The 60948-nt window shown below is 39.5% G+C and overlaps 4 protein-coding genes across 6 annotated transcripts; 2 read left to right on the top strand and 2 right to left on the bottom strand.

Moving 5' to 3' along the window:
- The first annotated feature begins 1187 nt into the window (after positions 1–1187).
- ky (kyphoscoliosis peptidase) lies at positions 1188–7255 on the top strand. Of its 2 annotated transcripts, none has more exons than XM_080871669.1 (7): positions 1188–1270; positions 2103–2704; positions 3165–3279; positions 3427–3544; positions 3702–3893; positions 4079–4269; positions 4447–7255. In XM_080871669.1, exons 2-7 carry the CDS (start codon positions 2123–2125, stop codon positions 5772–5774), a joined length of 2526 nt encoding a protein of 841 aa, XP_080727795.1. In that variant the 5' UTR covers positions 1188–1270; positions 2103–2122; the 3' UTR covers positions 5775–7255. The 2 variants fall into 2 exon arrangements, with proteins under 2 accessions (XP_080727795.1, XP_080727796.1); XM_080871670.1 differs by having other exon boundaries at positions 1201–1270; positions 1956–2704.
- A 1093-nt stretch (positions 7256–8348) lies between these two features.
- Positions 8349–33144, bottom strand: dnaaf9 (dynein axonemal assembly factor 9). 2 transcript variants are annotated; one of them, XM_080871668.1, is made up of 37 exons: positions 32959–33144; positions 32049–32128; positions 31782–31907; positions 31570–31694; positions 31200–31296; positions 30922–31028; positions 30742–30789; positions 29145–29246; positions 28706–28761; positions 28455–28590; positions 27904–27985; positions 27705–27741; positions 27527–27611; positions 27363–27439; positions 27214–27258; positions 26511–26556; positions 26296–26407; positions 25979–26049; positions 25802–25849; positions 25618–25708; positions 25420–25520; positions 25062–25205; positions 24741–24820; positions 24524–24625; positions 21733–21850; positions 21407–21495; positions 21195–21320; positions 20870–20995; positions 18004–18041; positions 16763–16898; positions 16329–16415; positions 15560–15666; positions 15228–15302; positions 14230–14417; positions 14053–14118; positions 13346–13439; positions 8349–13138 (listed from the first exon to the last, which is right to left on the bottom strand). In XM_080871668.1, exons 1-37 carry the CDS (start codon positions 33012–33014, stop codon positions 13032–13034), a joined length of 3411 nt encoding a protein of 1136 aa, XP_080727794.1. In that variant the 5' UTR covers positions 33015–33144; the 3' UTR covers positions 8349–13031. The 2 variants fall into 2 exon arrangements, with proteins under 2 accessions (XP_080727794.1, XP_080727793.1); XM_080871667.1 differs by having other exon boundaries at positions 30742–30819; positions 32959–33143.
- Positions 33145–34144: 1000 nt separating this feature from the next.
- On the top strand, positions 34145–36345 carry LOC308389627 (uncharacterized protein; the record flags this gene model as incomplete). Its single annotated transcript, XM_080871116.1, has 3 exons — positions 34145–34250; positions 34382–35221; positions 35633–36345. The coding sequence occupies exons 1-3, from the start codon at positions 34241–34243 to the stop codon at positions 36343–36345; spliced, it is 1563 nt and encodes a 520-aa protein (XP_080727242.1). The 5' UTR covers positions 34145–34240.
- Positions 36346–38199: 1854 nt separating this feature from the next.
- Positions 38200–40014, bottom strand: cfd (complement factor D (adipsin)). The gene is made up of 5 exons (XM_080871791.1): positions 39904–40014; positions 39636–39792; positions 39219–39360; positions 38815–39105; positions 38200–38678 (listed from the first exon to the last, which is right to left on the bottom strand). Exons 1-5 carry the CDS (start codon positions 39959–39961, stop codon positions 38499–38501), a joined length of 828 nt encoding a protein of 275 aa, XP_080727917.1. The 5' UTR covers positions 39962–40014; the 3' UTR covers positions 38200–38498.
- Between the last annotated feature and the right edge of the window lie 20934 nt (positions 40015–60948).

Here is a 60948-nt window from a genome sequence, read left to right as displayed (position 1 = left end):
ATTCAAATTCAAATTCAAATTCAAATTTTATTTGTCACGTACACAGTCATACACAGTACGATATGTAGTGGAATGCTTGGACAACTGCTCGTGACCTAAAGAGAACAAAAAAGGAAAAGGCTATGAATAAGATAGGAAATAAATATGAAAAATTAAAAAGGGTAAATTTAACTAGGAAGGAATAAAATATAAATTAAGGTTAAAAATGAAATAACTGTACAACACAAATTAGAATGAAGGGTAAATTTAACTGGGAAGAATAAGATAAATATATAAATTAAAGTTGAAAATAAAATAACTGTACAACAAAATACACAATACACAATATAGAACTATATAAGAATGTATGAAGGAATCTAAATATAAATAAATATATACACAATAACAGCAGCTGTACAAGTATTAACCGGAAATGAAGAATATAGTGACCAGTGTTGTGCAAAACCAAAGTCCAGAAAGTCCAGTGTGTGTGTAAGAACCATATGTGTGGGTCAGTACTGTGTGGTGGTGTGATTGAGAGACCGTATCGCCTGCGGGAAGAAGCTCCTCCTCAGTCTCTCTGTGTTGGTCTTCAGGGAGCGGAATCGCTTTCCTGACCTCAACAGAGAGAACAGTCTGTTGTTGGGATGGCTGAGGTCCTTCACGATCTTCCTGGCCTTGGTCCAGCACCGCCTGCTGTAGATTGAGTGCAGGTCAGGGAGCTCGGAGCGGATGGTGCGCTCAGCTGACCGCACAACCCTCTGTAGAGCTCGTCTGTCCTGCATGGTGCTGTTCCCGAACCAGGTTAAGATGTTTCCCGCCAGGATGCTCTCTATGGTGCACGAGTAAAGGAATGGATCCAAACATTAACACTGTACAAACCTGCACATTCAAAATTTACACGGATACACATGCACAGACTGACACAGATGTCCAATAATTTACACTCACTTGTGTGTCCAGATATGCCGGTGGTGGTGGCGGTGTTATTAGCAAAAGCACGTACCAAACACACACAAGCACATCCAAACATACATTTGTAAGCTTTACAAGCGCTTACAAATACACACACAGACGTCACACACTTCTCAGTTGGGGCTCTCTCTATTGGCTGGTCTTAACTGCTTTGTAGTATTTTTAGGCCTGTTATTCTGGGGTCTGTCCTGGCAGGCCAATAGGAGAATATATAAGCCTCCCACCCTGCAACTGGGGACCACAAAGAACACACAGTGGAAACATCTCTGGTTGATACTCCGGCAAACATCCGGCAGGCTTTTGAAATCCTCTCAGGGTGAGTATAAGCCTCACTAACATATAGGGATGTAGGAGCAGTTAAGCCTACACAGAATGGGTTTCCCCTCCTGCCCTTTTAAGTGTAAATCAGGCATAAATCAGTATTTTGAGAGCTACTTTCATCCATGTTTTTATTTATTAAAAAAAAAAAAAGTACTATTCTTAAAAACTCGAGCACACCTAATTATTTTAGGACAATGGATTAACTTTGACATGATAGGGGCTAGCTTTACTGTCATCTGAAAGTTTTGCTTGAATTGCTCCTCAGGAAGGGGTCAGGGTTAACTGCTACGCAGTGCACACAGCTGATAGGACCTGGTGAGGGACACTTGAGCAGGGCAGATACATGCCACGTGGCTTCAAACAGGTCATCTGGCTGAAGGACAGCCGCTGTGCCAGCCTGCTGCCCTGTCAAGAATAAGCAGTTTTTCCCATACGTTGCTTATTTTAAAGAGATGAATACGGCCATCAGTGTGAAGGTTCATCACGTACAGGAAGTTACGGGGTCATGTAATATGACGAAAGATTTATTTCTGCTTTTAGCTGAGACAGTGATTAATGATTTTAGCTTTTGCATTCATTTGGTTATGAATAGACATGATATAATTGCCAATTCATCTCTGTCTTACACACAGCGCACTGCACTGTATAGAATAAGCTCTCTGCTTCTGTCTTCCGAACAGCTTGCGCACGAGGGATCCCTCAGCAGTTGTGTGTCTCACTCTAAGCAGAACAAGATACTGAGTCACTATCTGCTCATGAGATTAAGCTAAAAATATCTTACAGATAATAACTGAATTTTACATTTTATCCACCTTGTCTCTGGACAGGATACCATGCATCCAGCATAATGTCCGCTGAAGTTGCAATTCAAAAGTTTTCTTTCCCGTTTGCCCGTGCTGCACACCTTTCTCAGGAAAACGATGTGACCCGGAAGGGATGCATACAGGTGAAAACCCTGGAGCTTCGTGAGCTTCAGGACAATCCTGTTTTAAGCAATCCAAGCTCAGTTAGGGTTATAGGAGCTCAGGCACACAATGAGAAGCAGGCACAGGAGAGTCTACCAGAGCTTCCTCCTGGACAAGACGTGGCAGCAGCACAGGTCCTGGTCTGTGGTGAAGCCTCCAAGAGTACTGTGCTCTCCAGGCAGTGTGTGTTTGAGAAACTGATAGTGGAGAGCGAGGACCAGCGTCCCGCTGCAAAGAGACAACTGTCGTCTGAGAGCGCGGCTAGAACCATCACAGTGGTGAAAAAGAGTGCTGTGAGGAAGGAGGCAGATGAACCAAGACACTTGCAGCAAAAAGCACAGCTGGGACAGAGGCCGAGAGCGTGTGCTTCAGTAACAGTGACGAGAAAGCACAGAAAGGACCTCTTCACCAGCTCAGACGTGTTCCACAGGGTTGACTCACATGCTGTGAGGGCTGGAGCAGAGGTCAGAAGTACTTTTGTGTGTGTGTGTGTGTGTGTGTGTGTGTGTGTGTGTGTGTGTGTGTGTGTGTGTGGGTGGGGGGGGGGGGTTTAAGTGTCTGCAAATCTATCTGCCATTTAGTGCTTAATCTTAGTGCTTTAGCTTCAGCAGTGAGTCACACTAGAACACTTTCCATATCGTTAGCTTCATAGCATAAGTGCCTAAGTCATTGACTTAGTCAAATGACTTAGGCAATTATGCTATGAAGCTAACGATATGCCAAGATGAACAGAACTGCAGTTCAGTCAGTTTCAGTATTTGGTTAGTTCAACACTAGAGAGACACAGGGACACAACGCTGTAAAACTATAAGGAATTAAGTCATTCCAACTCCATGAAAGTTTGTGACTCCATCTTTGCCTATGTTAGTTACCTTTAAAAAGCTGTGAGTTCTAACAGTGCATATCGTTGTGTTTGTTTTGGAGCTGAAAGAAAAGTGCGTGTACAATGTGAAAACAATTGTACAAAGCATCACAAAGGAAGCCAGAACTGAGCTGGAGAAACTTCGTGCCATCTGGGTCTGGCTGTGCCACAACATCGGTAACTACAGCCCACACAAGCCCACTAGGTTTAGCTAATGAGACATATTTTTGAGTTTAAGGTGGCGAATCCATCTATGTTCAGCAGCATTCACTCATACAGGTGTCATTCATCCTACTGTGAATAAAAGGAAGGTTGCTTTCACAGAGTATGATGTGAGCGGGTACCTTGGCCACTCGGAGAAGCTGAGTTCACCAGAGGAGGTGATTGCGGCTGGCCGCGGTGTTTGCTGCAGCTACTCCAACCTTTGTACGGAGATGTGCAGGTAAACACAACACCTCCGAAAACAGCTGTTGTTGATTTGTGATCGCCAGTTTATTAACTGCTGCATTAAAGGCCTTCTGAGTTTATGAACTCGAGTTTGAGGACATGCGATATAAAAACAAAAAGCCATGAGCATGTTGTTTGATTTGTGTTTACAGAGAGGTGGGCATCGAGTGCCAAGAAGTGCCGGGCCACAGTAAGGGCATAGGATACCGCCAGGGCCAAAGCCTGAAGCATGTGAAATCTGATCACCTGTGGAACGCTGTGCTTCTGGGAGGACAGTGGTTCCTATTGGATGCCTGCTGGGGAGCGGGACGAGTAGATATGGAACATGAAAGCTTTGTGAAAAGGTGTGAAAAGGAAATGATTTCAACACATTCACTATTTAGCGGTTAGGTTGCTGCAAACAATACCACAATGACACGGTGGTACGACAATAATGACTGAAGTTTAACAGCTGCTTATTCGAATAATCCCATGACAGGCAGCAGGTTGAGTCTAAAACCAGCACACTGTCTCTATCTGTTCCTTCAAGGTTTGATGATTTCTATTTCCTAACGGACCCGGAGGAGTTCATCGATTCGCACTTCCCTGATGAGGAGAAATGGCAGCTCCTAGGCATACCCATCTCCCAGGAAGAGTTTGAGAGAAGGGTCTTCAAGACCTCAGCCTTCTTCAGTATGGGGCTTAGGCTGATTCGGCCACATCACTGTCACATTGTCACAGGTTACCTGACAACTTTTTTGTTTTGTTCTTCTGGTCAGCTTTCTTTTTTTTGGTTTAGTCTTATTGTTGAATGTCATTATGTTTTAATCAAGAATGCACTCATATTTATTTTTAACATCTATCTTCAAGTACGTTAAAAAAAACAAAAACAAACGCTCTCTTGTATTTTCTGCTCAGATAATGGTGAGGCAAGTGTGTCCCTTGGCTTCTCAAAGCCAACAACCTTTACCTATGAGATCACCCAGCACCAAGACCTCCTCCACTGTGGTGCTTCAGAGCAGAAAGAGTCTATCAACTCTTCATTCGGTATCCTAACTGTCTCCCATCGGAGCATGAAGTTGCAACTCCTGCCACCCGCAAGTGGAATGTACGATGTGAAGGTGTTTGCTAGACCCGAGGCAGCTGCCACGCCTCTGGTTTGGGTTTGCTCCTTCACAGTCGAGTGTCCTACCCCCAGAGCGATGGAAGAGATCCCAGAGAACCCCTTCTTGTCTTGGGGGCTGCAGCCAGTTGCAGGATCTCTTGGAGTCACAAGCAGCAGCCAGAGCAGCGAGGTTGCTGAGGTGGACGAAGGTGTCTTTGATTTGGTGCTGAAGACCTCCAGGCCTCTGATGATGCTGTGTGAACTGGTTCACCCAGAGATGGATGCTGCCATAGCCAAACGCTGCCTGGCTACTCAGATTAAACCAGACACCCTGACGTGCCACGTCCTCTGCCCTTTACATGGCTTCTACCGGCTGTCGGTGTTTGTGCGGGATTATGAGAAAACGGAAGTCAAGTTCCAGAACACTGCAAACTTCCTGTTGCACTGCAGGGGGAAGGTGGTTAGTCCTCATGAGCTCTTCCCTCCTAACCTGGGCTCAGCATGTGGCCCAGGGACCCGGACGTCAGAGGCGGGACTTTCCAAATTCAGTCATACAACAGCAGTGGTGGTTACCCAGCAAGGCAAATGCAACATCACCTTCCACAACCATCGCGACCTTGAGCTTCACACTGTGCTCAGCAAAGAAGAGAACAAATCAGCAGCTTTTCCACTTTCCCGCTACTTGTTCTGCACATACACAGACACAAAAGTGACAGTGAGCATCAGCCTGCCTGATACTGGGGTATATCGGCTGGGCCTCTACGCTAGGATAACCCCTGGTGGAGATTTTAACCCCATGTGTGACTTTATCCTAAGGAACATCTGCGATCAGCCGGGGATCCCTTTCCCTTGTGTCTATTCTGCCTGGAGCAAAGGCTGCGTTCTCTTTGAGCCTCGTGTGGGCCTACTGGAGCCCGCCTCATGGGTTCGCTTCAGGGTACGGGTTCCAGGGATCCAGAGGGTAAGCGTGGTGGGAGAGACACGGACTGACCTGAAACTTAATAAAAGCAGAATCTGGGAGGGTGACGTTTTCAGTGGAAATGCTCTTCAGGTACTAAAACTGGCTGTCTCCTTGGGGGACTCCAGTGACATGGCTGTTTTGATGACCTTTGACATCAAGCAGCAGGACAAAGAAGTGTGAAATCAAAATGCGGGGGTGTGGGGGCTACCGAAGCAAATCGCACTCAGAATACTTGCAAATAATTCAAACTGTGAGCTCAGATCTTCTATGTTTATCTGTATTAACAAAGTGCAGATGGCGGTATGTTAAAGCTTGTCAAAATGAAGCATACAGTAACAGGTACAACACTGGAGATTTTCTACATTTCTGAAGATATTTAAGTGCATGCACAAGTCTTGAAAGTAGACAAAAAAGAACAAAATTAAATAAATAGCATGGAACAAAAATTAGACTTGGTCATTTGGTTATTGGGAGAAATGGTCAAATAGTGCATAACTGTGAGCGGCAGAAGTATGTAACCCTCTAGGATTAGCAGTAAATGTAATGGTAAAATCAAGAGTAACTGGAGACACTGATCTGTTAATAACTGACTTTCACTAAACATATTTAGGGAAGTGACTCAAACCACAAATTATAATTCAGAGTATGCCAAAGGCAGATTCAACAACAATGTTCAACAACCCTTTAGAGGAGAGGTTTACCTGCACTCCAAGAATGAAAGCTGTGATAGCTTGTGAGGCCCCAGTGGGACCCTGGGTAGCTCCTTAGCGACAGAAAGACTCTCTCACAATGGCTAATGGTCATGTAGCTCATCTCAATCATTTCACCAAGAACACATTGAAAAAATGGTGTGCAAGATGAGCAAGTAGAAAGCTACTGTTCTCCAAAAAGCACAATGGTGCTGTACAGGCCTTGGTGCCCTTTGCACTAAGTTGGATAAGCAGTTTAGTCATTTAAATATTTTAAATGAGAAGCATTGTGTTTGGACAGAACCTTTTCCACCTGTGAAACATGGTGGTGGTAGTGTCATGGGACTCCTTGCTGCATCTGGATCAGGACAGTTCTTGATTAAAGCTACAATGAACTCTTGATTGTTGATTTTTAAAAAACAACAACAACCCAACAACACAGAGATAATTAGCAATAATTAGCAAGACAATATCAAAAGTATCTAACAGTAGAAGAACAAAAACATATTTTCAATCAAATTTTTTTAACTTTAACAGAAATAATTAAAAAAAAAAAAAAGAGCGACCCAAGCAGGGAAACTTACCAAATATTGCAGTCGAATGAGCTAAAAGTGGGTTTTCGCCATCTAGTTTTCAGATTTCTAAGTCTAAACATGTTTTTGGCTATATTTATGCAGGAAAAAAAAACAGTTCAAAAGGTTTGCAAGCTTTTCTTTCTCTTTCCTGTAACTCTATAAGAATTGATCTTAAATTATGTTCTTGCAACTGTATAAGCATTGCAGCAGCGTAGTATTATAAATACAATCGCAAACCAACATGACATTTTTATTTGAAAGCTATTATTTGATGCAGGTAGTATTCATCACCAGCAAACCTTCAAGCTTGACAATGGTGCTCAGCTGTGGTGCTCAGCCGTGATATTAAACTGATCAAGAGAGCTGTGTGTATTATTATTGTTGTTATGAGAAACAAAACTGCATTATGAAATGACGGTTGTCAAAAACTGTGCAATAAATATATACAGTGATGATGGTATGTCTTTTGTTTTCTGCAGTCACAGTCACGCAACGTTGCAATTTAAGTCTCCAAATTATGTTAATTATGCAACAAAGGCCTGTCAATGGTCGTTTTACAATTGTCTTACTTACACTGATTTATCTGGTAGCTTCTGGAATACCTGTCACAAGTTCTCAAGATTTATTGTGAAGATTTGCTTCACAGGAGTTCTAAATTAAGACAGCTATTACTTTACTGGCCTTAAAGCACAAACAAAAATAAATTCCATAGAATTTCACTTTGTAAAATTGAAAACATCTAGCACAGTGGTCCATTGTTGTAGAGACCTGGACCCACTCAGCAGGCTTTGGCAGACACCAGCAAGAGCGATGAGTGTTTACATGTGGCCCTCATAATAGGCCACAAATAGCCTCAGTTCAGCTCCTCGGTAAAAATACAACAATAGAATGGGTGGGGAGGAAAAAAAGAGCAACTAATGGTGGAAGAGATATGGCTAGAGTGTGTTTTGAGTGTGCTAAGTGTATCTGGGCGGGTAGTCTTGCCTTGAGTCGCTGGGGAGAAACTGGCGGCACAGTGGTGGCAGAAGAGAGGCAAGGAAACACTGATGTCAGAGGTTAGCCATGTGAACGAATGTATCTGCCTGGCAACAATACAAGGACACACAGACTATCTTCACACAGCATGAGGAAATAAAGGGATCTGTGGGGCAGGATTCCTCTTGTTCTCTCTGTGCTATTCCAGCCGTCATTTCTCAAGTCCATCACACATAAGTGTGCGACGTAACTCAGACCTTCAACCTCCTAAGACCTGAACTCTTTCATGGCATGCATTTTTATTTTTTTGCTATTTGGGACCTGATGAATGTAAAAACAAAGAACTATCTTTTTACCTGATGTAGTTTCGGAGAAGAGGATATCAGGCCCTTGTAGAGAAAAATTTAGTATTGTGGTCTAAACAACCCAAAATGTGATGTCCACATAGGTGGACGCCAGGTCCTAGAAGGTTAAATTCCTACATGTTGAATGAAATGATAAAGACAACAAACTCATTAAACTTATAAATATTTAATGTATTACGTGGTGCAATAAATACAACAATTAGTTAATAAAAGCATCAGTCACAGGAAGAAAAACAGAAGTTACAGTAGTTTTGTGCAAATGCAATTTGTTTTTGCTCACTTTCCGTGAACACTCTTAAAACAAGACGTGGAAGTCAGTTTGGCACTTTTAAAGTTGTTTTTTGCTTCCCATCACAATACAAAGTTATTTTTTCCCCCTTTCGCTTTGGACGGCCTGTATAGGGAAGAAAAAGATTGAGCCCTTTGCTGAGATCTAATTCTGCCATCATGAAATCAAATGTTTGCCAACTTGAATCGCAACTGTTCCTTAACATAAATTACAACATCCTCGTTTTGTATGCGGCCGTGCAGCCTGTTGCTATGTAGCTACAGACCCAAGACATTAACCACAACTTCACCTCCATCTTTTTCTTTAAAACTTGAGTTTGTAAGGGCAAATATGTAACCTCGGGCACAGAAATAATAATAACTACACCTGAAAGAACTCCTCGCCGTCTGTAAGGACTGAGGAGTGAAGAGCATGTGCTCAAATTTAACCTTCTCGGAACAGAACGCCTCAAACAATTAGTATCAACGGTCCCCGAGGCCTGAGAAATATTTGGTCAGTCAAAAATCCATTTGCGAGCTGCATTTTTTCTAATAAGCGCAAAAACACCATAAAAAGATCCACTTCCACTTTTAGAGGGTGGCCCCTTTTTTGAACACTGGAGCCAAACTAGAAAAGAACAGAAAAACCTTTAACACTGCATTATCACACTGCAGTATGAGAACGTCACATTTCCGTCCTTCCCAAATAACCAATTAACACCAAACTTTGTTTTTTTGTCCTATAACTTCAGCTACAAAATAGCTAGTCTCCACATACAGGATGAAGACACCAGAGTGCTCAGTCTGCCAGAGAGCTACGTAGCAGTCACACTGAGAGGCTTGTGGAGGGCTCTCTGGGGGTCCCATGTGCAAGAAAGAAGGGACCACCCAACTTTAGTCACAAACTAAATCCTCCTTTTTGCTTATTTCATAGGGGTGGGGCATACTCTGATGCAAAGCTTTACATTTTTGTATCCCAGCTTGTGCTAGGCACGTATCCTAAAAACATATGAATGAAATTTTCTAGATCTTAAAAGAACTGAGACAAAAATGTACGTTTCATTTAAAAGACCAAATGAACTTGAACGAAAGACACAAAACAAATGTAAGTGTGAACATAAATCAGAGTTGCTGTGGTGCCCTGCCCCTTTTACACCATATTTTTGGTTTGTTAGTGAGAATACCTGAATTATCCTGAGCCAGCCAGCGGCCTCCCTGTGTGTGACCTTGACTACTTTACCCTCTGGCTTAGTAAAAACACATTGCTTTAAAGAACGACTCCATGGATTCCTTTCACCAACACTGCTGAAGGACAGATCCTCGCCTGACAACACCTCCTCCCCTGGTGAAAGGGAGAGGGATGGAGTTCTGAATGCAGCTTTAATCTCTGCTTTTCTTAGCTGTAGCCAAGGCACTGCTGGATCTGAGAAACCTGATGTGTCACAACTTATCAGATTCCCAAGTTAGTTTGTTTTTTCTACAAAAAATTTGCATCTGCTTTTGCTTTTTGAAGCTTGTGCGAAAGGAAATGTTTTGTTTTGCACCTTGAATGCTCAATTCACGGTCTTACAAAAATACTATTTGTTGCTTAGAGGTCATTCAAATTCTCAGCAGATATGTAAAATAAATGCGATTATTTTCTCTTTGCTGTACCAGTTTGGTGAAAGGCAATTGTGTCAGAATATATGTCGTGGTATATTCACGTGACATCTCAAACATGCAAAATAGTGTAGACACATTTGTAGCAGTAATTATAGCGTACACTGTTAGTAGTGCTTTCATTTAAAAGTCACAAACATCTTACATAACCCTCACTTCTTTAAGGACCACTTTATGATCTCTTAGCCAATTAAGGTTACAACATCTCTGCTCTTGGACATAAAGCAGCTTTCAAAATGGTCTCCCATACATATTCCCAACAACTATTTCACTGTCAGTCAAGGCAACTCTCTGCAGTATTACATAACTACAGAATGACGGCAACTGTTGTTGCAAACAGACGGCTTAGAGTGCATCTCTGAAACGCTAAAAAGAACATCCAGCTTAAACGATAGTTATCATTTTGTCACCAGAGGATTTAAGTTATATATTATCCCACTCCATTAAAAGAAGCACTGTAATCTGTGTGCATTTTGTTGTCCGTCATTTGTAAGCAGAGGTAATACCCCCCTGCCTCCCCTCCAAGCGGCATTTAATGTTGCACCAAACCCTTGACTTGTTTTGTGAGCACTTGAAAGTGAGTGAAAATCAGAGACTGAGAATTTAGCAGCTCATTTGTTTCCTCAGTTATGTCCTTAAAGAGCTTTTTGAGGGTACTGTAAGTAGAATATATAAAAAGACAAAGAACAATTGCACTTCTTCATAGAATAAAAGAGAAGAACATCAGGAGAGGAGCTAATGGAATGACTAACTTGGGGTGAGCTCCTCCCTTCCTTGTGAGCCCCCCTTTTTTCTGGCTATCTGGAACATGTCAGAGCAACACATGTTAGAAGATGTACTTCACCGCTAGGTTATGTGCTATTTTAAAACTACGCATGATCGCTCCACACCTAGCACACCTAAGACTATATGGCTTGTTCAGGTCAAAGTGGATGGATGGGGCTAGCAGTGCTGGATCACTTAAATCTGCACAGACAGAGAGGTCACCTGGGGAAAAAAACCCAAAACTTGCTAATGATGTAATCACACTGTTTTTGTCTGAAAAGGAAAAAAGCACCGTCAGACAGTTATCCAAAATATGAATTATGAAGGGTACCCATAACACACTGAGGTCTCCACTGATCTAAAAATATGTTTTTAAAGGAGATTATAACAGCAAATGTTCACCTCACTAGCAAGCGTGCCCTCCATTTGAGGAAAATTTTGATTGTAGACTTGAAACGTAGACTGAACAGAAACATTTTTCCTCACTTATCCGTAAATCTCAAAGTTCTCACTGATTACAGACATTTTTTTGGTACAGCAGCCACTGCAATATATCATGCAATTATAGCTGCAGCAGTATTTCTTAAAAGCATATTAGTGTATTGGATTGCACTAATATACTACACTGCTAACCCCATAATGAATGAAAGCCACTGAATCTCCAGATACTGAAGCAGGGTTCCTACACATTCTGCACCTCAAAATTTCATATCTTTTTGACGCAGTTATACTGAAATACTTGTTCAGTATAAATATTATAGATTAGTGGCTCTTTAAATATGCAGCTGTCGCAGCTTTTCCCAGAGAAATGACTGCCTATTAAACACATTTTCTTACAGGTCACAGAATTTCCAAACCTGTGTAGGAACCCTGATAAAAGGAAGACGTGCATAAAACATTAGTGTGACACACAATCGCAGAGCAAACAGTGGAATAACTCATTTAAACAAGACTGTTCTCTGCAACATCACACCACTGATACAAAGCCTTATACCTTTTACTAATCACTTTACTCATGTTAACCCTAATCTAGCCAATATTTAATAAAGCAGTATTTTCCCCCACTTTATTTCATTTTCCCTGTCCTCCCCAAATGCTGCCACTCAAAAGAAGCAGGGGGATGTGTGAATTTTCAGCAAATAGTGGCATAATGAATGATCCACTTCTGGCTGTCTAAACTTTTTGTTTATCATGTGCTGGTGTAAACTAACTAACATTACAACAAACAGAACACAGGGCTATGATGAAGTTTGTGGAGGACCTCGGTAACCCCAGTAATTCAATATGTTTCATGACAGCCTCAGCTGTTTTACAACACTTTGCTGCTGGAATTGAAATCTGGTTAATTGCACTTTCATAAGATTCCCTTGACATGTCTTAAAATAAAGCACTGGGACGGTCTATAGCTATGCGATTAATGGCATCATTCATCAGTTGTCTGTTGCCAACAGGCTGTCCAATGTTTACAGCTCAATGATCAAGTCTTCCTCTGCTGCTGTGTGGCTTACAGACAAGCTAACAGGTGGACCATGGATTGGGTGACAACAGAGGAGGAGCGATTCTTGAGAAACCCCACCAGGGAGCCCACCAGAATCACACGGCTATCCACGCCTGCCCAGAAATAGAGGCATTAATTTGCCAACTGCGATAAACAGAAACGCACAAGGAGTGTGTGGCCCTTCCCTTCAATTGTGAAAGTCGCATAGCTTGCAGACTCAGTGGTATAATCATACTGGTTTAAAGGTGGAGATTTGTGTGGTGCTTGTTCTGATTTGTCTACAGCTGTGAGCAAATTGCATCTCTTGACAAACATGTCTTAATCTAAATTAGCTACCATAACAATGAAACCCAACTCACCAAAGTGCTAATGCTAGCGTAGTCTACAGCATGGCAAACAGCCATACAATTACATAACCACCTTTTCATTGATGATTGAAGGCTCCAAATAAGAAATAAAATGATAAAGTAAATAAGAAAGGACTTCCAGCAGAAGCGGCTTGTGAAGATACATGATGTGTGACCACACACTGACTGCTCTAGTGGAGTGTTCAGCACATATCCCCTTTGCCCTCCCTCACCCCCCACAGTGGTTCCCTTACAAGGTAAATACGACAGATGGAGTGAACATACACGAAGATTCTATCACGGCTCAAAGAGGTCGGGCTGTCCCTGCGACTCCAGCTGACAGTTGAATTGCTCTATCTCCTTGTTGGCCTCAGCGATATACTCTTTAATGAATTCCTCCGTGTCTAGGGTAGCAGCAATGTAAGGAAAACTGCAACACATGCACTCCACACAGCAGTATATAAAGATGCATCTCAGTATTTTTCACTGTTCTTCTGTGTCAAAATCTCAGTCAGTCAAATCAAACTGACTCATGACTATTTCAGACTTTTGTTCTCAAGCCTTAATGACAGGGACATACAGTTTTACAGTAACCCTTGTGAAAAGGATACTGGGATGGAAGTTTGTTTTATCTCCAAAGATGTCAACATATTGGTAACCATTGTAGAAGTAGCCTGGTGGAAGAGGTTCCAAATGTCTGGTCATCTAAACAGAAACATACGATCTCAGGTTCAGTCAAGATTATTGATAAAAGCCACAAGTCCCTCATCAAGCCCAATATTTAAGAATTAGCAAAACCTGATAAATAAAGAACAGACCACAAAAAAGAACAATGGCACCCATATTTAACATCAGTTAGAAAACTGTCTCTATCAGCAAATGTTAATGGTAACCTTGGGAGATTTTTGTGCATTCATTGTTTATCAGATGTGTGTATAATCCTTTGATTTCATAGATGTGGTTAGTGCATCCTAATTTGTAAAATGTTTTGATTTTATTTAGAAACTTCAAACAAATCAAACTCCAAAGATGAGCAATGATTTTGTTCTGGAAACAAAAAACTGGTAAACATGAAATTCTGTAAAAAATATCTAAACGTGAACACACTGGCATGTATGTAGATCAAAAAAAAAAAAAAGAGGGCGTGCTTTCATCTTTAGTTTCTACAGTCTGCAGCATATGTGTCAAAGTACTCCTGCCTTTGAGTATTTCTGCTTGTTTAGAGCCTTTTATGAAATATTATGTATTGCATGACAATTATCATCAATTATACCTATAGTCCCTATAGTTCTGAGCATGTTAGAAAGTGGAGACTCACGTGGATGCTCTTGATTTCTTGTGGTGAAAGGGTACTTTTGGTCTTCTTAGTTTTCTTTGCCTGCTTCTGTAAACGTAAAAAAAAAACAAAGAAAGAAACAACACGTTATTTTTTTAAAACCTGACTGATGTTGTGTGATAACATGGCTATACATGAGTGTCAGTGTTCAGTGTCTACCTGCTTGGCGCACAGTCTTAACCAGTCCTTCAGTCCATCCTCAGTGAGACCAACACCATCAAAGAATAGGAAACAGGAGGTGTTGGTCTCTTTGGGACCCTGACTCAGAGGGTCACTGTTGTCTTCAGGGACAATTCTCAGGTTCCCACTCAGTGCATTGTAGCTCACTTCCATCAGCTGGTCTGAGTCTGGAGGTTTCACAGATGAAGAAGCTCAGATTTGAGTCTCAGTAAAGTTCACACCTTGTCTAACACCTGCTACAGCAGCTTCATATGTTACCAGCATGCTGTTGGTGGAGTGTTAATGTTTTAACATCCATACAGGGCTTCTGTTCCCAAAACGGCTCACAGAACCCGTGTGTACAAAACCAGATAAAAGCAAGATAAATACGTCCCACTTCAACAATATGTGTTGGATGTATATCAGCTAAATCGAAAAACTCAAACAAAATAACTACATGGATGTAAATGATACACTACCCAATAGGCAGCTACTAAAATATACATTAAGGGAAAGTCGGAGTCTCAGACACCACACTGGTTTCATACTCTATCTTCCCAACTATACAAATATATTCACACTCGCTGAACATCTCCTCACAGGCACCTGCACTTTCTCCTCATGCAACAACTCTACACACGTCTTAAAATAAAAAATAACAAAAAGAGTGAGAAAATTATGTGAAGCAAACCAAACTAGTGGAATATGGGCTGAGTTCTAAGCACCAGACACCAGAGCAACAACCAAGCAAAATTCCTACCGTCAGGAGCTTCTTTCCTGCCTTGAGAGAAACCTTTTGTCTAATGATTCCCCAAACTGGGAAATGCAAATGTAGATTAAAATATTTCCCAAGGAAAGAAGTCACATTTGTTTTTTGTCATGTTTTTCATAAGCAAGTTCTTCAAAGTAGGATCTGAAATTTTTAAAAGTTAGCAGAAGTATATTGCAAATATATTTTATAAAGAGTAAAATCAAAGGGAAAAATATGTGAATCCTACCAGAAAATCTGACTTTTCCCCAAACATTGTACATATTTCCTTGGAAGGGGCTTGGCCGTAGCGATGACTTGATTGCTGCAGAAAAACAATGCGAGTTTGATCATTTAGTATTGTCGAGCAAATTATGTAAAGTGAAAATTTCCTAGAAAGCAAGTTTGTGACAAGACTCTAAAGCCATCCTTTGGGAGTACAGATGACTTCAAAGCAACGGCTGATAATTACTTCAACACCTCCATATTCGGAGGGAAGGCAGCTCATGTAATCACAACCAAATCCTTCCATCTCATATCTAGAGAGTCTGTCACGAGGCAGGGGGCTTCTTTCCATCTCACCTTTACAGTGGGTGACAAATAGAGGCCTCTCTAGGGGCCGGTTAAAAGCCACGCGCTGCTGGGTGAGGACCAGAGTCCCAGAACCAGAGCAGAAGCGCCCTTTGCACCTGGAACAAAGAACACGTGAAAGTTAAATCTAGACCAAGCCAAATGTTTGTGCTACATTTTGTCTTTGGCTGGAAAGCTGTTTACTCAACCAGCTGCTCACAGTGAAGAGGCCAGTGTATGTGATTTGCTGCTAAAATGCAAGACAAATTTCTAAATGCAGATTCTTTTAACAGCAGGTATAAACAAAACAAACATTTCTCGCTCCTTGATATGAGGGCATCTAAGAAGAATCCCAAACACACCCCAATATACACAAACTGTACAAATTAAAGGCTGAAGATGAGCAAATTAAAACGGGCCACACTCTGGCCAGATACTGTGTATGATCTGAGAGGAGGATTTAGCAGCAGTTCATATTAGGCTGAGCATTGAGGCATGAAGACTGGCTGGACATAGTCCAAAGGAAAAGAGACCCCTCTGTGTATATGGCAACTGCATGGCCAACAGCTTGTTACTGTGCTGCCAGGAGGCAACTGGTGATAGAACACGAGATGCCCTGAGGGGCTTCATGCCAATCAGCTGCCGATACACACACCACTGTAGCTGAGCAGCAATTAAACTGCAGGGAGGCAGGACTGAGGAAAGCCGAAGCAGGAATCAATCTGTCATTCAGCAGCCAAGAAGTTGTGTGTTGACACAGGAGGACATATGGGTGCCTTACCATCCAGGGTAGAGGACGTAACGGGCTCTCAGCATCTGTGGCTCATTGAAGCTGCTCTCAGACAATATCAGATTCATATCTTCATCCCTAATTAGGGAGAAAAATAATAATAAAAAATAGATATTTAACATCTAATATTCTACTGTACCAGTAATCGGTCTGTAAGTGTTTGCATTTTGAACACCAAATGTGACAAAGGAGTACTTTGATCTGTAGCAGACTGTCAATCACAATGATAAAATATTAAGTATAGAATGCATTGGGGAGTGTTCATTACACATTCAGGAGTTAAGTGAGCCGTGCTCTGACCCAGAAGATTTAAACATAGACTCAGAGAGTGGAATAAAATGTAGCCTAGAGTGAATATTTTAGGCAAAGATAAAAGCAGTGAAATGACTGTTTGCAGCATTGATCATGATTCTGTGGGCGCCTACCTGGTGACAGCTCCTCTCTCTGCCAGTATGAAGGCAGCAGTGGGGTTGGCAGAGCGTACCAACTGCTGAACATGCTGCATGAGAGGGTGCTTCTTCTCTGCTGTCAGCCCAGTGAACACCACTGTACTCACAATACCTGACATACAACAAGGCACAAAAAAGAATGAAAATTCCACAAGAAAATGGATCACTTTCCCAAAAAATACAGAATCTCCTCAGTTTTGTCCCTGCTGAAATACCGTATTTCACACTACATTTAATTTATTGTCCATACCACTGCTTTTTTTCTGCCTGAAAGCAGAATATGCATTTTGATCACCTCACATGAGCTGACTGATATAAAAGGGAACGACATATTTTTTCCCTTCACAGTTCCATGTTTTTCCTCCGCACTGCCCCAAATTAGGATCCAGTAACAAAGATGGGAAATATGATGACAGTAAACCCAAAAATGTGAAAATTCTCACTTGAGAATGTGAAATGGAAAGTAAACCATCTCAAACATACAGTAATGTTTGCACCAATGAGGTGTGAAACGTTTTTATAGCTCCTACTGTATGTAACAACATCTCTAAAAAACATTATTTAAAACTTACTATGTCACAAAATAATCTGTATTAGTATTGTTGCTATTTTTACCTCCATCACTAAGTTGTACTTACAAAACACTTTAATTAAATGAAATTGTTTTATTTATATAGTGCCAAATCACAACAGCATTCATCTGAAGGCGCTTTAGGTTGTAAAGAAAAGATACTACAAAAAACAGAGAAAACCCCAACAATCAAAAGACCCCCTATGAGCAAGCACTTGGTGACACTGGGAAGGAAAAACTACCTGTCACCTAGGCAACAAGAGCCTTTTATGTCCATTAAGTGGTGATGTGTCAGCTAGAAAGTGATGCACAACGAGCATATCGTTTTATATAAATGGTGCTTAAGAACTAAAAGTTTTTACCTCCATATTTATTATAAAGCATCTTACATGTCAGCAACTCTAAGGTAAAGAGCATCATATTTCATAAGTCAACACTTTCTAGTACAAACAATACAAAACTTTGGTTAATTGATAAATGGTCTGTAACAATTTATAATGCAGCTACAGGCCGATAAAGAAGAGTCTAGCTTTGCTGCAAACAAAAGAAAATTCTAACTATCTATCGACATGGTCCTTCCTCAGCATTAAACATACTGTGCTGCTGGACAGGTGAATGAAAGTGCAGTGAAACAGACTAGACTAACCTTGGCTGAGCTGCTCCAACAGCTTAGGAAAAGCAAACCTAAAAAACAAAATGACAAGAAGAAATGAGAGAGGAGAACTATAGTTAAATATTAAACATATTCTAGAAACTACCTAATGCAAATTTTCTTTTTGACTGAGACGCTTACTGCTTGCACTATAGGTTCCATACTCAACAACACACAAGAGGTGTATTTAAATGTATTCACTTTTCTGCCCTCTTTATTTTGCCCATGTCCTGTGTCACCACATCATCCTTAATAAGAGCTCTATTTCTGACTAATGAATGCATACCAGCGTTGAGCAGCAATAAACAGACTAATTCCACATTGTGGGCCTTGGCCATAATGTATGACATCAGGACTTTGACTGGCAATGGACCAATGGAACATCTTTCTGTAATTTAATTAATTAAAATTCATTGTAACAATGTATCCGGAGTTTTCATATCGATCTGTGTTATACACCACTTTCTGAAGTCTCCTTACAACCACTACCCTTCTTTGGGAGCCTGCAGGCTTGGGGATCAGCAGTTTGAAAGGCATTTATCTTTCCTGTCCTGACGTAATGAACTGTCTGCATCCATCACAAAGAATAGATCATGACTGACTGATGAGCTTCGCTGAGGGGGGTTGCTGGCCACACATGTGGATCTGGGGGATTAAAGGGCTATGCTGAAGCGGGTGACAGGCAGGTCAGACCTAAGCTGGGCTAACCGTATCCAATTAGCGCCATAGTAGGGGTCCACAGACCTCCATACAATCTGTGGCAACAGACAGGGACAGGAGGCTTGATGAAGATGCCTCAATTGGAAAAGTCACTGCTAACTGCATTGTTAGCTAAATTCTTATTACACATTTTCCACTCCTGAACTAAGTAGGTACTGTGTTTAACTGAAAAGGTAATCACTGCATGATTAATGCATGCAATTCAAGACATATTTCATAAGCCTAGCTTGTGACACAAGCATGGACCATTTTTAGAATTTTGCTCATGCACATCTCCACAGTGGACACAAACAACATCTAACTGAAGTACAGACTTTAAGATTTACTTTAAGGGGTTTACCAAAGTTTTATATATAGTCCCAGATTTTCATAGACTCAGATTTAGGTGCACAACTGACTGACAGGCACTTTCATGGTCATGAGAGGCCTAATCGCTCATTAATTCATGACAAATGAAACAAATAAAATATCTGGAACTGATTCAGTTTTGAACTTGTAGCTGGTAACTGTTCACTGCAACTCTCAGCACGAGGTCCAAAGAGATATTTGCAAGAGGACAGACTCATAAGGTTTAAAATAAAAAATAAAGCTATAAGAGACATAACAAACACTTTAAAAATGGCAAAATTACAATCTGGTGTATTCTTATAAAGAACGAAAGCATTGACCAGCTCAGCAACAACAAAAGACATGAAAGAAAACAGAAGACAACTAAAGTCCATGATTACATAATTCATCACATGGTTCAGACCCCTCACAACACCTCACAACTCAATAACACTCACGAGGAGGCAGACATGCTACTGATAAAGTCTATGATCCAGAGATGCCTTCCTGAATGTAATTACAGTGGATTCATAAAAAGGTGCAAACCACTGGTTACACTCAAGAAGCCCTTAACAGAAAAATTCTTTGGACAGGTGAAACCAGCATTAACCTGTATCAGAATGATGGGAAGACAAAACTGTGGAGCAGGAGAGAAACAGCTCATGACCGGAAACATACCACATCATGTGTCAAACATGGTGGAGACAATATTATAACATGGGCCTTTGGAATTAAGTCTCTAGTGAATGGATAATGACCCAAAGCATGCTATAAAACAAATCAAGACTTTCCTGAATATAATGATGAAAAACAATTACGGTATTTAAAACAGTAAAATTTGTGCAATTACTTTTCAGCCTCTGAAAATGGGGTTTTTTTTTTGCATAAAAATGACTTTAATTCCTAACCAGTACATGGAATTTATATGTGTAGTTAATATTTGTCAAGCTTAATACCCAGAATCTAGTTACTATAGCTTAACTAACAAAGGATGTGTTATATAACGTCTATTGATTTTTTTAAATGAAAGTTCTGATGAAGACAGATGATGGCACAAGTTTTCAAAGCATGCAAAGACTACACCCTTTAGACTGGCCTTGTGTGTATGAAAGCATCAGGGGCTTGGTCAAGCTTGGCCTGCTTTGGAAAAACAGCCTATCAACCGGAGTAGTATGCCATATTGTGTTGAGCTGCTCAGTAAATCTATGACAGTGAGAAGCTCTGTAAACTCCATCTAAAGCCTGTAACAAAAGGAGAGTGAGATTAAATGTAGAGCTGATCCTCTCTGTAAAAAGGGACCCAGCCTTGAGTTTTAATAGCTAAAAGTGTCATGTAACCTTTTCATGGAAACCTCCAGCACTTTAACAATTTATGAGCATCTCCTGTCTGTAATTATCTGGCCTGTCCATATGTTGCTTGAAAATATACCTAAGTGAAACCCTTAATACTGGTGCGTTTGACCTCACTGAAACTCTTAAACTTTGCACAACAAACTGAAATGTGTGTCATTTCAGAAATAATCTTCGTTGGTAGCAAATTACTTTATTGCACATCTGCTCATGTGCTAGAAAAATCTATGGTGGACACACGTGTTTCAGGAAACTAAGCACACAGAGAGGTGAATGGCAAACTATACAACAAAAGTAATATACAATTTTTCATCGTTAACCTGGATCAATGAATTGACTTTAACTGCTGTGAAACTGAGCTGACTGCACTTTCAGAGTCATGGTGATTTACTTACCACTAGTTACTATAATCCAAAATTGTTTTATATCTTAAAAATAGCAGAGAGAAATATCTCAAATCGTACCTGTGCTCGATAAAGGAGGTGAGAGGGTTCACACAGGCAGTAACTGCACCAATTGTGAAGCATGCCTGAACAACTGGGTCAGGATGGAAGAGCACAGCCTGGACCACATCTAGAACATCTGTATATCTGTAAGTAGGAACATTCACAAATGTAAACAATATTGATCTATTCTATACTCAACATCCTGCATGTTTTAATAGTTTCATATTCTAAGCTCTTTTATATTAGATGAATACATCTTTAATATTAAAAAGGTACAAGTCTTATGACTGGTCTGCTTTAGGTCTAAAGCACAAATTAGTCTTAACTGCTAATTTTTTCTTACCCCGGTGTGAGCACCAACAGACGGGGTTTGCCTCTTGTACCTCTTTGGCTCTCCAAGAAGCTGGACAAATACTTTTGGAGATGAGAAGCTGAGAAACTTTCCGGAGCAGGCTCATAAACCACCCACCTGTGAGTGTAATGATTGAAAAACTTGTGTATATTTGGTTGTGTTATAAGTCTGGTATTTACTATGTTATTTGAGAAATGTTGTACCTTTCACATTTGTGGTTTAGCTGGACTGAGAAGTTGCAAAGTATCTTCTTATGGCTTCCTGGCAGTCCAGTGATGATGGTGATGACAACCTTTTCACACATTAAAAAAGCCCACATCAGATATTCATTAAATCAGCTTTATTATAATTAAACTAGGTGCTAGATAAGAAAGCAATCAGAAAATGATTTACTATGTCTACAATCTTTAAGAGAGAGAGAGAGAGAGAGAGAGAGAGAGAGAGAGAGAGAGAGAGAGAGAGAGAGAGAGAGAGAGAGAGAGAGAGAGAGAGAGAGAGGATTCACTGCATCCTAAGACAACATACTCACCTTGTCTCCCTGACAAGGGGGTATATTCCTAAGCTCTGCAGAGGGAAAGAGCATCCCCAGGTGGTCATACATAATGGGCTCTTGACCAATGCTACTAAGAGCAAAATGCTGAAGAAACCTGGTACAGGCCAGAATACAGGAATCAGTGAACAGAAATGTGGTTGACACAGACCGACATGCCTAGACAAACCTATGATTGCATTTACTGTATTGTGTTTACATGACATTACTGTCTAAAGAAAACAGCAATTGAAATTACACTGATAATACAAAATAACACTATGGACAGTGAGTATTATGGAACAACGCACAGGACGCTTATTTTGGGTGCAAATGCTTAACACTAGAACTGCGAATGGGGTCATTTTGAACCCTTGGCATGTTAAAAATCATGTAACTCTGTTACATTTCTATTCAACAACTAAAACATTTTGGGATTTGTGGGCTCAAAATGTAAAAAACTATATGATCACTAGAACTGCAGAGGACATTACTTTGACCCCATAGAAATTAATCCAAAACCACTACTGCAGCACACTGAGTTGGCTAGCAACACGACTGTTTACACACATTTTAATATGAAAGCTGCTATAACACGAGCAAAAGCTTGCTCGATGTGATCGGTAAATTAATATATAGTAGAATGTAGTTAGGTAAAAGTTGAGTGCCCGGGTGGGTTTGCTGGCTGTTCTGAAGAGCAAGGGAACTGTAACTGAGCTGAGCAGAGTCCAAGTAAAGAGTGAAATCCAGCAGTTTCAGTTCCTTAGTTTATTTTTATGTTTATTAGTTTACTCTAATTTGAATTTTAACTTTACAACCTGTAATGAAACAATCTAAATAGATTATAAAACAAATAAAAACCTTCTTTAATACTTAAAGTTTGAGAAATTAGATGATAATTAACAACTTAACTTCTTCAAGAAGTTAATTATTTGCCATCAATGCTGTTGTGGCAGGACGAGGTCAAAATGACGCCTCCTGGTGGTTTTGAGGACTTTGGGATTCTGGCAGTTCTAGTTTTGAAGCAGCTGGAGTTTTAATTATACGGGCTAACAAACAAAACAATGCAAAATACGTGCTTTATGCATGTTTTGGCTCTAGCTATGCAGACTGGGGGAAAAGAATGCATTTCTTATTTTGGCTCTTTGATCATATATACTCTGTGTCAGCATAACAGACCTAAGAAGTAGGGCTGGGCCATATTATACCGTTCACGGTAATACCGGTATAATGTTAGGCAACGATAGGAAAATGAAATATCGCGATAGAATGGGAGTAAAACGCGCATGCGCAGTGCCTTTGTTTTCATACGCACATGGCCGATTGTTGAGTGAAACAGATGAACCAGAATTGGTTTGTAAAAATGGTGCAACTTCCGTGATGTGGAACTGGTTTGGTGTTTGTCTGTCAGATACACAACAAAGCACATTTTTTTTGCAGAACATGCAAGCGGCCGTTGTTATTGTCATATTTGTCGGACTAAGATGCTCTTAAATCTGGGAGTAATCTGGGTCCTAAACTCCGTATGCTTCAGGTCAAACAACACTGCAGCATCACTTAGAGTTAAAAACTGTCTAAATTCTTTCATCTTTAATAAAACGATCAGCATTGCTGCTTTACCAGGTGTAACTATAAAGTTTAACTTCCAGGCATCCATGAAAACAAAAGTTATTACATTTAACGGAGTTAGAAGTTAGCAGGAAGCTAGCGGAAGTTAGCTCGCTAGTTTCGCTAGTTACCTAAGCATGATATTGCATGTTCTGACTGAGAGATTTCTGAAAAAAAAATCAAACGTACAGCTCTGCTATCACTTCCAACATAAATGAAGACAGGAAACTAAACAGCAGTGACGTTTGTAGGGTTACTGAAGTTGGGCTAGCTGGTATATAATGATGTGCTACGTGATCGCTAGCGACACAGCTATGTTAGCATAACATAAACAGTGAAGCTGGAGGACCAACACTAACACTTTTCCACTTATAAAAGTTAACGTGAAGGTTCTTCATGGTTAGAGACAAATGCAATCGCATGGCAGGATGCTGTAAACGGACCAAACTTCAGTCAGGAGAACAACTGAGATAATCCATCCACAATACGAGGTTAGTCATTAATATACTGCAACAACATGGGAATAGAGCAGCTGCCAGAGAATTCAACATTAATGAATCAATGGTACAGAAGTGGAGGAAGCAAGAAGAATGAGTTTAATAAAGTTTGATTTATCTGACTGCTTTGTTTCGCTTAATGTGCCTTATAATCCCGTGCACCTTACGGTCCGAAAAATGCATACTGCACACTGCAGTTTAATGTTGCAAAGCACCTCTTTTTAACTTCAGTGGATATTATACATGGTTATGCTCAGGATATGTCAGCCCATTTCTACTGGAAATGCCTTTTGGTTAAACTTTCAGCAAGGAATTTGCATTTGCACTGTTACATTTTTATAAAGCTTTAATGTACATAAAAACCAGCTTCTTGTTTAAGTGAAAATAAATGGAAGGTTGTCTTTTTGCGCTAGTAATGTTGTGGAGTTGTATTTTGTCTCGCATCAATTATATCGTCGGTTATATCGTTATCGCAAATTTTCAAATATATATCGTGATAAATATTTTTGGCCATATCGCCCTGCTCTACTAAGAAGTGTAGATGGTCAACACTGATTGAAACAGTGCAACACAGGCTTAAAAGCTATTTTGGGAGTGCATACTCATGATTAAGCAATACCTAGCATCAGGTTTTACTACTTGTTTGATCCAGTTCTGGAGCACTCTGTTGCTACGTGTGTACTAACATTTCCTGTCCTGGCAGCTGACAGTATGAAGTCTTCAGGCTGCCTCTGCGTTTGGCCATTGGTGGCTCCTGACTGTCGTGCAGCTTCTGCAGCTTGGTGTGCCTGAAAGAGGAAAACAGAATGTCTACCCTGAAACAAATCTACTTATCTGTCTACCTACTCAAATGATCATACTTCACAATAGCTGAAACTGGCAAAGCAAGCACTGTTTGCTTACATATTTTTCTGGTTCCACGTCAGGTTGTCTTGGTCCAAGAATTGCAGAGCGAGTCCAGAGCTTTTCCACACAGACAAAACCTACAAAAATAAGATAACAGGTTTATACAAGTACAACTGTGGCTTTAATGGGAATAATATAAAGAGAAAGGGGACTAAAACACATTTTAGTATATAGTAGACAAATAAATAATGACATTCTTGTGCCAACAAGAGAAGTGTTAATTGGATATTCTTAATAATTAATTAAAATGATAAATTCACCAGAAAAAACAAACAAACTTAATGGACAAACTTGCTAATGAGATTTTACCCCTCTCACCTTAGAGTAGAAGGCCCTCTGGCTCTTAGACCTTGGAAGTAGAGCAAAGACCAGACACCTATCAGAGCTGTGGAGAGGGAATGGAAGGTGGGGGAGCAAGCTGTCCTCATACTCTACAAACAGAGAAGCCACAGTGCTGTAGTCCTGGTGATAAAACGACACACAAAACACAAGAAGTAGGAATGAGAAATCCAATATAATATGTTTTATCATACTTTTACATGGAAGGTACTGAAACTCTGAATTTTAACTGTTAAACAGATGTTGCACAGAAATATATAGGTGTGTAAAGATGAACTACCATATGAGAGCTAAAAATGTAGCTCTCATATGATAAAACGAGTAGTTTTATGCATACCGGATTGTAAAACTTGACTTTGTTGATGTGATCCTTGGAAATAGTGATGCTTCCATATTGAGAATGGATAAACAGTCCCTCAGAAAAGAAAATGATCTTTCCTGAAATCAAAATTTGAATAAAACACATTTTGAATGATTGCAGGAAAATCAAAATAGAAAATGCTAAATTCCTCCCAGGTTTTTCAACAATGCTCACCTTCTTCAGGAGCTGAGAGGTGGCTGCTGGACAACACATATGCAGCATCTGCTGCAGTCAGAACTTTTCCCAAACAAGTACCATCGTCATCCTGTTTAAAACAAATAATGTAGATCATCAGGTTGTACATGAAGGACTTAGACAAGCAACCTGTAGTGCTATGAGCAGAGGCTTTGGAACCTACCTTAGTGAGCTGCTGAGCTTGTTCAGACTGCTTGACATCAGATTCCATCTGAAAACAAAATGACAATAAAAAATCAAAAGTCAAAGAAAATGCTATGTTTATATCACAGATTCAGCATAGGTCTGTCAGATTACTTCAAATATTGGTCCTGATTTCTACATTCAGTACCACACATACCAGCCAGCAGGCGTAGCGAGGCACTGTTGCAGTCAAGATGGTGTAGCAGCTGTCTGAGGACACAGTGCCATCTACAGGAGAAGAACCAGACATGTTTAACGTGGGGAAACAAAAAACAAGCCAAAGAATGACAAACACAAGATGTACAACAAACACAACCCATGGCACGGAAAATAAGATATCTTTGTACTACTGTGATGACTGTAGATGACTTTCAGCTTTTTATGTTTGCAGTGGATTTGTAATGTTAATTATGTATATCAAACTTCCTTTGCAGATTGAATCAGCAATCCATTCAAATCTAATCTGCACTGTACCTCTCTGTTGAATGTTGATACTGGACTCCAAGAAGGATTCAGAGAAGACTACAGATCCCAGTTCCCCCCTGTCCCACTGCAGGTCTGGGATGTCATGGACAATCAGGGAAGCCTTAAGGAACATAGAATTATTGCAAATGTAGAACATTGTGTACACAAATAATTTTATCAAAAACCTTTGATCAAACAAGTTATAATGTGCTTCTCTAACTTACTGTTTTTATTACGTAGCGGCTGTCTTCATTAGTGAGAGGAATTATCCTGAAAACAAATAAGAAAAAAAGTTTTAAGAAAGCATCAATTTGGGATATAGTTTTCAGATAACACAATGAAAACACTGTTCACTGACTTCCCCATATTTGAATGCTTAAACAGAGGTTTGGGGCAATACTTCAAAATGTTCACTATCATCGTGATCTATATTGCAAAAAAAGGGCTGTAACGATAATCCATAACACTGACCTACTTCCTGATAATATTCTAAAACTGTTATTTAAAGGAGATGGAGAACACAATTTGAGGGGGAGTTAAATTCAAATAATTTTTGTGGTTTTTTTTGCATCTCTGTATTTGGAGTAAAGCTGTGGAACAGACTGAGTGATGAACTGAAGCAAAGTCCAAAAGCAAGGTACAATGAGGAAGAAGGGCTTTTATTGGGTGTTCCCACCCACAACTTAACCTATATGTGTGTACATGTGCATGTATACGTATGTGCATAATTTGGCAAAAGAAGGATTTATGTTAGGACAGAACATAAAAAGGAAGTAAAGAGCTGACTATTAGTTACTAAATATGTTAAATTATTTACTGATTATTATTTTCCTCATGTTTTTGTCCTTTTGTTTGTATTTCTGTATATCTACAAATCTTTGTATATTAAGCCACAAGCAAATTTGAGAACGTGCAGATAACACCCACATTCCTTGCTTATTCACTGCTTGAATGGTGAATTCACATTTGGACCTGTAGAGAGCAAACACAAGAGCAAAGGGATATAACATATACTTTAAACCTTTGATCAAGGTCTGACACAGTTGATGATTGAAAAAAAAGTAATCAATTGCTACCTGAGAAAACTGCGATACTGGCTTAAATTCATCGAGTCCAATGACATCAGAAAGGTGTTCTCAGCCACATCCTTAGCCTACAAAGGATTACACAGTGAACAACTGTATATGCTAGAGTACATGCTGTAAAGCCAATGCTAAAATCTGTGTACTTTTTCTCTAACCTTGGTAGCGCTGGTGGTACAGGAGTAGCATTTGATTCCCGACAGAACTGCTTGAATGGCAGCTGAATAAATCTGTGACAAAACTCTGAAGAAAAAGAAAAGTTTTCGTTAGATATTCTCAAACGTTTGACACCCAACAGCTTAAAGGGAAATGAAAGATTAAAAATTAAACACTTACAAGACGTCTGTCTTCTTTTGCTCTGTGTTCTGATTTCCTGTGAAAAATACAAGGGGAAAATGTTATTACTGCTTTAACTATGGGTTAATATATCATATATTGCAGTCTCTGAAGTACTAAGGACAACAAAGTAAATATAAGATGTTCTAAATATGCAACAGATGAATAGACACAAGTAAAGTCACACAATAAACTTCACCAAGATATGGGTTGTGGGTAGTCCCAAAGAAATAGGTCCGAGCGCAGGCTAGAGGTCCTTTGGGAGCCACACACTGGAGAATCTAATGGGGTAAAAGGTGTTTTGTATGAATGACATGAACAGCAGAACGTTCCCACTTTACAAACAACACAAGTAACAATATTGAGACCCAGAATTTGCAAACTGACCTACATCTCTTATTTACAGGAGGACATATTAACAGACTTAAGTGCTCCAGATGACTTATCAAAATGCTGCCCAGTAGATGGTGCTGCAGCTAATTTTTTCTCTTTTAATTGAGTAATTTGTTTTATAGCACATTCATTAGAAGTGGAAAAAAATCCACTCCATTTGAAATAGTGGAGTCTTAACAGAGGTCTTTGAACCTAATAATCACTTTGGCATTTGTCCAGTCATTACCAAATGTTTTATAGTAATGGGTGTAGATGTAGGGTTATATTATTTATTGATGATTTAAATGTCTGCTTCGTACTTGCTCTCTGCTCTACCCCAGAGAAGTTATTATCCTTCACTATGCTGCTGTTCCTCACCATGTGTCTGGCTGCAGAACCTTGAGGCCCTGTGTTGCGGACCTGATGACTCTCTGAGGGAAAGTTGAATAAATAGTTCTCCAGATCTTCTAAGGCAGAGTGTTTCCCAAACAACACATAGGGCTGCTGGCATTTACTGAAATAAAGAAATGTTTCACTGAGAAAAGGTGTGTGTTTATTTCATTCCATGCCAACAAGACCACAGATAAACATCATTTCAATATTTACACACGAGTGAATACAAAGAATACCTTTTATCTGTGATTTTTCTTGAGATCAGTCCATGAAGGTAATAGGAACGGAATGCCTGCAGATTGTTGAGAATACACTTTATGCTCATACAGGTACACTCTACTTCTGTTAGACTGATAAAACCCCCTGCTGTCTGCAAATACTCTTTGCATTTGTTATAAACTGCATAACATTTGTGCAGACAATCTTTTTTCAGCTGCTACTCTTTGCAACAGAACTGGCAACAAAGTCTGATTAGTCATTCAATATTATGACTAATTATTATGACAATATTAAATAATATTTAATATTATTTATCTTTTCACTGTGTAAAAAAAGCAGTTGATGTCTCTTTTTTGGAAAAAGTATATCCAGAAAAAAATCAGAACAATTTAAATTACTCCAAATATCACACAGCAGTTATTCTAGTTTTGTGAGGATATGAAGGCATAAATGTACCTCCCCTGCTTGTGCTTCAGAGAGCTCCAAGATAGAAAGATGACTTTCCAGGTCCATGCCCGAGAAGAAGCCATTCCACTGTTTCTCAAAGTTGACCAGGTCCTAAAACAAAACCAACAGCACTCAGGTAATACGACATATCTCTTTACATACAGTACCGTGGAGTCCCTCATTCCTCTGTTTTTCTTGGAAAATGGGAAATAGGTGCAGGGATTTAATAAAACATAGTTTCTAGAATTCTAATGAGCTTGAAAGTCAATATTTGGTATGACCAGCTTTATTATTCAAAACAGCATAAACTCTCTTAAACAAGCTTTCCTATAATATGCTAAAGTAATCTTCAGCAATAGTCCTCAGGATTCTTGAAGGAAAGACTTTTGTCCTGTTTCTCTGTCAAAATGATCCCACTGCTTCAATAATGTTGAGGTCCAGAATTTGGGGAGGCCAATACATGAGTGATAATTTTCCAGTGTGTGGTTTTCTACCCAGTTATGCTTTCTTAGGATTATTCACGTCCTGAATAATAAAACTGTCACCAAGCTGTCATCTAGACACTTTCTAAATGTTAATGCATGGCGGATCAAAATCTACCTGTGCTTTTCTGCATTCATAACATGATCAGTTTTGGTAAGATCCCAACACCACTGGCTGACATTCAGTGCTAAACCATGACAGGGGTTCCAGATGTTTTTACAGATAGTTGTAGAAACTCACTGTTGTCAATCTCGCTCTACATACAGTATAGACAACAATTTTAACCAACAATTTCATTTGTACTCATCACATATAAGAACTGTTGACACCGTTTTTCAGTCTAGGTCTTGCACATTTTATGAGTTTTTGACAGCCACTCTTCAATCAAGATAATTTCTGATGAGGTTTCAGTGAACACTAGATGGATCAACTAAAGGACTGGATTCATCTGTCAGGTCCTGTGTCAGGTATTTGCTGATATGACTTTCAAATACTGTTCATTTGCCATAGATAGTTTTTTAGACCTACCATTTCTTCTTTTGTCCTCTACTTGTCCAGTATCCGCATTTTGTAAGTGACAATGTCCCCAGTTAATACGTCTTTGGCTAATAGCGCTGTAGGAATCACTTTGTTGGATCAAAAAAATTTTTTTTTGCTTGTCAATCTGTTATTTTTTTTATATTTTTTGTAGATTCAGTTATGGAAATCAGCTCAAATTATGTGTTCCCATGATAGGCTGTTAGTGAAAAAGTGGCTAAAGATACAATTGGAAATTGAATTGGTGGTTATTAATTGAACTGAAAAAGTGAAAAAGCAGCCAATGTCAAGAAAAAACCTTTGAATGATTGCTGAAGACCACGTCAGCAATTACAAGAAAGTCTAGCAAAATACAGATTTAAACCATTTCACAGTACTGTGCTTACTATGACTTGTAGTTACCAAATAATGATTTATATATTAATGGCTAGTCCAAAAAAAATGATTCCTAATAGCGGCACTGGATTTTTGGCAATTTAAAAAAACTTCAGATGTCAGATGATGAAGTACTGTAGGCCTCGCCACTAAAAGTAACAAGAAACTTTCAAATTTGGTAAAGCTGACAGAAAATTAAACTCATTGTTACCTCTGTGAGGAGATTATCCAGCGACACTGGGTCGAGTCTGTTGTAAACCTGCCACAGATTCTCACTCATGTCCATTAGCTGCATAAGTAGAGATACATAAAACAAACAAACAAACAAACAGAAGCATAGGATCCTAAGAACTTTCTACATATTGTAGTTTCTTTTGCTGTTAGGCTTTACCTTGTATTTCATGGTAAAAAAGCTTCCTCCACCAATGCCTTCCAGAGCAAAAGCTTGAAGCAGAGGCCATTTTTCCACCATAAACATATCGAACTTCTGGATTTGTCCTAAAATTAACAGAAACTAAGTTTAACTAGGTTTTGTTAATTGGGAGGTCTCATTTCAGAAGTAGATAAAACTAACACAACAACATGAATTACAGTTTAAGAAGACATTTTAATTTCTTTGAAAGACACAAGTAGTAAATGATGGGGAAATTAAAATGTAAAAACATGTACCTTGCGAGCTGTAAGGTACTCCAATGTGATAACAGTCCTGCACCATTGCAACAAAACTGGAGATTTTAAATTCTTCTGCTGCTTCTTCATCTTCATACTGCAAGTGGAAGGAAAAAACGACAGTAAATGTAAGCTTTAGAATAGAATAACAGAATTACAAACACTGCTACAAAGAAACACATTTTAAAGGAAAATCCTCTTTATGTCATTGATGACAATAAATGCGCTATCATTGTGCAGTCAATGAGTTAAACATGCAACCTGTTAAACCTAAGTACTTCTTAATTAATCGACTAAACAGGAACTGTAATAAAGTGAGAGGTATAGTTTTTTTTCTCCTTCTTCTTCTTATTTATCTATTTATTTTTACCTCTGTTTCTGTCATGCAGTACAGGTGTAGGTTTCTCCAGTGGGACACATAGGGCAACAGGTAACTGTAGTTCAGTGGGTTGCAGTACAGGTGAACACAGTCCACCTTAATCAGCAGGATTACATCTGACACAAGGACAAGTGATGTGTCAACGCTGATAAAAACTAAAGCATGCACAAAAATATGACATGCATATGGAGACCCACACTCACCATCCAGCATTTCTTCAGGAAATTCCTCAAGGCCATGCTCCAGATTCACCTGGTTTTGTTCATATAGTCCATAGAACAAGTATTTTGCCAGCTCAGTGCACCCCTCATTATATCTGCTATCAATTCCTAAAATAGAGAAAAATACAATAAATAAAGTTTATGGCTTTGGAGTGTCCAGAGAAAATATTCAATTCACTTTCTATTCTGCTTAACAAACTTTGTTTTAGCCTTAACAACTGACACATCAAAGTTTCTGACTTAACATACCGAGAGAGCACAGGATGCCATCAGGAATGGCAGTGCCACTTCCACAGAGCAGAGCCTGAACTTGACGCAGACGACAGCAACTGAAAAGCATGATAAAAAACAACAACCCATAAATAAGTACAAAGTCATGGCTTTCATGGTTATTGATGATGCATTTTAGATAGAAAAGTAATTCTTCTTTTTGGAAAGATAGAGCTTTTGTTATGCCAAATTTACGGAAGCTAATGAAGTTGCATGTAATTGGCAATTTGAGCCCATTTAATTGCAGACTGATATCAGACTGACTGTTGTGTGGCTTTCCTGACAGTATGCTTGATAATCTCATTTTGTGGCAAAAATAAAAAATAAAATAAGATAAAAACAAAGTGATAAATTACAATATACGTTATTGCAATATTCAGTATATCGCAAAACGTTAAAAATCGCCACAATATGCTACCGTGAGTATTATTGTCGTGTTGTGGGGTGTCTGGTGAGTCCTACCTCTAGAAATAATATAGCTGTAACACAGGTTCACCTAATAAAACACTCAATAGTATCAAGCATTAACTTATTTAATAGGATTCGCTTAGATAATTTTAGAATTCTTCGTTTACTACGCTGTTAAAATTGTAACAACATAAACTGCCTCCACTGGGATGCATTGAATGAGAAATCCCCGGCAGGGGATAGCAAAACTATTATGCAGCTTGACCAGATGTTTTTATTAATAAAAAATATAAACTTCAGCTGGTTTGAAACGTTGATAATGTGGGCATTACTATACGCTATTCAGTCAAAATTAATAACGATAAATGGCGTTGATACGTCGACTAGTAACGGAGAGTGGTTCTGTCTAACGTTAGCTACGTTAGCATGGCAGCTACGGTGAAGCATTTTCTAACAAAACACAACTCGATTCAAACATCACCTCACGGCTGGGTTGATTCCAGAGAATTTCCCGTTAACTTTCCTTATACTTGACATTGTAATTGTTGTCACCGTTCACACAAAACCGACAAAGCGTTGCGTATTTTTCCGTATCGGGCCGTGTAACTACATTTTCTTCTCCATCACCCTGGAGAGTGTCTACAGAAGATAGCATAGCAACGGAGCGAACGATTTCAATAATTGGGGGGGTTACTAAACCAGCATATAAGTACTTCCGGGCAAACTTTACAATATAAGATTATGATTTGATTTACTCCCGACACAGTTTTATAGTATTTCGCGTCGTGTCGGACACACCAATCCATTATAAGAAATAAAATTTTCGGGTTTTAACAGACGATGCCCCCGTTGTCACGTCTTAGTACGGTCTTGTTTTGGGCCGTTTTGACAGCAGCTGGCAGTTTCACGCAGCTTCTAGTGATGCTGCAATCCTTCTGCGATCACGTACGGGGGAAAACAGCTGCATACTGTAGTGTGTCTTTATTCTAACGTGGCGTGTTATAATATAGCTATGTGTTATTACTGCTCATTTAATGGTTTCTTGGGGATTTTCTTCCTTGGAATTTTTATTAGTAGTAATTCATCGGAGATGAAGTGTTCACAGGCTGTTGAACCACAGTATATTTGGCATGCCATGACTCCAAAGTAAACTTATGTTTCTTGACGGTCTGCAGTGTGGCTGATTCAGCTGTTATCCAGATTAAAAAAAACAAAAACAATTACCGGATGTCTTGCAGACTGGCTCCATGGTGCAGAGGGCAGTAAATGATTAAAGTAGGAAAGGGAAACCGGATCAGGCAAGCTGATTATGTGTTTGCAAATTCCCACAATGGTTCCATTTAAAATGTTCACCTTGTGCAGACACTGACATTATGAGCGCTTCCATCTTAGGCGGAAGCACGTTATCTTAGGCCTGTTGTGTTAAGATCAAGTCTTTACTGAATTTTAAAGTTTAGCATGGAAAACTGCTTTGTGCACCAAAATTATTTGAAGTAATGCTTTTTTTCTTTTGTATTCTCAAACCTAAAGTGAAGCACAAGGAAAATACATGTTCATCCAGGCGTGAACGGTGGAATGCACTTCCTTGACAGTTGAACTTGTAGTGCCACATGTTGTAATCCAGAAGCATCCTGTTTTACCTTTTACCTGTTTTACCTTTTTCCTTTATAATGCTTGTTTCAGAGCCTGAGTGTCTAGTTTCAGGTGTTATCTTGAGCTGACAAGAATCTTAGTGCAGACTTGCTGGAGCACCTGCAAAAGACATGGCTAGGAGTGAGTAATCGTATTTTTCTTTTACTATGAGGTCAAATCATTGACTAAATAGTTGCAAATTATTTTAAACGTTAGATCCTAAGGATGTGTTGGTTTGTGTACTGAAAAGTTGTTATTGTTTTGTTTGACAGAAAATGTAACAGATATAAGAGAGATGATGGTGGTCATATCAATGATGGAAGAATGGTCTGCTCTGAAATCTCTGGCTCAGGATAGCTCTGAGGATGAAAGTCACAAGTTAAGTTTTAGATCTGTGGGATCAAACCAAGTCTGTGATTTGACTGTGGAGGATCGTTCGATCAGCTTGCACTATGCAGAGTTAAAGGAAAACATGACAGAGGAGAGCATCTGTGAGACAATCGATAGCTGTTTCAAGTCTTGCACAGAGGAAATCAGAACATTTCTGTTGCTGATCCAAGGTGGCTGTTACACAATGAGAGAACAAAGACTGACAGGGATCCTTCAGGCCCACTTTGGAGCTGAGGCTTTAAAATACTTAATTGTCCTCTCTGTGGAAGATGGAAAGGTTGTTGACACATTAGATGACGCCCTGCTAGATTTGATAAATGTATGTGATGGCAGGTACTGCCGAGTTAGGTCCTCTGCTCCGGGTGGCGGGCTGCACACCCTGCTCGAGATGGTTGACTACCTGATGACTGAAAATGGCGTCACAGGTTACACTGAAAGCATGCTAAGTGAATCCATGAAACGTAGGACAGAAGACTCGGCCATGAACATGCTGAAAATGAAAGTACGCGAGGCAGAAGAGAAGGAGCAAGCTTTCATGCAGCTACTTCAACAACAGGAGCAGAGAAGAGCCAAGGAGCTGGAGGAGCTGAATGCAAAGCACGATGAGGAAAGAAAGAAGGAGGGAGCTGAACAAAAGCAGTATGAGGCAAAAAGAGAGAACCTTGAGGAGGCTGTAAGAAGCCACAGAGCCATGTTGCAACTTCAGATCAGTACCCCTGATGGTAAGAGCTATTTCCATTTGTTCTGGTGTTTTAAAACTAAAGTTGTCAAGATGAATAAAAATACAGACCTATAACTTCCCTGTACACCAAAGAGTGGTGAATACATCGTCCAGCATCTACTGGAAGAGGTAAAAGTGATGTTAATTGCCCCTAGGGGGTGATAGAGTTACATTTTTATATGGATATTGTTATAATATTTAGTGTTACAATTCAGTTTGACACATGTAAAACCAGAAGAACATGATATAGACCCCAACAGGGGAAATGGCCCTCCACAAGTTATAGATATTATAATATTGGGGCTGTAGCTAGTGTGTAATCATATTTTCAACATTTTCATAAGAGTTGTATGGTCTAATTTTCTGTAGGTGTTTTCTAACAGTCATTTTCCATTTCATTTTTGGCTTTCAGATGATGAAAAGAATAAGATCTCTGTGATCTTTCTTGGTCTCAGTGGCAGCGGTAAGTCTTCTGCTCTGAATGTAATCCTAGAGAGAGCAGGTAGCCAGTACTCAATTAACGGATCCACTCATGAACCGGCCCTACTGACTGTATTTTGCGAGAGAAAGGAGGTATACGCAGCAGGGAGGAAGCTCATCCTCGTCGACACCCCTGAGCTGTGGGACGAAGACGGGGTGGAGAATGTAGAGCTTGTGAAGGACTGCCTGGCTCTGGCCGTACCTGGGCCCCATGTTTTCCTGCTGGTGCTCCAGGTGGGACGCTTCACCCAGGGAGAGTGCGAGATGTTTGGACACCTCCAGAAGATCTTTGGACGAGAATTCGCAGAGCATGCCATCGTGTTGTTCGTTCAATTCGACAACAACAAGTGCAGGCCTCAGAAAATCAACAACTATGTTGCTGGTGCTCATTCAGCTCTGCAGGATCTTGTCCGGAAGTGCGGGAGCCGTTATTATGAGCTAAACATTATAAAATCCCAGAATGCTTTGAGCTATCCTCAGGTGAAAGATTTGCTGTCTGGGATCAGTAAACTGGTTGCCTCACATGGAGGACACCCCCACATAGTGAAGAGATTTTCTTTGCAGGAGCTGCAGGAACGAAACAAAGTGATTGAAGAGAGGAAGGAAGGAGCACTGGAAGTGAACTACTTATTAAGAGAAAATTAACTTCTCTTTCTTATAAAAAGGGGAACACTGCAGATGGAAAAGCAGTACAATGATGTACCCTAGAGCCTTGAACCTTTCTTAAACTTCCTGTTTGGTAAAAAAAAAAAAGTGTTAGTGTAGATGTTTTAAATTGGATTGAATTACATTAAACATTTGTTTCCTTTATTTGATACTCATGTGGTAGTATGGTTTGCTTTTGAAGGTTGAATCACTTGCAGAAAATGTCCTTGTAATCTTTTTTATTGTCTTTATAACCTTTGTATTTTAAGTTAACTAGCTATGAATACCTTTAAATGACTGTTAAGATGTACTGTCTTTTAGAAATGTGAACCTCTTGGTAGAACACAATGGCGGGGGTGATGGTGTGGTTTTGATCAAGCTAAACAAATCAGTGGAGCATGTTGGGAACTACTCACATACCTGCTTGTCTGCACAGACCAGTGAAAGGAGGAAAAGAAAAAGTACATGTGCTCTTTTTATTTGCTTTTGGACTTCCTCACCACTGGTATGAAGACTGGAAAGTTTATGAGATCTGTTGTTGTTGTTGTTGTCTTGATTGCCTGAGACTTGAAGACAATTTTACAAATGTTTCCACTTGCCAATAAGCTGACACACATGTATTAAAATTACAACAGTGATGCATAAATTGTTTAGATGACATCTTGGTGTTGTGTTCCAACATTGTAAACTTTGGCTTTTAACCATATTTTCAGTTAGTCTGATCTATTATTGTTTGTCTTTCTACTCACAAAGTACATTTCGTTAGCTTCATAGCATAATTGCCTAAGTCATTTGACTAAGTCAATGACTTAGGCACTTATGCTATGAAGCTAACGATTTGGAACTTTATTGCCAATAGCACAACTTACAGGTAGTATTAAACAAAACTAAACAAGAGGAAAAGGCACCGACTGACTTTCAGGGTTGGCTTCATTTGAAATATAGTTTAGCTACAAACAGATATATAAACTATTGATAGAACAAAGCTGATAAGTGACAGCAATGATAAGTGTCCATCTTCTTATAAGTTAAAGTAATTAAAGCTGTATATATATATCTGGCATTTTCTGATATCTCTGTCACTCACTTTTTAAAATACATATATGTTTTATTGTTGGAATACGTAGATGAAATCATAATTCGATATTGGTTGGATCCTTTTTCAGAACGCCACAGTCAGTGTGTTTAGTGATGTGATGTCTAATTTTTAGATGTCTATACATAAGTCACCTAGGAGTAAGCCAATTATTTTTTCCTGGAGTAGATAATGTGAACACGTTTCCATCAAATAATTGGTTTATTCTTAACTTTTGGCCTATCTTCTATTAAAAATAACAAGTACAGAGGGGGGACACTTGATATTTCCTAGTGAACAGTAAGCATGGTCCATGACCTGCTACTTTCCCCTTTAATTGCATGCACTGCATTCCATACCTGCAGTGTTTGTTTAATCCGTGTATTACGTTAATTTTCCTCTGAGACTGTTGACTAAGACATTGCACTGTAGATATTAATATTCCTGGCATTCCTGGAGTTCTGTTTAACATAACCAATCTCTTCATCTCTACTACTGTTCTGAGCTGGGATGCCCAGTAATACAATCTTATTTTAGGTAGAATCAATCAATCAATCTATCTATCTATCTATCTATCTATCTATCTATCTATCTATCTATCTATCTATCTATCTATCTATCTATCTATCTATCTATCTATCTATCTATCTATCTATCTATCTATCTATCTATCTATCTATCTATCTATCTATCTATCTATCTATCTATCTATCTATCTATCTATCTATCTATCTATCTATCTATCTATCTATCTCTGCAAGGTACAGGTATAACACGAGACATGTACTACGTTTTTATTAATTCCATAATACAGCAAAGTGCTACATTATGTGATTGTTATTATGATGCTAGAGAGGGTAAAATGGAGGCAGACAATTCCCTATGGCGACGCCCATAGAGGGAGCAATCAGGAGCAGTAGAAAAAAATAAAGACGTTTACATATGTTTTTGTCATTTGCCACACATTGATGAACTGCTCCTACAGACATGCATTAATCATATATGTATATATAAAAAACACTGTGACAGATGCATAGTCAGCTGTAGCTAAAAACTTGAATGTAACATCTGCTTTCATTTATGCGCTCTGCTCTTCTGCTGCGGCTGGCTGTGGATTCATGATGTTGTCAATCCATTGAGTGTAGTGAGAGATGATAGTATAAATTCCAGGCTTTTTTGTTTGGCCGCACTTTTTTCCGCCATTTGAGGTGATGCCCACCACAACGCCATTATAGAGCAGAGGACCCCCAGAGTCCCCCTGAATGACCACAACAAAGAAGCAGGAAAAAAAAGCACAAGTTTAGGATCAGTAATGCAATCTAAGCCAGCTGTCTAACAACTGTTTTCACGTTTCATCATTTATGTTTAGTAGAATAAAAGGAAGTAAAACTTACATCACAACTGTCCTCATTCTTATGTGGTTGGTCACAGGGGTTTGCGCATACTTTATGTGCACATATCATGTTAGTGGTGAACTTTCTACCAAAGTAGTCGCTGCGTCTGCACCGATCTGGGCTAATCACCTCGACAGTCACCTCTTTGAGTTTATCTGGTCTGGCCCCCAGGTTGTCAACCGATCCCCAGCCAGCTGTTTCGACCTCGTTACCGGTGTCGGGGTTTGTGCCTCCAGCACGCAGAAATTCCACCGCTTTAACCGCTTCGGAAATGTTAAATGGACGATCCAGCTGCAAAAGCCCCCACAGATAATGATTCCAACTATATCACTGTTTTGGTTTACTATTATAGACTCTTGTTTCTGAGTATTCAGATAGTATAAGGGCATAGCATATGCACTTACCTTAATTAAAGCAATATCATTGTCATAATTACTTGGGTCAAAATCTTGGTGATTGTGAAGTTCCAAAATGTCAAAGATTTGCTTTGTCTCTTCAGGTTCACTCAGAGAATGGACACCGAGCATCACCTTCCTTCCATCTGGTCTTAAAAAAGAGCACAATAGTGTTATATTATTGAATAATCATCAAGAAAAAGAGTTATCTACTACATAAAAGCAAACTCTAAATGCTTTTGTAGAGCCATTGAGCAAATTTAAACATGAAACTTGAACAAGCACAGGAGAGATTATTGCCCAAGCAAATACAAACAAACACAATCCAAACAGCACCAGCTTTAAATGGAAAATATCATGCTAATATGATTCTGATCTTGCAAATGTTTCCATACATTTGTTACACTGTAAAAAATGTTGCCTTACCCGTTAGGTAGACAGTGCACTGCAGTCATCACCCACTGATCTGCTACCACAAAGCCTCCGCATTCATGTTTCAGATTCTCCCCTTCTGGCACCTGGATGGAGGCCATGTAGGGCCGAGAATGCGGCGCTGCCTCCCTGCCTCCGATTATGCCCGCACCTGAGATGAAGAAGCATATTTTTCTTTTACAGACGCGCAAAATATTAATAGCAGAAAAATAACATCTGAAATGTTGCACCAAAAAACACAGATAAAGCAGCACAAACGTACTCTCTGAAATGAGGGCGACAACAAAAACAGCAGCACCCACGAGCACCTTTGACACCATGATGTCGCTTTAACTGATACAGAACGAGCATGTGTGCTGTTTTTAAAGGCTTTCATTTGGAACAAAGGAAGCCAATATTACGCAAAGCACAAGGGGGAGTCGGACCATCCTCCCATTCTCTGTTTCCTGGAATGAAAAACAGGAAAACATAAAACATGTTCTTGAGGTCGTTACTTTTTTGCATGGCTTTTATTTTTTTGCCATTGTCTTTGCTTGGAATTCCTATGTGTGACTTTTCCTGATACAGTCATATTATTGAGTTGATCTTTAAATGAAGATGAGCAAAGTATGTAGTATATAGTAGCAGTAGTTTTTGAAACTCATGCTTTAATTGGCTTCTTATAACTTCAGGTTCATAAACACAACACTCAGAAGAAAACATCGTGTTCCTCTTTGATTTCTGTAAGAGATGCAGGAAAATATGGCGAGAAAATGCATTGCAAAGCAGTTTTTGAGGCAGGAATTCCAGCATGTGTTGAAAATATGCGCAAAGCTTCGGCATCTTGGCTCAGACTTTAAACATACCCACTGCAAAAAGACACAATTCGTAATTTACGCCCTTACCAAGGAAATCCTATATGCAGAGGCACAGTATTGCAAAAATATAAATCAGAAACAGAATGGATGAAATATCTTTGTAGGTTTGAAGATGCTTCGATGATTTAACACTTTGTTTCTCAACTTTGAAATTTACGACATGGCGAGCTGAGCAGTGCTGCTTTCAATGAAAAAACATTTTTTCAAAAAAACTTGGCTGTACTGTGTTTAGAATGACAGTCTAGGCCATTTCCTGTACATTTTGACTCAACTCACAGTTAAGATAAGTCTGTACCATCAGCACCTAAGGAGACATTAACCCTCTCCAAGCTTTAACAGAAAGGTAACAGTAGATTGATAGTGATAGTGAAACTCAGGAACGTGACACTGCTATTTACAGTAAAAGCCACTTGCAATGGTATGTAATTGTGTCTTTGTGTGATGTATGATGCCGCCTAAAATCAGCAGAAGCACAATCACTTCGATGTTGTCAACACATGGTTCACATCAGGATGTCATCTGACACAGAGGTTTGTGTACTGTGCACACAGAGAACTAATTGTAGTTTTCTTAACAAATCCCCTCATATATCAGATATAATTAGGTGTTTTGCTGTGATTATTGTCAGACATGGGCCCACTGAGGCAAATTCCTAACGATGACATGGCAAAAAAGTATTGAATCCTTGATCTTAATATTACACTTATGTTTCTAGTTGTATTTAATTGTTTTTTTTTCTTTGCATACTTGTCCAGGCTCTCGGTTGCTTAAATTTAAACTCCTACTGGGTGGAGTTTGGACAGAATTATCCTGCTCCGAATGTCTGGGAACGTTTCTAGTTGGCTGATTTGGGGGGAGACAGTCAGGCATTATAGACAGGGAAATATACTGAGGTTTTTCGTTTCAGCAAAGGTCTTTAGGACCTGGTAATTAGGTTGTAGTCTGTGTCCCCTCAAGCTTATTATGTATCATTACTCCTTAGTCAGCAGCCTGTGTCTATGATCTTCACTGGACTCTATGCCTTATGCTCGTAAAGAACATATTGATTTTTACAATTAATGTGAATAAATGTCTTCATATTTGCACTGTAAGTTTCTTTGGCTAAGCATACCCTCTCTGCCACATTCATCTACTGTAAAGGGAATTGTTTTGTGATTGTAAGTGTATTAGTAGTAGAGCTTTGTGAGTCTGGGCCTTGGACAACATCTGCTATTCAAAAGGTCACATATTTATCATCACGCTCTGTGATCCCATTAGACATTTCCTTTGGAGGAAGTATTTACAAAGTGTGCAGCTGGATGAGACTAAAATATATATTCATATATGAAAATCTATATAAAATTTCACATATATGTAAAACTGCACACTTGATTTAAATGTAACTGTAACAGTTTGTACTCCAGACCAGGGTATTCGAGTGGCCCGTCACTAATTTGAAAATTTATAAATACATTAAAAACTTTTGCCAATCTACAACTCCAACTCCAAAAACAACGGGATGGTGTGTAAAATGAAAAAAATAAAATAAAATAAAAATAAAACAGAATGCAATGACTTGCAAATTTCATAACCCCATTTTTAATTTACCATAAAACACAGAAAGCACATGAAATACTTAAACTGAGGTTTAACGTTAAAAATAATACTAACAATAGGATAATTTTGAATTTGATGGCACCAACAAGTCTGAAAACAGTTGAACAGCGATGTTTACCATTACATCCCTTCTACTTTTAACAACAGTCCATAAACATCTGGGAACTGAGGAGAGACCAGTGTCTGGTCCCATTTTTGTCTAGTATAAGATTCTCACTGCTCAAGCCTGAGACTTCTTAAAACTTGAAGCATAAATAGTGTTGTAATAGATGTAGTAACAGGTTTGCAAGGTGTTTCCTGACATCATCACCTGGAACTGGGGCATGTTGTGTTAAACCTTGTATATACCTTTCACTCTTACCTGACTGTGTATATTTCTTCTATCTTTACTATTTTGATTTTTTAAATTTTACTTCTGCACAGTTTTCATGGAGTACCCATAATTTTATTGTACATGAACAATGACAATTAAGGGCTGTTCTATTCTACCTTAAAAATAATTTATATATTCTGATAAAATAATAATGTAGAAAATAATGTGCTGGTGACACCTTTTTGCTACCTGGAGCAAAGACAATTCGGTTTATTGCGTTAAATTTTGAGAATCCGTGTTGAAGTGTCACGATTTACCACTATTGACACGCAGAGGGAGACAACGTAACAGTTTGTTACTTTTTTACAATTGTAGGCCTGCACTGCCCTCTGCAGGTACAAGCAAAAACTACACGACCATGTTTTAGAAAAACAGAGACGCTCATCAGTGAGGATAAAAAAGTTTCAGATTTGGCTGAAAGCGTGAATGTGTTACCAAATGTTCATTTTAGGTTCTGAAGCACTTACAGTAAATGTAAAAATGTAATGAATGTTAAACAGTAAATTACATGAACAAATGTCTTGCCATATCTAAAATGTTAGTGTCTATTGACTGAACAGGATGACAATTTTATATCATTAAGGCCATTTTCTCTGAAATAGACCTATTATGGTAATTAAAGTGCTTACAAATGCTTACTAAGAGTTTCTTTTCCTTATGTCTTCGGGATCTGACTGAAGAGTGATCACGTGGGTTCATTACTGTAAAGTGGGGAAATAGCATGCATGGAGGATTTTTTCTCTCTCCTTATAACATTTTCCTGCTCCTCACCAATTAAGTCATGAGTCATATTCTCCCAATTACAAGTTAGGAAGGATATAATAGTTAGAAATTACAGGTTAAAACTGACTACCCACCTTGGATGATGATGAGTTAATTTAGCTACAGAAATGTTTGGTATATCTGCAGAATCTGTGAGTAATTCACCCAACAACATTCTGAATATTAAAAAAAATTATATCACCACCTGATTTGGTTATTGGACGTGCAATGCATTTAATGTAATTCAATAGTTGCATATTTACCAATTTATGGTTACTACAGAATAAAAAGATTATTAGACTTTAATTAGCTTTGAAGAATTGTTCCAGTATTTTGATTGTCAGCCATGAGTCGTTGTTGTTGCGATGGAGACGAATTACAACTACAACTGTAGCCTCGAGCAATCGAGCCCACCCATCCAGGTATGCAGTGTGTGTATATGTGTGTGTGTGTATGTGCAGACATCTATATCTGATCGTCCGTGTGTGTGGTCTGGCACTGAACCAGTTATCAGAGGTAAATTAACACAGTCATTTTCAACTTTATGTTTTCTAATGTTTCATTTCTCTCCCTCTCTTTCTCGCTCTCTGCTTCCCTTGCTTGCTCATTCCACCTCTGCCTCTCATTCTCAGACACTGACTCAGCGTGGCTGTCAGTCTCAGTCTGTCTGGCAGGCTTTTCTTTCAATCAATCAGTCAGTCAGTCAGTTTGACTGTCTGTTTATGTCTTTGATCTCTCCTTGCTATCGGCCTCATGGGTAGCATGTTATTTTCTTTTGGCTTTTGAGCTTTTTTTTTTATTTTATTATGAAACATACAGACAACATTACACAATTCCACATTAGAAATGCAAATAAAACCAGAATAAAATCAACTACTGTCAGTAAATCTGCCTCATAGTACTAACTCTGCTTGTAATATTCATAAATATCGTTTATGAAGTACAGAAAAAAAACTGCTATCCCTTTTAAGGTAATACTACAGAATGGATCTTTAAAGCAGCAAATTGTCCCACAACATGTAATCACTGGTGTCACACACATTAATGTCACTTGACACCCTGAGTTAATGTGTTATGCTTTGTTTTAAACTAGTGCTTGATTTACAGGTCGATCACGAGCACAGAATCCAAGACACAAAAGAAACAGAACAAACATAATCATCCGACATATATGATTCTTACAAAAGTGAACTTGTATTGTTTTCACACATAACATGAAACACTATGGCAACTGCATTTCTATAGTAAAAATAAACTGTCAACATCAATAAGAAAAATTTGACTAGACATTAAATGAAAAACACTTCTGTTTGAATGGAGTCTTACATATACCTGCAGTATAAGTAATTGTTACTGTGAAGGCTTGTTTTCTGGCTTGAATATTGAACTGCTGCCTGTTGCTGAGGGGAGCCGTCCTACTGCTGTCTGACTCAAGTTTGAATCTACACAAAGTTAGGATTCCTCTATCAGCTGGCGTGAGTGTGGCTATGGCAAAAGGCTGCGGAGAATAAATAAATCTGTTTCAGCTCTGTTGACACAGATACCACCTCATGCCCGCATTTAATTTAGATCTAAGCTCCTGGGGTGCTGGTGTCGCAAACTGGTTGTGCAGGCTAAATGTAGTGGCCTAGGTTTGATTCTGATGCAAGGCCCTTGTTGTGTGTCTTACGCCAGCGGTCCCCAACACCTGGGCCACGGACTGGTACCGGTCTGTGAGTCGTTTGGTACCGGGCCGCGAGAGTTGAAGCTCGATTATTTTTTAAATCGTTTTTATCGTTAACTCAGTTTCCCTGTGTCTTTTCCTGTGTGTTATTAATAAATCTTCTTTTTTTGGTACAGGTACTAGTTTTATTTTGTTGTATTTATCTGCGACACCTTAAAGGCCGGTCTGTGAAAATATTGTCGGACATAAATCGCTCCATGGCGCAAAAAAGGTTGGGGACCGCTGCCTTACACCACCCCCAGTGTCTCTCTTTCTCTGTTTTCCTGTCTCTTTTTCACGGCACTACTGACTTAGGGTGAAAAGTCCCCCAAAGTCTGGTTTTGCCAGTAGTTTCTTCCTGTTAAAAGGGAGTTCTTCCTTCCCACTGTTGCCACGTGTTTGCTCACTGGGGGTTGTGAGATCGTTGGCCTTTCTTTGTCTTGTTTGCTTAACTGTATAAAGTTCCTTGAAGTGACTGCTGTTGTGATTGGGCTCTATATAAATAAAACTGAATTGAATTGAACAGAATCATCACCTTACAAAGACACCAGCCAGTGACATAAGATGACTATAGGCCTTAATTTTGTACTGACTAGTGTGGGGGGCGTTTTTTTTTTTAGGTGATTTTGCAGAAGAACTTCACTTTGTAGGTGCAGTTGTTGGTTAGAAATGCCAACTGAACATCAGTGACAGGAAAGATTAACAGTAACTTTGACCAAAGTCATTTTTCCTTTGTTAAAAGTAATTGTGCCTGCATCTATCCATGAATGAATCAAACATATAACATCCTGTACCCTAGTAGTATAACCCCCACCAAAAAATACAAAATTAATTAGTAAGACACGGAGCCTAGTGGCTCAAAAAGATAACAAACATGACAAGTGTCAGGAATGAAATCGACATCTTCTCTTCACGTTTCTCTTTTAAAAGCTTTAAAACAAAATGCACGTGCTTTGGTACGTGACTTATTCTCCGAGTCAGCTGCAGCATTCTTTCGTGAAAGTTGTAAATCTTTTTAAAAGTGTGGACTCTCCACCCGGGACTGTCTCTCTCTCCTTGTTTTTCTTTGTTTCTCCAGTCGAACGGAGGTCTTCTGCTCTGCACTGGCATCGCTCCAGAAGAGGGGGATTACTGTTAAACATGTATAATCTCTCCTGTTTCCTCCATCAGACCAGGCCCATCTGATGGGAGCTGGTGTTTAGAAGGGGCTCCACAGGACGAGATACTCTTTAACTGTAATCTCTCTAATCTCGCTTCTTACTGCAGGCCGGGGTCCCACAGGACTGTCATCTTTACATTTTGTAACTCACTGTCATATTTCTTCTAAAGCCATTTGACAGAGCCTGTATTTTTAGTTGAGAAAATATAATCATTTTTTTTCAAATGCAAACTCATAAAAAGTAATTATGGTATTTTTTTTCAATGCAGTGTATACTTAATGACAATAAATCTTCAGTTAATAGGTTTGGGGAGTTTTGCAAAAAAGGTCACACAAGCTGTTTAGGCACTTTTTAGAGGCTTTGTGTCTTTTCTAATGAAGCGTCTGTTGTATTTAGCTATAAAAATGCATTATCTATAAAACAGACTGTTTACAATTCAAATAAATGCTTCTGATTCTGATGCATTATTTGAAAAAAATGTAAATTTATTTCATAAATCGCTCTGTTACAGTAAAATGAAATATGCACATTAAGTAATTAATGGTGCTTAAGATGTCAGGATACAAATGGTGTTTACAAATGCTAACTAGATGTATATATATTTATCTAAAGGTAAATTAATTTAAGGTTTTTTTTCCATCTAATTCGTTTTTGCACATTTACATTTTCTATTCTAGAGAGGATGAAACTGAGGGTCAGATGTTTATCTATATATGTCTGTGAATGTGTTTCCCAGCATTTTCCCATCAAAAGCTGAATCCTGTAATCTGACAGTTTATCAGTCTGTATGACCGTGCATTATTTTACATTTGTATAATCATACCTGCCAGTTAGACCTTGAAAGAAAGGCGACTACAAGTTTGAGGGTGTCTTTGACTGTGTGAGGACAATCTTCTCAGGAACGGTCAAATATCTACAATTATTTACCTTCTTTTCCCAGTAAACGTGTGTGAATGTGCGTCAGTACCTCCATGTTTCCCAGGAGAACACTGAATCCTGTAAATCTGACATTTCTCTTCCTGGTGTTGGTCCCAGGAGGATCAGCGGGAGATTCCACCTTTCCCACATTGCTCCTTGATCCACCTGACTCCTCCTCGCCTCAGCCGTAAGCCTGGCTTTTGTACCCATCTGTGTGCAGCGCTCAGTTTGTTTGTACATCCAGACATCAGGGTGAGAATGTGCGACAGTCCCACAAAATTGAGAACCAGGAGCTCACATTCCCACAAGGGAATAAATGTGTCTTGAAACACATTCATAAAGAAGCTCGAGCAGGATATATGTGTAATTACAGTGAGGGGTTCAATATTAATCCCTAAATAAGCAACTCAACTTAGAAAAAAAAAAATCTCAGGAAAAAAATGATATTATCTTAAGGTCAAGGAATGTACGAACTATGAAAAGAAAGAAAAAGAAAAAAGCTGAAAAAACAAAAAAGCCCCCTAAAAAACTTAATGTTTGAGATCGCTTCCTGAAATAGGTCCCAGAAAAAGAAACAATTAAACCTGTTTGATGTTCTCTGTGAGTCCAAAAAAAATGAAAGAACAGAAAACGGAAAAGGAAAGAAATGTTTTGGATGAAAAAAATCTTTCTTTCATGATGGAAATAACACTTTATGACAGAAATATCACCCATTCTTGCGAAATTCTGCAACAGAGCACACACCAAGACAAATAATTGATGAACTGATCAACTGAAACTATTTTGACATTTAATCTGTTGATATTTTTTTATTTGCAAAGTCCTAAATTTTCCGTTATTTTAGCTTTTCACTTCACTGAATTGTGTCTTTTTTGATGGTCATTCTTTGGTACAAAAAGGTCCTTTAAGGGTCATATTAATCACTTATGAATTTAACTGAAATTTAACTGAGTGAAAAGCTCAGATTGTCCGGCTCAGGCAGAAACTTGTCTGATCTTTCAGTTCTGCGACAGATCAGCATTTTTGTAAATGTGTGTTGGGTTTTTTTGACAATAGAAATACAATTCTGTTAAAAACAAGCAAGATTACCACCATGAGGACTTAACAAAATAACAACAAAACAGATAACAAAGGCAAAAAAACAGTAAGTGAAAAAAGGAGGGAACCAAAGAAAATATGAGCACGCAGACACACACAGCGAGGATGATCTATGACCGCAATCCTCGTCTGAACATGCAGGAAAAGTGAGGTTTTCAGATGCTGTAATTTACGCAGATTCAGATTCTGATCCTGATCCAGATCCAGATCATTTTGGCAGAATATGGGACCACCTGCACTTCAGCTCATGTGAGCAACTTCCAAACTCCTGAGAGGAAAGACATGAATCTGGTATTTTACAAAAGCGTGAGATCTGAGCCCAGCACCAGCTCTCAGTGCTCCTCTGACACTCTGATATCTCCAGTGTGTTTGTAGACGTGTCTGTTACTGGGTAGAGGTATTCAGAGGATTTGAAATAACTGTCAGTGCAATGGAATCAATCAATGCATATTGGAGGCTGTCAGCGGGATTGAAAGAATGCATGTGCAAAGCAGGTGTCGGAGTAAAGATGCAATGAGTGGAAGTAGTGATGATGGAGGAGCTTAAATACCTGGGGGCAACCATCGAAAGCGACGGACAGCACACAAGAAAAAGGAACGCAGTGAGGGTGGAGTGGGTGGAGTGTCGGGGTGATTTGTGGCAGAAGGATAGCAGTAAGATTTACAAGATAGTAGCGAGACTGTGATGTATGGTTTGGAGAGAGCAGCATCCACAAAACACAGGAGGCCGAGCTGGAGGTGGCAGATTTGAAGATGCTTAAATCTGGGAGAGACCAGGATTAGAAATGAGTAGATCAAAGGGACAGTTCAGGTCGGGTGGTTTGGAGACAAGGTTAGAGAAGAGATGGTTTGGACATGTCTGCAAATGTCCAAACCATCTCAACTCTGTGGATATATGCCAGGTAAGAAGAAGACCACAGAAAAGGTTTGTGGATCTAGTGAAGGAGGACATGCAGAGGGCTGTTGTGACAGAAGAGGCGATAGGCGATAGAGATAGAGGCAGATGATCTGCTGTGACGACCCCTAAAGAGAGCAGCTCTGGCTTATTGATGTATGAATCTCAGCCCTCTATAATGTTGGTAGTATAGAGAATAAAGCACCTTGTCTGGCACAAATAGGAGAAAGATTTTATTATGATGACTTAAAGGTACAAAATAATAATAGTCTATTAATATAAACTATTATTATTCATGTTAGAGCAGATAAAATATGATATAATGGACTGAATAAAATCCAGACGCGTGCAAGGGGGGTTGGAGGAGCTGGGTGAAGCTAAATTGCTATGAAATTATAAGTCTAAAATATTAAATGGCAAATGTGGGACTATTCGGCCTGTTGAGAGTAACGTCTGAAGAATTTATGTCACATCTCTACTGCTCTGTCTTTTTTTCCGGTTACTTCAGTACAGTTTATGGAAGCTAACATCTAGCACTCAGTTAAACAATAGCAGAAAAACCCCCCAACACACTTGCTGGTTGGTGAAAATCACATTAAAATATACATAAAAGTCTACAAAAGTAGACTTGTGTATATGAAATTTTACAATAGTATTTGCAATATGAACACTCTCGTCTCTCTTGACTTTATAAATTGCATGCACATTTTGCAGCTATACCAATTTCACTTTTTCCCCCCCTTTGCTTAATCGTTGTGGGTTTGAAGACCATTAATCTAACAGCTGGAGATGTTTTATTTTATTTATTTATTAAAATGCCAAAGAAAATCACTTAGAGCTTGTGGGGGCCTTGCTGATTTAAAAAACAAAAAACAAAACGCTGGGCAAATCTCGACTGACAGGTCATCCATTTAAAGTTGCCACATCAGTAGCGACTTACGCAGACACATCTGTGCACAGTTTGATTGGCACAGATGTTGACCGTGCGTCTTTGAAGTGCAGGGTGTGACGGGCTGCGTCCTTTGAAGCTGCTGCGAGTGAGTGTTGGAAGCAGACGCTGGACAATCACAGGAGAGAGGGAATAGCTGCATGGGTGACCGGCGGGCACTGACCCTTCCAACCATTTCCACACAAGGCTGAGAGTCACTCAACGGGGGGAGACACTGACTAAATCTGCTGATCTTTGATCCTGGTTTCAGACGCTCTCGCACGCTCAAACACACCCAACGGACAAAATAAGTAAGATTGTGACTATCTGATGATGAGTGCCAGAAAACAGTCAAATTGTGTACTTCTTAATCCTACAGGATACAACTGATGCCAAAAAACTGTTTGAAAATACAGTGCGACCCTCTGGCAATTGCACACACTCACTTACACAAACTCACACACACAAACATCAGATCTGATGATTCAGATTCAACTTGGAGTGGGTGTCATCTGCTGTGCCCATTCACAGCCACAGCAATGAAAACAAAATGCTAAATCTGAAGGATCCGTGCTGTCAGTCTGATTAAAAAAATGGTCTCTTTTCATTTCAAGGTGTGTAAACAACCAGGGAATCTTGGACTAATTTGTTGAACATAGTTACAGTTGTCAAGGTAAAACCTGCCCCATTTGAAGCTCCTCTTTCTGAAGTGTTTATGTTGGAAGTGGTTGATTCCTCTCCCTCTGGCGTATTATGGCTAGACAGGGTCGATTATCAATAACTGTCACCCACAGAGGAGAGGAAGAAACGGGGCTCATTTGCCTTTGCCTGCCGTGTAATTAGCCCTAAAACAAAATGCTTTGTGCTGAAATGCAGAAACTGGCACCCCTGCCAAGCAAACATAACATCACCTGGCCAAAGAAAACATCGATGTGTGGCATGATGGAACATAATCACCTTTTTCCTACTCACGAGGCATGCAAATAGTGCAGATCTCCAATGCAAAAGCGCTATTACGAGCTAATTAAAAAAGACCTGAATTATGAAATCCATTCTGCAATGTTGTCTCCTGGTGTGTACTGGTTTGTCCAGACACAGCGAGGGAAAAAAAATCCACCTGTTCCCCCCAGGGCTCAATGCTAAACAAGCCCTCCTGAAAGGAGGAGAGGCCTGCAATCCAAACTGGTAACAGATATATGTGAATATTAAAAGCACTTCATTTTACCCCCTCCCGTATACAACCCCCCCCAAAAAACAATTGCGCCATTGTGCTTGGTGCCAAGTTGTGTTTTCCTCGGTGGTTATTACTCATGGGAGTGATAAATGCAGCCCTCTAAGTGGCTTCCCTCTGGATTTCCCGCAAACAGGACATCTCTGCCAGATTCTTCCATGCTTACTCGATCAGCGAAACACACCTACAACAATTTACACATGCAGCGTTAATGCTTTGATAGTAGTTGTTATATACTGTGCTCCGGTTGTTGAACTTCAAATAGATGATGTGTTAATTCTGACTTGCAAGGTTTTTATTCTGTTATAAAAAAAAATAATAACAACATAGACGGTGCAGACGTTGCGGTCCTTGAAATGTTTAACTCTTTAATTCTGACTTCATTACACAGCAATCAAACACCATAACAGCTAATCAACGCAAACCAGAGAGATCACAATGATTCCACCTGCCTTACTTCACAGGATCATAATTAAGCATCCAGTCAGTCATAACTCCAGAAAACAGTGGCAGGATTGTTCAGCAACATCACCACAAGGAATTTAACCCCATTTACACAGACAAATCACTGAAATCCCCACCAAATAAAACAAATCCAAGAGTGGCTTTTCATTATTGTGATGCCACAAGACTGTTTTTAAATAATTATTTCAACCACCAGGCTGTCGGACGTAAATTATGAGCAGCCGAGCAATTTGCATCTCCAGCGAGTGGAATAATACTGAGGTTAGTGAGCTGTTGTTGGACAAATGAGTTAAGGGATGCCTAACCTAAGTTTTGAGCTGATGTGTTTATGTGACGGCTATATTCGTTTTTTCACAAATATTCAGTATTTCATTTCAATCCAGACCAAAAAATTCACTTTGAATTTAATTAAGACTTCACTTTGTTATTCCCGAATTTAACTGGATATCTTTTGAATTTGAAGCAGCCTGATTCATAAATAAATACCTGTGCAACAATTTGCATTCTTTTTCATAATTTAAATATTACGGTAATTCTCGATAACAACATCATATCTGACTGGATATCACTATAATGGCACATAATATGCATGGGCACATGAGCATCGGTATCATTATAATAATACTAATAATAATAATAATAACACATGTCTGCATTGGCAAAAAATAATAGTATAATAATGTAATTTAAAATTTTAATTCCTTCTCATTTTAAAGTTACAGTCTCTAAAATTTCACCATTAGACGCTCTTGTTGTTTCGCCAGTTTGTTGCTAGCTGTGCAGAAACGGGAGGTCTGCACGTGTAATCTGCTCACAATAAGTAACTGTGACAATATCAGGAATACACAAGCATGTTTATTGTTACTAATTAATGGATAGTTACTGTAGGCTACATCTCAAAAGCCAGTGTTGAAGTTCTGATTTAACACTGAATACAACCAACTGAGCAGCAAATAAGGTGTGTGTATCTGTGACAGAGTGATAATCAGTGATGACACATTTTCAATCTAAACTAACCTAAATCAAACTTGTCTGTCTTCTACTGGTCTACTGATGGCTATCTTAGCTTGGATCTTATAGGACCTGTTTGCTCAAGCCTTCTTCGAGCTTGTCAGCAAGCACAGGAAACTCCTCCCGTCTTCTCTTACCCCACTTTTGTCTCCTACTCACTCTCCCCATCCATCACCATCACCGCTGCCTTCCCCGCCTCACTCACCTCCCCTAACGCCAGTTTGATTTATGGGCTAGCTGTGCTACCTGGCCCAAGACGACAGGCTATTTCCATTACTGCTGGGATTCTCTGTAATAATGGGATCTGAAGTAATGGCATAGCACGAAGGCCAGCTGTCTTGTCCCAGCTGAGCAACAACAACAGACCTCCAGAGAGCGAAAATATTCATACACTTTGCTCGAACACTTGATGTTGTTGCATTTATCGGTGGAAACACGTGTTTTCAACTATGTTCTACCTCGAGCGATGCACTGTTTTGTAATCTCGATCTATAATTTATGTTTGAGTCATAAAATTCAAATCCACCACACACAGTTGCTTACGCAGGCAAGCAGCTAGCAACTTGTTCACATCTGCCCAGAACAATTCGCTTCTGCATACAAACATATAAACAACATGGCAGTTCTTGGAATATATTTAAAATGTGTGTAAGAGGGTGTGAGTGATCCCAGAGGAGTGACTCCGACCTGAGAGACTTTCATGGCTCCACCTCCACTGAAACGTCGCGTCTGTCAGCAGAACAGACAAAGTGTCCGGCCTCTTTGATTCTGGGCTCAGAGTTGTTTTTGAATCTCCTGGGTCAGCATTGCATCACTTCCCCTCCCCCTCTGAGGTAGTCTCAGACGAAAAGTGTCACTTGCTTGTTGTTATCTAAGTCGCTCTGACAAAGGCAAGTTCACACATTACTTGAAAGCTTGGTGCCTCTAACAGTTTGATGAAGGGTTGCCTAAAATGACTTTAGCTTTAAAGTTCAAGAGACAGCGCTGCTTTTTTTCCACACGGATGTTGTTGTGGAAACCAGAATAATTATTTATTAAGGCAAATACTTTTTCATGTCACAGTAACTTTAATTGGAAATGAAAGAAAAAGGCTTTAAAAATACATGATTTTCAGGAGAGGTTTTTAAAGAAGCTTTAGCCACCTGGATGCTGGCAATGTGTTGATAAGCACTTATATAGTGCAGAAGCCAGTTGATGACGAATAAGACTGCACAGCTGACTATGCTTATCAGTCATACAAGCACAATGACAAACTTCTCTCTTAGCTTCAAAATCAATTTAAAGGACTGGTAAGTCATCCTTTGAGTTTACTTAATAGAACGATATACACATAAATATACATTGATTATGTATTCCAACAAATTGATGCATTCCTATAAGCTTAGAATTGTTCCATCAAAAAATATGTAGGTGTGGGCACCACTTTGCGGAAAACACCTTGTTGACCCACAATCTTGAATACAGTGACCAAGATAGACACTTCGCCTAATAGCTTTAGAAGCAATTGCAAGTAGCACAGAAGCAGTATGCCAAAGGCGGAGGAGATTAGAAAATGTAGTTGGGAAGGACAGGGACAACACAACCAGCATCTGGATACAATCTCATACTCTTCCTCACCTAAAGCCTCATGTCCTCCCATCAGGGTTCCAACGCCAACAAAAACATGCAATGTTTATTTATTCTCAAGACGGTCACATTTACTTACTGTCAGCAGATTAATAAAACACAGTGCTTCTGTCTCCAGACAACTGCCAAGAACTGGCTAAACAACAACAGCTGGTTATAAGCTAACATTATGCTAGCTAATGTTAGCCTAAAGGGCCCAAAAACACGCTTTTATTTGCTAAGTATCCAAGTCCAGCAATATCAGAGCTACTTAAATAAAGGTTTCCCTATCACCTGCTAATAGCAGCTAACAGTGGTAAAAACAGCAGTGCTTACTGACAGAAAGTTCAGGAAAGCCTCAACCAATCACCTCGTCATCGCCGTCATCAGTTAGATGAGTCGATGAGCTTCAGCGACTCATCGAGTCATATCAGACTCCTTTCACAAAGTTTTACAGCTTTCTCCAGAGTAAATAGGTCAGCAGACTGGCAGCCCACATTCACTACAAATGTACGGTAGCCAGAGTTGTTTGTCCTACAGCAGCCACTGTAGCTAGGTTTTAAATAAGGACAGATCATTGGAAGAAACTGAACAGAGTTTTTGATATACAAAATTTTAGTATTTGGTGATTACACTCAAATGACCCATCACGGCAGAGTAAAAAATCTAGACGCTGATGGTGGTGAAGATAAGATGGAGGGTTGGATGGAGTGTCTTGCATGAGGGGGGGGAAGCAGGCTGTATTTAGCAGTCTGCAAGGGTAACATGAGAGTTTTATTTAAAGTACGCAGAGTGGAGGCTGATTGGCTTGAAGAAGGGCGGGTAGAAAGATGATTGGACTATGATTGATGACGATGATTAAGTCTTACAGACTGATGGAAACAGCCAAATTACCAGGGAAAGCAGACAGATGAGTAAATAAAGATCTTTCTTATTAAACTTATGTATTAGCTTCATTATGCACTTCAATTGGGAGGTGTAAAAGACAGAATTCAGTTGAGCGCAATCTGCAGTCTACTGACATCTAGTGGTTAGTTTTTCCACACTATAACTTTAAGAAATGAGTACTTTGGGTAATAGCAAAAAGAGTATAACTTTGAGTGCTTTTGACAGTATCCCAGTTTTTTTGTTTTTAAAAAAAAAAAAAAACCAAAAACCAAAAAAAGAAAAAAGACTTCATTAGGAAGTGTAAGATGAATTGACAGATGTTTGGCCTGTGCTGCTGGAAACAATGCCACACACCAACGTTTTAACTCAGCTCATACATAAAAAACTTGGCAGCAATCAACTGTAGACCGCAACCCCCAATGAATCACAGCAGTTAATGCCGAATTAATAATGGGAAGTTGTTTATGACCTTGAAAAGGTAGATGACTTATTATTGTCATCAGGCTGCTGACAGACGATCTGTCTGCTCTGTCTGGCTCTCCATTCATACAACATTCATTAGCAACTGAAGCATTTGTAAACACACTAAGTGTAAAGGTAACCTGAGCTCACAGCAGGTTTCATTAAACAGGTAGACTGTTGTACGTGTACAAATTGCAGTTGTAGTACCTACTATGGCTATGCTATAAGAAGGGAAAAACACCTAACACCATGGCACACTCCCTGAGGTCTATGTTTCACGCTCTGATGAGGCAGACTATGAGGAGATCTACATAATGTTAGGGAGTTGGTTTTAATCTTTTGCTGATCTGTGGACTTTCCCTCCTTCTTTAATTTCTGTATCAAAGACTGAGTTGACATGATAATATCAGTTTGCTAGTGTATTGCATAACCCATTCGGGTCAAAGAGTTCTAAGTGATAATGTGAATTAAAGGTCCTTGATTAATTACATGTCAAAAATTATGCAACATGGATCTAAGTTACAAAGAAAAACAGTAACAGCATTTTCATAATGAGTCTGGTTTCAATCATAATTATCAATAAAAAGTCCTGTGCAGAATACTGACAGGTGTACTGCTTTAAAATAGACCAAACATAAACAGTATTAAAGTGCATTAGGGCATCATAAACTGGGCATTTAATCCATGCTACTCCATTATTTGTATAACACTTCCACCGCAACATCAAAACCACACCTTGTGCCACTAAAACAGTCCTAACCTGCTGTCAAAGCAAGGACCTCACAAGACCTCTGAAGGTGTACCGCTGCATGTGCTGTGTACTATGGCACCAGTATGTCAGCAGCAGATACTTTAAGCCTTGTGAGCTGCAAGATCTCACTTGATTCCCACCAACTTTTATCATTGTACTCAAAGCATTCCTGAACAACGTCTGTAACAGAACTTACCCTGCTGAAAGGGGACACTGCTATTAGGCGTAGGTTATTGGTACATATCAAAGTGATACACACAGAGACTGACGGGTTTCTAGGAGCACATTGCTCAAGGCTTCAAACTGCCTCTGCCAGCTTGCAAAAGAAAACGTGATTCATAAACCAGGCTGTCCTCTCTCTATGGTCCAGTTCTGCTGCTCATGTGGCTATTATAGGTGCATAACAAGCCAGCATTAACATCCAGTATATTCTACAGTAGCTCTCTTGGTTTGGACCACATGGGCCATCCTGTGGTTCACATATACTGAACAGCTACCTACCACCAGTTGCCTTTTTTAGACTGCTTTTTGTAGACGCCACAGCATGCTGCAGACTGAATAATAACAGAATTTAGCTCATGTTACAATCTGTTATATTGTCATACTTAGCTTTTTCCTACACACCAGTGTTGGATTAATTTGCCGTCTAATATATATATATTCCTCATCCCTTGATAGGTGCCATCATAATAACATAATCAGTGTTATTCACTTCAGCTGACAGTGGTTTTAATGTTGTGGGTGAACTGTGTTTACTTACCACAGAGTCCAGGAAGCAGCTATTCTGCAGCTTTCAGTCACATCACATGATTTACCTCATGTTTAGATTTCAGTCTTCAAAACCTACAAAAATCTGTTTTCAGCTGCAAGCTGTAGACACAATCAGGAACATATTGTTACGTAGCATTTCTGGTTCAGTCGTATCTTTTGTTGTCTCTGATGCATATTCTGTGAACGGGTGTATAAAGTGTAGTGTTTCCTCTAGCTAAGGTCATCTTTACCTTCCTCAGCCTTCTTTAAAGCCGGGCTCGGTGAGGCCCACCTGGCAGCGGAAGGCAGGCTGGAGGTGGAGGGGGTTGGTGGTGGGGCGGGGAAGCGTTGTGGGTGTTCTGCAGCGTCTGGGCTGGACCAGGCTCGCGCTGTCGGGTGTGTGTTGTGTAACCCAAAGCCGCGGATGGATCGCCCCACCCCCACATGAGCTGTCAACTGACTTACTGACTGAATTAATTAAATTAATTCCCACTGTGACAGTTTCCTTTATGAGGCAAAAATAAATACTATATCGTCAAACTGGAATCACAGAGAAACAAGAGACTGCTGTGCGTGAGTTAAAAGACTTTCTTTTGCCTCAGTAGTTTATAAAAGCAGCACTTCGGAAATACAGAAACAAACACACGAGCAACAAAACCCCAAACCTGATGTTGTTGTCATTTCTTTTCCCCCCAGTTAGATCATACTTAGTGTAATCTAACCTATAAAGACTTTATTACTCATAAAAAAGGTGTACCTGTAAATTAGAAGGTGTTCAGCTAGATTTATCCTTCATTACATGCCGAAAATTTGACTTTGATGTTTAAGGGGCAAAGGTGTGTGAGTGAAACCAGAGATGCAAGTGGGTTTAAGAGTGCTTCTTTTTGCCACATAAACTCTGCACGGGAAATTTGATGCATGCAAAAACAGTTGCATAGATGCAGATTTTACTTGCAGCTCTTTTGCATCCCCTCCTTTTTCCCCAGATGAGACTCTCTCACGCGCTCAAACAGGCGATGGTTGTACAGTTGTACTGAAGAGAGGAGGAGGGGATAATTTAAAGGTGAATTAGGGCCTTTTATACTGATACCATATTGTCAACATGGCCTGTAAAACCTCCTCCTTCACTCCTCTTCCCTCCCTTCCCTTCCCTGCCATTCTTTCCTCAGTTCCTCTTTATTTGTTCTAATTCCAGGGACCGGCTGGGTCTTGCCTGGATTTGGAGAGTGCTTGGTTTCAAAGGGTAATTGACACCTTACCTGTAATTTCATGGTTTCACTCCACCTGCCTTTGATGTCTGGGTCTCAGTTGGGGTTGGGATGCGTAGGAAAGAGGCGATGTCATTTTGCTGCTGTAAGCTCCACCGCGAGTCTCTTCCAGCTTGCCTGGGTTTTTTTTTCTTTTCTGAACATGAATGGCATCTCATGCAAACCCGGTTTATTAAAGCAAGGCGTGAGGGACGGGGAGGGGCCGGGGTGCTTTTCTTGTGGTGACAAATAGGCCTATAGATTTGTCAAGACTGACTAAGAGACAGAGGGATAAGAGATGACTCAGTGGTAGAGATGATGACTTCTTCAGTTTAAGTGCATCAGATGAAAACCACATGAAAATCTGTGGTAACTTTTGTGGAATTTAAAGAAGAAAAATTGGACTCACTGTAAAGGTCCTGATATAATTGTTCTTATTTTACCCCGTTCATGCGTACAGGGAGCTAAGAGGAAGTCAAACAGCTTAACAAGGCAGCATCTTGTTGTGCATGGTCTCTTCCCAAAGTACATACTGTGTGGGACACCTCGTAACAGAAGCTTTGCAGTATTTTTTTGTCCACTTATTAATTATCGTCATGATTAATTAATAAAAAAAATACCACTGTTAAGTTATTCTTAGTGGCTGTGTTTATATTAATGCAGTCATATTTGTTGTTGTAATATTTATTATAATTTTTGGGCTTTTTACAGCAAGTTGGCATAAATAATATCCTCTCTCTCTCTCTCTCTCTCTCTCTCTCTCTCTCTCTCTCTCTCCTTCTTAAAGGTTATTAGTTAGTATTAATTAGTAGTTAGCAGAAAACTAAACCGTAGAAATATTCTGTTAAAATACAAAAAGAGTCTCGTCGACCAGGTTTTTTTTGTCCTGTGGCAAATGTCAGCTACTACAGTCTGCTAATCCCACGCTGTTATCTCTTAAATCTACTCGATTATGAATGAAAAAAAGTTGAATGACTTATGCATTATGCCTCACTCCTGACTGCATGCTCTCACATGCACGCTGACAGGATGAAAACTGGTTAGATCACACATTTGAATCATCTTTTTTGTTTGTATGCAGCAAATAATAATAATGATGATGATGATGATGATGATGATGATATTCATGATTTTTTTTTACATGAGGGATGAAAGAAAGTGCAAAGTGTACAGTTTGTGCTCGAAGCTTGAGAGCTGTTAAAAGAACCATTAGATAGAACATTAACTGAATTAATGGAACTTTTCTTTTCTTTTTCTACGTTGGGGAAATGTGTCTCGTTAGCACAGCAGAGATGCACCGTGCAGGGGTGAGAGGAAGGCTACCTGCATATCCAGGCGAGCAGCAGTGAGTGATGAGAAGGGAGTGACAGGAAAATTGCATTTGTGCAACCATGAATCATTACAAACAACCCTTTAAAAGGCACCCCTCACTGTAATTACCTCCTCTGCGATGCTCTATTACGGGGTACTTTATTACCTTCTATTACTTTGCTGTGCTTGCCTTGGCAGATGTAGACCTCACACTGACTAACAAAGCCTGGCAGGTGAATCTACAAGACTTTATCTGTTTGAGGGCAAAAATAGAGACACGCACACAAAAAGAGCGGTATGGAAACAACCTTTAAAGTCAGATTGTGTAACTGGCTCTGATAAATTATGTTATTTAAGGTAACTGAGCTGTCCATGCACTCTTACACTGCTAGTTTTTTGGAGTGTAAAACTGCACTAATCGATCTGTAATGACTGTGGAGCACATTTACTAATGACTATGACTATCTGTATTTATTAAAGAGGCCAGAGTCTCAGTTTTGTCATTGAAAGGCATGGACACAGGTGTTTTTGCAGCTGGCCTTGTGTATTCCGGTTTCAGAGCAAAAGGTTTTGGAAGTGGAAAGTATTTAAATGATTTGCAATTTACTGTAAATTAAATTGCAAATCATTTAAATGCTGGAAAAATAAAAGCATGCCATATTTTGCACCCAGCATAGTTTTTATAGTTTCCATTAGGGGTGTTAATTTATTTGGAAATGGAGTGGGAGTTTATCGGAAGGACTGCATAAACGGTGTGGGTGGATGGATCAAAGCTGTGAGCCCAGGGCCTCGAGCTTTGGCTGTGCCATGTAACGGCTCACTGAAGTGAACTTTGGAGGGTGAAGGAAAAAATCCCAATGCAAAAAGTAAAAAGTATATGAGTAAGGATTGTCAAAGACATGCTTAGTCACTGTCTTTTAAAATGCAACAATTACTGAAACTGCATGTTAGATCAATATGTGAATATCACAATATAGAATATTGACTTTAATCAATGTACGCTGCCTCACACACACACAAGCACACGCACACATACACAAAAAGAAGTAATGATGCATGCATTTACTGAGCAGGTGAAAAAGTAACAGTAACTTTGGCTGTTACGTTGTTTCCACCAGCTAATTTACACTGGTTAAATTCAGGTAGTTAGTAAAATGAGCTAGCTGTGGTTTTGCTTAGAAATGAATCCATGGTTAGTAGATCTATTAAAACTATTGGCTCCCTTATAAAAGGGGACTTATATATAGTGTTAAATCTACAGTGTAGGCCCATCATAACAATTCAGAAACCCTAAGCTG

The sequence above is a fragment of the Rhamphochromis sp. 'chilingali' genome (genome assembly GCF_963969265.1).
Source record: "Rhamphochromis sp. 'chilingali' genome assembly, chromosome: 21".
NCBI lineage: Eukaryota > Metazoa > Chordata > Actinopteri > Cichliformes > Cichlidae > Rhamphochromis > Rhamphochromis sp. 'chilingali'.
The sequence above is the reverse complement of the archived record's forward strand: the minus strand, read 5'-3'. Positions and strand labels throughout refer to the sequence as shown.

Bases quoted from the DNA above. Each gene is read 5' to 3' on its own strand.
- ky (XM_080871669.1), top strand. From the start codon at position 2,123: ATGTCCGCTGAAGTTGCAATTCAAAAGTTTTCTTTCCCGTTTGCCCGT. The intron at 3,894-4,078 runs GTGTGAAAAGGA...TGTTCCTTCAAG, and splicing joins CATGAAAGCTTTGTGAAAAG to GTTTGATGATTTCTATTTCC. The intron at 4,270-4,446 runs GTTACCTGACAA...TTTTCTGCTCAG, and splicing joins TCACTGTCACATTGTCACAG to ATAATGGTGAGGCAAGTGTG.
- cfd (XM_080871791.1), bottom strand. From the start codon at position 39,961: ATGGTGTCAAAGGTGCTCGTGGGTGCTGCTGTTTTTGTTGTCGCCCTC. The intron at 39,793-39,903 runs GTACGTTTGTGC...TCTTCATCTCAG, and splicing joins TGTCGCCCTCATTTCAGAGA to GTGCGGGCATAATCGGAGGC. The intron at 39,106-39,218 runs GTAAGTGCATAT...GGGCTTTTGCAG, and splicing joins ATGATATTGCTTTAATTAAG to CTGGATCGTCCATTTAACAT.
- dnaaf9 (XM_080871667.1), bottom strand. From the start codon at position 33,014: ATGTCAAGTATAAGGAAAGTTAACGGGAAATTCTCTGGAATCAACCCA. The intron at 27,440-27,526 runs GTTAGAGAAAAA...AATCCTTTGTAG, and splicing joins GTACCACCAGCGCTACCAAG to GCTAAGGATGTGGCTGAGAA. The intron at 27,259-27,362 runs GTAGCAATTGAT...TGCTCTCTACAG, and splicing joins CAGTATCGCAGTTTTCTCAG to GTCCAAATGTGAATTCACCA.